This window comes from Physella acuta, unplaced genomic scaffold (genome assembly GCF_028476545.2).
Source record: "Physella acuta isolate Inbredline_101_S28 unplaced genomic scaffold, ASM2847654v3 ptg000503l, whole genome shotgun sequence".
Lineage (NCBI taxonomy): Eukaryota > Metazoa > Mollusca > Gastropoda > Physidae > Physella > Physella acuta.
Window position 1 is genome coordinate 59,349 of NW_026732022.1, and position 72,089 is coordinate 131,437.

General features: G+C 34.4%; 6 protein-coding genes across 6 annotated transcripts in view; 2 read left to right on the forward strand and 4 right to left on the reverse strand.

The window, feature by feature from the left end:
• Positions 1-8,477: 8,477 nt before the first annotated feature.
• On the reverse strand, positions 8,478-16,651 carry LOC131944691 (uncharacterized). The gene is made up of 8 exons (XM_059305482.1): positions 16,565-16,651; positions 15,285-15,431; positions 15,055-15,181; positions 14,647-14,775; positions 14,065-14,531; positions 13,735-13,839; positions 13,449-13,503; positions 8,478-8,869 (listed from the first exon to the last, which is right to left on the reverse strand). Exons 2-8 carry the CDS (start codon positions 15,381-15,383, stop codon positions 8,478-8,480), a joined length of 1,374 nt encoding a protein of 457 aa, XP_059161465.1. The 5' UTR covers positions 15,384-15,431; positions 16,565-16,651.
• An 8,722-nt stretch (positions 16,652-25,373) lies between these two features.
• On the reverse strand, positions 25,374-32,164 carry LOC131944692 (repetitive organellar protein-like). Its single transcript, XM_059305483.1, has 8 exons — positions 32,009-32,164; positions 30,847-30,945; positions 30,413-30,539; positions 28,154-28,279; positions 27,513-27,994; positions 27,197-27,301; positions 26,885-26,939; positions 25,374-25,765 (listed from the first exon to the last, which is right to left on the reverse strand). The coding sequence occupies exons 2-8, from the start codon at positions 30,943-30,945 to the stop codon at positions 25,374-25,376; spliced, it is 1,386 nt and encodes a 461-aa protein (XP_059161466.1). The 5' UTR covers positions 32,009-32,164.
• A 12,744-nt stretch (positions 32,165-44,908) lies between these two features.
• On the reverse strand, positions 44,909-46,616 carry LOC131944693 (uncharacterized). Its single transcript, XM_059305484.1, has 4 exons — positions 46,518-46,616; positions 46,202-46,328; positions 45,485-45,610; positions 44,909-45,295 (listed from the first exon to the last, which is right to left on the reverse strand). Exons 1-4 carry the CDS (start codon positions 46,614-46,616, stop codon positions 44,982-44,984), a joined length of 666 nt encoding a protein of 221 aa, XP_059161467.1. The 3' UTR covers positions 44,909-44,981.
• Positions 46,617-49,599: 2,983 nt separating this feature from the next.
• Positions 49,600-53,651, forward strand: LOC131944694 (uncharacterized). The gene is made up of 5 exons (XM_059305486.1): positions 49,600-49,675; positions 50,096-50,173; positions 50,413-50,891; positions 51,091-51,195; positions 53,481-53,651. The coding sequence occupies exons 1-5, from the start codon at positions 49,600-49,602 to the stop codon at positions 53,523-53,525; spliced, it is 783 nt and encodes a 260-aa protein (XP_059161469.1). The 3' UTR covers positions 53,526-53,651.
• A 4,986-nt stretch (positions 53,652-58,637) lies between these two features.
• On the forward strand, positions 58,638-63,218 carry LOC131944695 (uncharacterized). Its single transcript, XM_059305487.1, has 5 exons — positions 58,638-58,685; positions 60,595-60,697; positions 61,121-61,241; positions 62,636-62,758; positions 63,013-63,218. The coding sequence occupies exons 2-5, from the start codon at positions 60,599-60,601 to the stop codon at positions 63,216-63,218; spliced, it is 549 nt and encodes a 182-aa protein (XP_059161470.1). The 5' UTR covers positions 58,638-58,685; positions 60,595-60,598.
• A 5,874-nt stretch (positions 63,219-69,092) lies between these two features.
• LOC131944702 (chromosome partition protein Smc-like) overlaps positions 69,093-72,089 on the reverse strand; it is a 5,973-nt gene continuing 2,976 nt past the window's right edge. The window contains exons 4-8 of the mRNA XM_059305496.1: positions 72,032-72,089; positions 71,445-71,911; positions 71,132-71,236; positions 70,804-70,858; positions 69,093-69,950 (exon numbers count right to left, since the gene is read on the reverse strand). The exon at positions 72,032-72,089 is cut by the window's right edge and continues 80 nt beyond it. Of these exons, the coding sequence (XP_059161479.1) occupies positions 69,559-69,950; positions 70,804-70,858; positions 71,132-71,236; positions 71,445-71,911; positions 72,032-72,089 (1,077 nt within the window). The 3' untranslated portion in view covers positions 69,093-69,558. The remainder of the gene's footprint in view (positions 69,951-70,803; positions 70,859-71,131; positions 71,237-71,444; positions 71,912-72,031) is intronic.

The following is a 72,089-nucleotide window of genomic DNA, read 5'->3' on the forward strand; positions in this document are numbered from 1 at the left end:
TATATATATATATATTTATATTTATATATATATATATATATATATATATAGCAATGCACCGTAACTTCATTGCTTAGCATAATCCGTGCCACCTTTTAATGTTATTTTACTTTTGTCTTTAGTTTAACATAAATCGATACTGTATCCTTCTGCTAGAATATGCTAAAATAAAGAAATTTTACAAATTGCAGAAGATTTAACGAACAAACTGGAGAAGAGAGTAGAACGCCTTGAAACAACGTTAACTCTTCTGCAAAGTTGGAATAAAAAAACTGATGATAATGTGACCGGTATAAAACAATGGAGCGAAACGTATACAACAGAACCATGTGAAATGAAGGAACAAATAGAACACTTGGCTATAAAACAAAAACATAATTCTATGCAATGCATAAAGCAAATTAACGAACAGAAAAGTATAACGGATAAGATGAATGAAGAATTGAAACAATTAAATGAAATAAAACAATGGAGAAAAACATTTATATCACAACATAACACTATGGCGAAAAAACTTGAAGAATTGTCTCAGAAACAAACAGATAATAAAGAAAACCTCAGAGAGCAAATACAAGAAGCCAAAACCAGAATAAATGAGTTAAACAAAGAAATTGAAACCCTCAAAGAAAAAGAACAAAACGCAAGCCAAGCACACGTAAGCACGAATAAAGAGATGAAAAAGGTTGACATTATATTGAAAAAAATAAATGAAGAATTAAAAGCTCACAAAAAAAGCATAGAGAAACTAAATCAAGATATTAAACATCAACACAGTGTCATTTCTCACTTGAGGGAAGAAGGAAATAAAAACAAAAATACGAAAACTGAAGTAGAAAAGTTAATTTCAATGGTTTGTACCTATTTTGATTTTTTTAACATATTGTATGCTATTTTATTAAATTAGCTTTGTTGTTTGTATTACATTACTTATAGATACACATTTTAATAATTACAAACCTTATGACATGCATTTTGTTTTGATTTCATTTGGTAATAAACCGGGAGTGATCTCTCCCAAACTTTATCGAATATTCTTATATAATACTCCGGGGGATGGCAACTCTGGATATAGATTTGTTCGAACAGGACGTTTTCACCAAGAAAACATAGCATTAGTTCAAGCATCATATAAAGCTGCATTAGAGCGTAGCATGTTAGCAGTGTTTTCCGTTTCAATGTTCACTGTGTTTCTCTGTAGTAGTTGGGAAATTATAATTGGCTGTTACAATTGAACTGTGTGGATTCTGTTTTCATTTGTGTTATACCTGGTTCCACAATTAAATGGAAAGCTGAGTGTAACAATATTTTGTGAAGAATTCATGAAGGAAATTAATACTTTAAAAAAAAATTAAAATGGGAAAACAACTGTGGGGTTTGTACGGATGGTGCGTCAAGTTTGTGTCGAAATCAGGATTTCAATAAATGAGCCGGCCCGCGGCATAACATACGCCGCTATTTAGTTGTTGTTTTTTCTACTTTTCAGTAATTCATAATTTGTGAATTCGACAGTACCAACGCTGACACTGAAAATATTTCTTTAAAACACTACACACCCTTCCCCCCCCCCCCCCCCCACGTGAAAGCAGCCTCCTCTTGGTTACCGCACCTCCTCTAAGTTTAAAATCGTTTCAAACTAAATTATCTGCTCTAATAGCCGTCACCAAACCCGTCTCTATGATTGTAAAATGTAAACAGTGTGAACCACAGCTCACCAAACCATGTGAGGGGGTGGGGGGGGGGGGGTGGTAGCGATAGAGAGGAAGAGAGGGGACTGTAAGGCGAGGTTGCAGCTTGTTTTCTAACGGCTCCCAGAAGAGAATTATATATATAGATAAAGTAAAAGATTTATTTCCCTAATTAAGGGGCATTTACTGCAATACTTTTCCGAATTCCATTGCTCATAAAAGTCGTAAATTATATTAATATCTGGAGCCATTAACACCAGTCTGTTTAAAGAACTGTTCAAATACATTAATCACGAGGTTCTATACTACATTACGCTTGCTGTCAAAAGGACATGATATCAAGTTGTTCTTGGGTGTGCAAGGAAAAAAATACCTTCTGATGTACTTAAACGACAAAGAGTGTTTGGAGATATTTGCACTTTTGAACAGCAACATAAGCTCAACCTAAAAATGAACGAATATTACTTCTTTTCATGATACTCTCTGGGCATTTTTATCAAAGGTGCAATTTTCATGCAATTCTTCGGGTAGTGGCTAAGCGCGACACCAGTGTTTCTTTCAGACTTTTTCCTCCCCAGAGGGAGGAACTTTTTCTAATCTAAAAAGTGTTTAGCGTGCACAGTTTTTTTCATGCATCTCTTCCGGTAGGGGCGAAGCCCCGCCCAGGTTCTTTATTTAGTTTGTAGGATCTACAAATTCGACCAGTGTTTCTTTCAGACCTTTTCCTCCCCGGAGAGGGGTGGGGTTACTTGAAATTTTCGGGGGCGGGGGTAGAATTTTCTGAGAGGGGGCGGACACTGGAAAAAGTATATAATTATATTTCGTTGAATGGTACAGTAGACATGTTTTGGTGTGTGTGTGTGGGGGGGGTTGGTTTTATTTTAGAGAAAATAGACAGCACTATCAACCTAGCGCCCGTTGTATCCTTCCTCAACGGGCCATTTTTCTCGTCTATACTAATAGTTTCGCTGTCTGTCTATCTATGTATCTGACAAGAACGCTATAGAGAAAACATAAGCAGAGTAAAAACATGCATAGTAAATCGAAAAACGAAACGTGACGTCACATGGAACATGTAGTAGAAAATAGCGACCAGTGTTTCTTTCAGAGTGATTCCTCCCCAGAGGAAGGTGAGGGTGGACTAAATTTTCTGGAAGGGGGCGGACACAGGGAAAAATATGTTTTCTATAAAAAGTATATTTCGCTGAATGAGAAGGCAGACGTCCATTTGGGTGTGTGTGTGGGGTGAGGGGGGGGGGGGGGATGCGCGGGGCGGAGCCCCCCTAAATGTGACCTATGTCGTGTTTAAATAAGGTGCAAGGTTTAGGGGTATGACTTCGGCTATGTTTAATATCTACGCATAGATCAAGCTTAATTCCGTTTACAATGCCGATTCTGGTCAGAAATCCGTTTGCACTGACATTTTTCGGTTCCGGATTAACTTACAGTTGAGGTGGTAATTTTGTTTTTAGTTTCGATTTAGAGGAAAAGACAACACTATCAACGGGCCATTTTTCTCGTACACACATATTATCAAAGCTTCTTTTGTTCTTTGGTAGACTTAATTGTAACATTAAAAAAAAAAAAATTTAAGTTCATTGCTTTTGTAAATTCGTAACATTCAATAATAAAAAAAGTGAATCATACAATTTTTAAAAATGATGAGATATCATTTTTTTTTTGTTTTTAGCGTTCTACCCTGGAAAAAGATGTTTTAAAATTGTCATATGATGTAAATTTTATTAGTAAGTATGATTTGATTAAATCGTTTTATAATAATTATTAATATCATGTATAAATAAATACTGTTTGCATTAGAATGTTAACGTAATATTGTGTGGCATAAAATAAATATAGTTTTACACAAATACTAGTAATCCGAGTTTAGTTTTAACAGTAAACGACACTTTTAAATAACCTATGCTTTTTACTGGTTACATTTTGTAGTGGTCAATTATGATGTATGAATTTTTGTACGAACATAATTTCTTATGCAATTATTTGTAAAATATACACACATTTTAGGTTGAAACTCGAGAAAGTGAGCTTATAAAGCTGCCAAAAGATTTTAAGACAATTGTTTAGTTAAAAAATAAACATACACATAACTGTGAACAGACACTTGTGCAAATGTTTATGATTAAACTCTAATATTTACTTTCCAACAGAGACCCGGGTATGTCAACCTTACATCTGTCAAATTTTTCTAAATAACAATACACCAGTAACTACTGGATCAATTCTTTCAACATTTTTCTGCGTGTGGGAACCTAACGGCAGCCATTTTAATAAAACCACAGGAAAACTTGTAGCACCAGATGATGGTTTCTATCTTGTGATTGTAACGCTGCAGGAAAGTGAGGATAAACTGATTAGAATTGATTTGTACAGGGATGATACATTTTTTAAATACTTTCTGGTTAAATCAGCCAACACATCTGCCGCTGGATCAACTGTTGTTAAAATGAAGAAAGGCCATGAACTTTACTTTAAAGTGTTCCAAGCTGATGTTGGAGCCAAGCTACAAGTACCAACTGGCTTCACTATTATTAGATTGTAAATTAAATCATGTTCATAAAATTGCTAGTGTATTATCTATTTTACACAACATCGTATTCGAATGTTCGGGTAATTTAATGTGTCTTTTCTGTGTTTTGTGTAGTTATACCAGTACAGTCATGATGTAGAATAGTTAGACAAATTGTTGTGAGTACTAAAAATTACTTCTACTAATACATACCCACACATTTCAGCTGCATTTAAAAAAAAAAAAAAATTGAAAAAAAATCCTAAAACGAGGCTCATGCAACGCCAACATTTTAAAGAATTATTAAAAAAAAAATTTAATACCGCTCTTTAATTTCTTAATTTTTACTTCTGTGACAGAAGTAAAAAAAAAACATCGAGTCTTTAAAATGCGTGTTGTCAGTTGGAATTGTTAATTTTTGCATTATCATACATAGCACAATCATCGATAATTATCACAATCACCGATCATTAGAAGAATCACCGATAATTAGCACAATCGTCGAAAATTTAAACACATTAAACACAACTTAAAATATGGTTAATAATTGGATTATATGTAATCAGTATTTAAGGATCAATTAACTTACCTTAGGATATCTTAAAGCCTGTGAAAAAATAATGTTAAAAAGAGTAGTTAGTACCTTTATTACTAATCTTTTGTTATACAAATGATAGGCCTACATGACATACCAGTTTAATATTTTTAGATATGTTTAAACTACAAACAACTATTGCTTACATTTTTCATAATTCCAATAACAGGTTCCATAACTCGTATCTGTTCTTCCAAATATATCATGTGTTCGGTTACATGTTCGACCTCAATTCTAGATGACATCTTGTAAATATAGAACTCACTTTTTAATCTTTCTCTTAATTCTAGATGACATCTTGTAAATATAGAACCAACTTTTTAATCTTTCTCTCAATTCTAGATGACATCTGTAAATATATAACTCACTTTTTATTCTTTCCCTTAATTCTAGATGACATCTTGTAAATATAGAACTCACTTTTTAATCTTTCCATCAATTCTAGATAACATCTTGTAAATATAGAACTCACTTTTTAATCTTTCTCTTCTCTTGGGTGCTAAGTACACTGTCTAGATTGGATACATTTATTTGTTACAGAAGCCTCAAAATAATGGTCATCATATTGCATAGACATAACTGAACAGATAAGTGGAACACAAACGTCTATTACTAAATTTTTCGTACTTGTCCTGTAGTTTTCATTTTACTTAAACTGCCATAGAGTTGAAGTAAAAGATTTAAATTAACACGTCCTGCTTATAGCTATGTTTAACATATCAGTTAATAAAACGTAATTAAACACAATAAGAGCTTTAGTACAAAATTATAGTCAAAGCACATAAAACTTTAGTGACCAACATTCTGACGTAAAGCATTGTTGTGAATTATTTCATATTTTACTTTGGTGTATAGGCCTACATATCTGGGTAAAATATATCTTTCAAACAGTTTATTAAAAATGTATCTTGATTGTTCTGGCAAATATGTGAAATGTAAAATCATAAAAGCGAGATTACCCTTTGTGCTGTTTTAGTTTCACCAGCAGTCCATAATTTGAAGCAACACATGAAGTCACTAAACTAAGTCAGCAACAAGCGGATATAACATGTTAAAATTGAAATAGAAAAAAAAAAAACTACTTACATTTCTTAAAGATAATTATTCGATTTATAAAAAATGTTTAACGTTTTTTAATAATATTAATTTTAAAATATATCACAAAAATAGTCAGTCGACTGGAGCCTACTGAGACTAGTTTCTTTACAAGACACACAAGTTAAAGATGACATATCGGAAATAAAACAATGGAGAGACCACTTAAATAGAGAACAAAGTATCATGACTTCAAACATTTAACATCTAAGTGGAGAACAAAAACAGAATTTTAAAAAACATCAGAAAACAATTAAGTGAACTAGATAACAAAGTAAAGGAACTGAATAAAGAAATTGAAAGTTTAAAAGCAAAAGAATCAAAGTCCAAAAATTCTCAGTGATAGCCGCCCGCTTAGCCAACCTTCCCAGAAAAACCGCCAAGTTTATATGGTCACCAGAATGCGAGGAAGCCTTTGTAAGGATTAAAACCATGTTAACTGGCTCCCCAGTCTTGGTAACCCCAGATTTTAACGTCAATTCCGAATAGCTGTGGACGCCAGCGATTCCGTTGTCGGAGCTGTCCTATCCCAGTTAGACGAAGAAGAAGTGGAGCATCCGATTTGTTATTTCTCGAAGAAATTTAATAAGCACCAAGCCAATTATTCAACGGTTGAAAAAGAATGTTTGGGCATAATCCTGGCGTTGCAGCAATGGGAATTTTATGTCAGTTGTTCGGCTCAACCCATCTTAGTGTTAACGGACCACAACCCATTGACATTCCTCAACAAGATGAGCAGAAAAAACCAGAGTTTACTCCGGTGGAGTTTATTTTTACAAGAATACCAATTGGACATTAAGCACATAAAGGGGCTACACCATGTCGTGGCTGATGCCTTGTTTCGTTGTTAAATGTTCTGATGAATTGTATTAAATATTTTGCTGTATATGTTAAGTAGTTGTGCAAGGTACACCTTAGAAATGCTGTCTTGTGGTTTGTTCTTGGTTAGACGAAGAGAAGCCAAAAAGGAAACGCAGGCTAAAAACAATACTTAAGAGTGTTGGATGGCCTACTATTCCAAAATTAGAATTATGTTCGAATTGAAGAGCCCAGTGCTAAAAGTACTTAAGTCACATTTTTGTGAAAATCAAACCAAGCATTGATCGTTATTCCTCTAGTTTAACTTTATCTTATAAACAAATAGTCATACTGAAGAATTTATTTAATTTTCTCTTCCAAACAAACAAATAATATAAAAACATAATGTTTCATAGTAAATTTTAATCTTTGAACTCATTTTTCTCAAAATGTTGTTTTTGTGACTTAAGTACTTTTAGCACTAAGGTCTTCAATTTGTATTATATGAATAGCTTCTAGCTTTCAGTTATCATCAATTAATAGATTTCTTCAACATAACTCATTTCATATAACCCCGAAAAGGGTAACTGCTGTAAAAACATTTCACCAAATGGAAAGAAGAAATATTTTTTTTTTTGGGGGGAGGTGCGATGTAGATGTTTATGTAAAGTGTGTGTGAGAGTGCCCCCCCCCCCCCCTTGCAATGGTGTGCAAGCGAAGAAAAGAAGTGTGTAAACGGTGTGTGTTGTAGAGCGTAGCAAGTGGGCAATGGTTTTCGTTTCGATGTTCAGTGTTCCCCTGTAGAAGTTGAAAATTATATTGGACTATTACAATTATTAGCTATGGAACTTGCTAATTTAGGGTAAAAAAATAATTTGAAAGAATAGGCATATATATATATATATATATATATATATATATATATATATATATATATATATATATATATATATATATATATAGGCCTATAATTCACGTGAAACGGGTACCGATGGCTAGTATATTATATACATATTATTATTATTATGTATGACCTGTTGTGTGTTAGGATAGGTTTTATTTGATAGATACACTGTTACTGAATTAAAAATCAATAGAGGTTGTTTTTTGTTTTTTTTTTTACATTTAATCACAATAGCAGTTAATTTCAGCATCTTTCAATATATTTAAAATTGCCTAACATGAATCAATATTTCTAACATACTAAACACATACTGAAGTTGTCAAGTGAACTTATCCAAACAATATCTTTAATATTGTTCATTTGGTTTGGTTTTATTTTTAAAACACAAAAATCGCACGAATTAAATGATGCTCATAAAGCTCAGAAAAGGAGGTATCATGTATGTTTCTGCCAGAGTTTTTTCTACAGAGGGGGGGGGGCGGGGGGGGGGAAATTGAAATTTTCGAGGGGGGGGGGCTGGACTACAATTTACGAGGGGTGGAAATTGGTAAAAGTATATATACTTTTTTTTCTTATTTTCTATATAAATCCCTTTTTGTTGGGGGGGGGGGGGGGGGGTGGGGATGTAGAATTTCCTCAGGGGGGTGGGGGGTGGGGGTGGGGGAAGAGATGCCTGAAAGAAACTCTGTTGTTGATAAAACTTAATTTTTTTTGGAATTGTGTAATGATAATTAAACAAATGACATTAAACCATTTGCGTTTGTGTAGACATGTAGTCAACACATATAATAAATTGTTAGCGTGTGTTTAACATGGTGGTTACATATTTTATTTTTTGAGAATTTACCATCAACCATGTTTTGTGTTGTACTTCTATAAACTAACGATAGTAAAACTACTAAAGTTGGATAACATTGCGCCTTGATCAGCGCAAGACACTTTTAGGTAAATTTCTTGACCTTTCTTCATGTCAACAACCACTGACCCAGCAGCGCTAGTGTTGGCACATTTCACATCTATAGTCGTACACATCACGTCTCCAGCCCACACACCAACTATAATCTGTTTATCTACCCATTCATGTAAAGTCACACAGACAAGATATAAACCGTCATGTGGTGATATAAATTTTCCTGTTGTTTGATCAAAATGTTGACCGTTATATTCACGTAGTTCAGTAAATCTTGAAATAATTGATCCAGTACTGACAGGTGTGGGATCATCAAACTCCACATGACAAGCATATCTGTTACATACACGTGACTCTGTTGATTGGAAAAACATATGTATGATGTACATGTTTAATTTCACGAATGCTATAACTACTTGATCAATAATATTTGTGAATTGTTGTATCATTAGTTTATGTTATTAACACTAACATAATCTCATTATATGTGTTTTGTATGCAGTTTAGAATGTAACTAAAATTGACAAACCAAAAAAAAAAACATTTTTTTTCAAAATATTAAGTTGTGTATAATAATCCATAAGGTTTAAATAATTTTGTCTAAGACCACAAATTGATACACTAGACCACTAGTTTAGTACCGCCCCTAAATTTTAGTGATGTTAGTTTATCGTGTCTTACGTATTGAAACTAGTAGGTGATGTAATACGTCACAAGAGGTGCAACAAATGTATTGCTTTATTTTATAATCGTGTCAGCGACAAATTCCAGAAAGATACTTGTCCGAATGCCGTTTGCCCAAAGGCCGATTTCCCGAATAGACACTTGCCCGAATGGAAATGTCCATTCGGTCACATATCGTGTTCCGGCAAGTGACGTTCGGGAAATCGTCCGGCTCCCTTTATAATCATACAGTCCGTACGTGTTTACATTACAGTTTAACTATATATGGTTTATCTATCCAAACCAAAATTACTGGAACTAAAGTTATTCTGTTGTACTTAGTAATCACCGATAACAAGATCTGCACCGTGTAACTTTTTTTATTATTCATCTCAATTTACAGTCAATTAATGCGATACTAAAATGTAAAAATGTTAAAATGTTTTCATGCTATTATTTTAGTTTAGGTTTAATCCCTGTCTCTTATAGGACTCCGTCTTAATCTTAAAAACATAAGTGACGATGAAGTTAGTTAAATTGAAACTGCAGCTCTGTAAATGTCTTACTGTACTGGGTAGACCGCTGTAGGTCGACTCCCGACATACCAGGTGGTGTAATGTATCAGGTGAGAAAACAAACATCTGCGGAAACCCACGAGTCTAGAGACTGGCACTATGGGTGAGTAAAATGTTCCATTCTTTAACACGTTATGGTCTGTCTGGCTAACGAACATCACGTTATGGTCTGTCTGTCTGGCTAACGAACATCACGTTATGGTCCGTCTGGCTAAAGAACATCACGTTATGGTCTGTCTAGCTAACGAACATCACGTTATGGTCTGTCTGGCTAACAAACATCACGTTATGGTCTGTCTGGCTAACGAACATCACGTTATGGTCCGTCTGGCTAACGAACATCACATTATGGTCTGTCTGGCTAACGAACATCACGTTATGGTCCGTCTGGCTAAAGAACATCACATTATGGTCTGTCTGGCTAACAATCATCACGTTAAGGTCTGTCTGGCTAACGAACAACACTTTATGGTCTGTCTGGCTAACGAACATCACGTTATGGTCTGTCTGGCTAACGAACATCACGTTATGGTCTGTCTGTCTGGCTAACGAACATCACGTTATGGTCCGTCTGGCTAAAGAACATCACGTTATGGTCTGTCTAGCTAACGAACATCACGTTATGGTCTGTCTGGCTAACAAACATCACGTTATGGTCTGTCTGGCTAACGAACATCACGTTATGGTCCGTCTGGCTAACGAACATCACATTATGGTCTGTCTGGCTAACGAACATCACGTTATGGTCCGTCTGGCTAAAGAACATCACATTATGGTCTGTCTGGCTAACAATCATCACGTTAAGGTCTGTCTGGCTAACGAACATCACGTTATGGTCTGTCTGGCTAACGAACATCACGTTATGGTCTGTCTGGCTAACGAACATCACGTTATGGTCTGTCTGGCTAACGAACATCACGTTATGGTTTGTCTGGCTAACGAACATCACGTTATGAACTGTCTGGCTAACGAACATCACGTTATGGTCTGTATGGCTAACGAACATCACGTTATGGTCTGTTTGGCTAACGAACATCACGTTATGGTCTGTCTGGCTAACGAACATCACGTTATGGACTGTCTGGCTAACGAACATCACGTTATGGTCTGTCTGGCTAACGAACATTACGTTATGGTCTGTTTGGCTAACGAACATCACGTTATGGTCCGTCTGGCTAAAGAACATCACGTTATGGTCTGTCTAGCTAACGAACATCACGTTATGGTCTGTCTGGCTAACAAACATCACGTTATGGTCTGTCTGGCTAACGAACATCACGTTATGGTCCGTCTGGCTAACGAACATCACATTATGGTCTGTCTGGCTAACGAACATCACGTTATGGTCCGTCTGGCTAAAGAACATCACATTATGGTCTGTCTGGCTAACAATCATCACGTTAAGGTCTGTCTGGCTAACGAACATCACGTTATGGTCTGTCTGGCTAACGAACATCACGTTATGGTCTGTCTGGCTAACGAACATCACGTTATGGTCTGTCTGGCTAACGAACATCACGTTATGGTTTGTCTGGCTAACGAACATCACGTTATGAACTGTCTGGCTAACGAACATCACGTTATGGTCTGTATGGCTAACGAACATCACGTTATGGTCTGTTTGGCTAACGAACATCACGTTATGGTCTGTCTGGCTAACGAACATCACGTTATGGACTGTCTGGCTAACGAACATCACGTTATGGTCTGTCTGGCTAACGAACATTACGTTATGGTCTGTTTGGCTAACGAACATCACGTTATGGTCTGTCTGGCTAACGAACATCACGTTATGGTCTGTCTGGTTAACGAACATCACGTTATGGACTGTCTGGCTAACGAACATCACGTTATGGTCTGGCTAACGAACATCACGTTATGGCCTGTCTTGCTTATGAACAATACGTTATGGTATGTCTGGCTAACGAACATCACGTTATGGTTTGTCTGGCTAACGAACATCACGTTATGGTCTGTCTGGCTAACGAACATCACATTACGGTTTGTCTGGCTAACGAACATCACGTTATGGTCTGTCTGGCTAACGAACATCACATTATGGTTTGTCTGGCTAACGAACATCACGTTATGAACTGTCTGGCCAACGAACATCACGTTATGGTCTGTCTGGCTAACCAACATCACGTTATGGTCTGTCTGGCTAACGAACATCACGTTATGGTCTGTCTGGCTAACGAACATCACGTTATGGTCTGTCTGGCTAACGAACATCACGTTATGGCTTGTCTTGCTACTGAACATCGCGTTATGGTCTGCGTGTCTAACGAACATCACTTTATGGTCTGTCTGGCTAACAATCATCACGTTAAGGTCTGTCTGGCTAACGAACATCACTTTATGGTCTGTCTGGCTAACGAACATCACGTTATGGTCTGTCTGGCTAACGAACATCACGTTATGGTCTGTCTGGCTAACGAACATCACGTTATGGTCTGTCTGGCTAACGAACATCACGTTATGGTTTGTCTGGCTAACGAACATCACGTTATGAACTGTCTGGCTAACGAACATCACGTTATGGTCTGTATGGCTAACGAACATCACGTTATGGTCTGTTTGGCTAACGAACATCACGTTATGGTCTGTCTGGCTAACGAACATCACGTTATGGACTGTCTGGCTAACGAACATCACGTTATGGTCTGTCTGGCTAACGAACATTACGTTATGGTCTGTTTGGCTAACGAACATCACGTTATGGTCTGTCTGGCTAACGAACATCACGTTATGGTCTGTCTGGTTAACGAACATCACGTTATGGTCTGTCTGGCTAACCAACATCACGTTATGGTCTGTCTGGCTAACGAACATCACGTTATGGTCTGTCTGGCTAACGAACATCACGTTATGGTCTGTCTGGCTAACGAACATCACGTTATGGCTTGTCTTGCTACTGAACATCGCGTTATGGTCTGCGTGTCTAACGAACATCACTTTATGGTTTGTCTGGCTAACGAACATCACGTTATGGTCTGTCTGGCTAACGAACATCACGTTATGGTTTGTCTGGCTAACGAACATCACGGTACGAACTGTCTGGCTAACGACAAGCAGGTTATGGTCTGTCTTGCTAACGAACATCACGTTATGGTCTGTCTGGCTAACGAACATCACATTATGGTCTGTCTGGCTAACAAAATCACGTTATGGTCTGGCTAACGAATATCACGTTACGGTCTGTCTGGCTAACGAAAATCACATTATGGTCTGGCTACCGAACATCACGTTATGGTCTGGCTAACGAACATCACGTTATGGTTTGTCTGGCTAACGAACATCACGTTATGGTCTGTCTGGCTAACGAACATCACGTTATGGTCTGTCTTGCTAACGAACATCACGTTATGGTCTGTCTGGCTAACGAACATCACGTTGTGGTCAGTCTGGCTAACGAACATCACGTTATGGTCTGGCTATCGAAAATCACGTTATGGTTTGTCTGGCTAACGAACGTCGCGTTATTGTCTTTCTGGCTAACGAACATCACGTTATCACGTTATGGTTTGTCTGGCTAACGAACATCACGTTATGGTCTGTCTGGCTAACGAACATCACGTTATGGTCTGTCTGGCTAACGAACATCACGTTATGGTCTGTCTGGCTAACGAACATCACGTTATGGTCTGTCTGGCTGTACGATTAGGTTTTTAAAATTATTTTTTTATCCAAACTTACCTATAATATTTAAATCTTTGGACAATTTTGAAATAGCACCTTCAATATTTTCCAGCTAAAAAAGTTTTTTATAAAACAAATGAAAAATTCCCGTAGTTACGTACAGCATACAAATGATGCACTGATTTTAATTTTTTATGACATATTGTAAAAATAGAACATTATTTAAAGCTTGTGTTATTTTTAAAATATATGTTATTAACTTGTCTATTTACATAGTGTTCATAATTAATGCATGATTTATCAACGTCGCAATTTATTTTTTTTTAAATTACTTCTTATATACCTTCGTTATTCTTTCTTCCCTTGTTTCCAAGTTTTTGTTAAAGATTTGAATCAGTTTGTCAATGGGCATCAATCTTTGTTGCAGGAGTTTGTACATTAGACTGTGCTAAAGAGCAGAAAATTTAATAAAAGCATTAACAATTTAATTATTTTTACTGCACATTATAACTAACAAAACATAAAATGTGTCTTAAAATAAGTAATACTTTTAAAGTATAACTTTTGATAAAGCTACTAAGTTGTGTTTTGATTTAACCAGGTTATAAAATGTGAAATAAGTTATCTGGCCAGTATGTGTAAAATTGTGTACACACATAATTAGCAATTTTACCTTTTCTAATTGAGTTGATGTGTTAAGCTGGATTTTATAACTTTCTTCTTGTAGGGTAGACATCTGATCTGAATGTCTTTTAATTTCTTGTGTTATAATATCAGATTTATCTGCGTGATCTTGCATATCTTTATTTATTTTGAGTAAGTTGTTTTCATATCCCTTTATATCTAGAGACAGTTTCTCTAGTGTTTTGTTTGACTTGGATTCTTTTTCTTTTAAACTTTCAATTTCTTTGTTCAGCTCCTTTACTTTGTTATCTTGTTCACTCATTTGTTTTCTGAGGTTTTTAAAATTCTGTTTTTGTTTTTTAGTCAGTTGTTCAATGTTTACCCCCATGTCACTCTGTTTTGTTACAAAGTTGTCTCTCCATTGTTTTATTTCTGATATGTCATCTGTAGACTTGTCTCTGACGTCTAGTAGAGAAGATATGGCTGTCTCTATCTGCTCAAGTCGACTTAATATTTCTGTAGCATAGTAATATAAAAATAATCGAAATGTTAATTATGTTGTATTATTTCTTCAAGGAATAATTTTCAAGATTCACTAATAAAGTCTACGTCGTTAAAAAATAGATTCTACCGTCTGTTTGTTTAGTAACTTGATTTGTTGATTCAGTCCACTCACGGTTTTCTGTTTCTGTAGTTTGTGATGTAGACTGATAGAAAAATGGCGTTGCGGCATCGACATCTAACGTCTCTTTATTTTCACCTATTATAAATGAATATTATACATTTAAAACTTTAGTATTCCACTTTTAAGTAATGGTTTAATTCTTGCTTATTAATGATATGTTATTGTATTGAATACATATTTACTTGTGTAAGCGGAAGATTGCAGCAGACATTTGATTTCATATAATAAATTATATAGCGTGCAAATCATTAAAAATTCCGTAGACATTACTAGTTCTACTTGTTCGCACAGTAGGTGAGCAAGTACATAAATGTTATAAACATAATTTTATTTTATTGTTGTCCAATCATTTACTTATAATGTGTAACGCTGCACCCAACATTGCCGTGGTCGCTGAATCAAGTTCCTGGCATAGCTCGCTGTAGGTGATAGGCGGGTTGTCATTTTTATCTTCAATCCAAAACTTGCTTTTTTCTACTGCCTGTTTAAATAGAGCAAATACATATATTGTGCAATAAACTACATATTACGCCATTGAATACCTTGTTGTAAGTACAGAATTTTTTTTTAAATTCATCGCTTACGTTTTGCATATCCTGAATGACAGGTTCTATTCGTTGCATCTGTTCTTCCAAATATTTCTTGAATTCTGTAACATGCTTGACCTGAATTCTGGAGCGCATTTGACTTTTTTACGTTTCTTTTTGTCTTGGTTGCCTAGTAGGCCTACACTGTCAACATTTGTAACATTTATTTTTACAGAAACATAAGTGTAAAATTTAGCCAAGGTATTATAGCGACAGAAAGTGAAATATATAAACCATATATTCTGATATAACACTAAGGGGATGACAACTCGGGATATGGACATGATTTTTAAATCCATTTTTAATGACTTAAACTTTTTAAAATATAAAAGAATCTCGTAAAAAAAAGAATTGCGCACCAAGTGAACGCCAAACAATAGGTGTATAATAGTGCGGGATATTTATAGAACTTTATAAATTCACATACTTTTTTTGAGAAATCGGAAATAGCGTTTATTTTAACACTTTCGGTCAACGGAAATTACTCAACATTTAACAGAAGGCGGAGAGTTCGATTTTTACTTACCTGTGATGTGAAATTTCATTTATCTATCTGAAACAGTACTCAAGTTATAGGCATTTGAAAAATTAAAATTAGAATAAGCTCCACTCCCAGTTAACGAAAATCGCTGAAAATTTGTTATAGAACTACACATTGGATATAATACTTATATATAAAATTTCATCAACCTAGATGTAATGGTACTCAAGTCAGAGGCGTAGCGAGGGGGGGGGGGAGGGGGGTGCGGACCGCACCGGGTGACACCATTTAGGGCGGGTGACATATATAGAGAAAAAATTGAGGGGGGGGGTGCAAATCGAAAGTTTGAGGGGGATGCAAATCGAAAGTTTGGCGGGGGGGGGGGGTACAAATCGAAAATGGAAAGTTTGTCCCCGGGAAGAGTCGCTACGCGTCTGGGGGGGGGGGAGATGACACCATTAAGTGCCGCACCGGGTGACACCCGACCTCGCTACGCCACTGACTCAAGTTATCGTGTTCACAGACACACACACCACACACACACTCACACACATAAAAATATACAGCTCGAGTTGATGAACTTAAGGTGCTAATGAAATTATGTCACTGTGTAAGTGATAAACATTTTAATTGTTTATACTGTTAATATGTAGGCTATGTAGTGTATTTTTTTTCTTTTGGTGTGTAAGTGAAATGTATTTAGACTCAAAGCCTAATTGTGTTGTTTTTTTCTGAATCAAATAAACTGCAACTCATATATTCATATCACACAAATTATATTTGAAATAATACTTACAATTCAATAAATATATCAATCCTTAAAAATTTAATTTTCAAGCAGTAAATATAAAAATTTAAAGTTGATTTCTAGACAGATTTCTTACGTGTCAACACAGATAATATCGGGATTTCCCGTTAGGCTGTTTCAGTTTCACTAGCAGCAGTTGACAGACATCTGAAAATACCAAACACAAAATATAGGAACTATTGGTAAGCTTAACGTAGGCCTACAAACAAAATACATAATTTACTACAGTAACTGATATCACTTACCGTCTGTATAAATATTAAAACGTTTATTTAGCCAATAGCGTTGCTCAAAGTTTTTATTTCATTTTATAAACATTGCCGTACATTATATGCTGTAAGAAATAATAACATAGATTTTAAAGAAGTCATTGCTCAGATATCAACATTAATCATTGCACTGCATGAACATAATGAAAGAATTTCTGGTAATTTCATAATGTTGTGTGCTGGTTGTTATCCTTTATCCATTACGTTCTCATTAACATTGTCGTCCATTTAACTTCTCTTCGCCCGATTTATTTTCATACAAATGCAAAGTAATCTACAAATAATGTATGTGCTTGAAATTATTTTTTAAATTATTAGAAATTACAGTATCTTTGTTTTTAAAAAAGTTACATTTTGTTCTTGTGATAAATTTGTAAGAAAACGTTCCTAATAACATATGTTTACATTGTTACGATTGTACGTTATGTTCATATATCGATTTATAATTTTATAGTTTAGGCATATACGAGTGTGCTATATTAGTCCTGAAGTATTATATAGATTATTTTTTTTAAATTTCAGTTGTAGTTATGTCTCAAAACGACTCACCCAAAAATACTTGTCGGATTTATGCTCAAACAGTTTGATGCATTGAACAGCCAGTTACAGAGTAACTTGAATGATTACACGTTACAGGTTAGATAAATGAGCTGCTTGGATAAATGTGTGACATAATTGCAACAGTTAATTACATATTTGTATGTAAGCGCTACATGTCAGTTGTGCAGATAAAATGGAAAGCTCTGCAGTTGGTTAACAATCCTACATTACAGACACAACATTGACATACAGAGAAACTGTGGCTATGTTAAAAACAGCACATACTACACTACTTGAGCGTTTGGAGAAGATAACTGGTACTGAATGTTCGTAAACCTGTGACCATTTTTTTACATAAAATAAAATTCGTTTTTTAATCATCATAAATAGCCATTTTGTTGTTTTTCATATAATAATTTATTTTGTGTTTTTAAAAAAATAATGTCATGCTAAAGCTAATTAACAATTACATTTTAATCCAATGCTCTAAAAAATGCAGGTTTTGAGGTAAACATTGGGTAGAAATTTAATTCGCTGTTAAAAATCATCTTTTATAGTTGTAACTGCGTGTGTGTTTGAACGAATATTTTATTCTAACATTGTAATGGGTTTATTAATGTACCTAAAGTGCTGACATATAATATGCATGTTATGTAATTTGCGAAGAATGCATAGTTGACTATTAGTGATATTAATTAAACATATTGAATTAGGTTAGCTATGTAACACTATTGTAACTATATATTACATTTTGTAGTTGTTTTGTCTGTTGTATTGAAAGATAGTAGTTGTAAAATTATGGTTACAGAATCCTTGTTGTAGTTTCCAAAGATGTCTGCAGAAAATAGTCAACACCAGCTAGTCAGAATAAAAAACAGCCAGAAAAAAGAAAATGTTGTGGGTCATTTGTGTCTGGTAACTTAAAATTAAACAAATTGAGAACAGGTTAAAAGACAAATTCTAACAATTAATTAAAATAATTTCGATACAAACTAAACTTTTTTTTCAACAACTGAATGTGTGCTTGATTTCATTGACGCACGTCCTTTTCACAGGATATTGTTGCTATATCCAATTTGAAGACAAAACACCGTCCACATCGAATACAATAATTACAACCTTTGATAAAGTACGTGAATATAACGGTTAAATTTTAATCAGACGACAGGAACATTTGTATCACCACATGATGGTTTATATCTGGTCTGTGTAACTACATGAATGGGAAGATGAACGGATTGAAGTTAGTGTGATGACTGGAGACAAGTTGTGTACGTCTATAGAAGTGAAATGTGCCGCCAATAGCGCTGCTGGGTCAGTGGTTGTTGACATGAAGAAAGGTCAAGAACTTTGCCTTAGAGCGCCTTACGCAGAAGAAGGTGCAAAGTTATCCGACGACAGTAGTTTCGTTATCGTTAGTTTATAGAAGTACAACACAAAATATGGTGGATGGGGAATTCTAAAAAAAAAAACAACATGTAACCACCATGTTAAACATGGGACCATCATCCAAGTTCTGTTAAAGGACTTAAAATGTTAACTTTCATTTCTATAGTGTAGTCTGAGTCCATGTTAACGTGGTGTTATTTATGTTGATACAATAATCAACGAACTACATTTATGTCTGCTTAAAGACTAGATTATCTCTAAAGCATTAGAGACTGTACCAGTATAACTGTAGTTTAAAGTCGTCCAGAGAAAGTTGGTAACATACACATGTGTAACGTCTGGTTAATAAATGTTTTATGTTGACTCATACAGTTATCATGTTTATTTTTAGCACATTGTACAGATGGAAAAAATAAGGGGACGTAACCAATGTAATAACCTACAGTGTCTGTAATATCTCGATAACTTTCCTTGAAAACATGTTTTCATTTGTTTTTTTCCCAATTCGAGAATTACACTTTAACGCAAAATGTTTTAAATAATATTTGCATATCCTGACATATGATGTATCTTAAATGATTTTACAGTTGTTCCAATATAGCCTATGTAAGATGATGTTAAAAACTGTTTTATGTTTTGTTATACTTTTTTTTCTCACATGTACCTGACTTCACCATACAGTAAATCATATGTACCTCACTTCATCAGACATTAGATTACATTTACTTTACCTCATTTTAGACAATAGATCACACGCACCTTACCTCACCAGACAATAGATGACATGTACCTCACTTCACAATAGATGGTATGTACCTTACCTCACTTCAGACAATAGATCACATGTACCTCACTTCACAAGAGGTGGCATGTACCTTACCTCACCAGACTGAACATGACAAATCGAGGGCTGATCGTAGCATAGTTGAGATATAATTTTATGGCTGTTGTGCAAAGAGAATTGGCAAATTATAAAATTCCTATTTTTAAACATTCTTTGTGAAAATATAAACATGTGTGTTATAGGAGTGATACATATTGTAACGGATATTATTACATAACTAATTGTGTTTGTTTTTCATTATACTTCTGATTTAGAGTGCGATATTCTATAATAAAACACGGTTATTAAGAAACTTTGTGTCGAAATATCGAACAAATTGTAAAATACATTTTATGTTATCGGTTATGAAACTAAAGTCATTGTTACTTACAGTATATAACAGACAACACAAATGATATGTGTATGTATGTGCTCAGATGTGTGTGTGCTTTGTTCATACATACATGTGAATGTGTGAGTTAAAAAACATCACACAAGATTTTGTTAAGCTCACACACACGTTTGGGCAGACAGCGCTGGTTCTAAACACTTTTTAAAGTTATAAAACAAAAAGAAATAATTCATTATTGAAACAAAATACAACACCAGCTGAACTATTGTAAAAAGAACGTTATGTTGGTTTGTATGTAGTTAAATACATTCATCTTTTGTATATTTATTGAGTTAATGAGCAGATCTAGGCTTTACATAATTAATTAGCATATTTCCACATACGTGATACAGCGGCGATCTATGTTATAATGTCTTACAACATAATTTAGTATTACGTGTCAACATGATGTGCGCTCTATGGCACGCTAAATCTGTGTTTAACCTGCTTTTATTTCTGGATTTTCTTTCATAGCCTTTGTACTTCCAAGAACAAAGTACGGGGCAGTACTTTTTTATGTATGGGGTTTCGCTGCTGAATGTCTCTGGTTAACGAGACTAATGATTTATGTTTGCTGCAAGGCTCAACAAGATCCCTGGGTATCGTACACTAAAGAGGTCAGAGCTAATTGAAATATTGTAAACATTTGGCTGTAGATCTGGTTGTCACGTGGGAAATTTGTCTTTATGGAGAGATGTGGCGAACAGACGTGAATTAACGTAAAGTATATGCTCAGTCTTGACTGACATGTTTTTTTGTAACAACATGTCAGTTATCGTCGTTTGTTTTCGTATAGCAAATGTCTACAAAAAAAGATAAAATAAAATTGTACTCGTATAGCGGTGTTTTGTTCATAATTACGACTACTTTATCCACTTAACCCTAAACTGACTAAACTAACAACTACATATCCCTAATCAAACTCAGCCCCCTCTCCACATATAGGTCTTAGGGGCTTTGATCACAGGTGTTTGACCATGGGGGGTTTGACCACAGGGGGGCTTTGTCCACAGCGTGGCTTTGACCACAGCGTGGCTTTGACCACAGAGGGAGGTTAACCATAATATATAGATTTTTAAAGTAGAAATTAGAAACTGTTATTTGATTTAAATTTATGATACAATTCATATTATTTTATACATGTTTCCTGAGAGTCCATTAATTGAAATTAGCATGTACTAAAAAGTCAATAACGATAGTGTCCACTTAAAGGCTAATGTTAGGCCTCATAGATTTATTTAAATAAAAATGGAACACAAATAATCAATAATGAGAGATGCAAAGTTTCACAAATAATTAATGTACATGTACATAAAAATACATAGCATACATTAAGTATAAAAAAGCATGTCAAAAGTCTAGTCACAGAAGTAGTATTCGTAAGGTAAATTAAATTAAAAGCACGCAAATATGTCAGAACATATGTTTGACCATATGTCTGGACAGCACGCAGAGGCGTAGCGAGGGGGCGGCGGGGGGCGGGACATATGTCCCCGGGCGCCGACCCTAGGGGAGGGGGCGCCAAATTGAAAGTTTGAATGGGGGGTGCAAATGAAAAGTTCGAGTGGGCGGTGTGCAAATCGAAAGTTTGTCCCCGGGCGCCGGGAAGGGTTGCTACGCCTCAGACAGCACATTGTAATCTCGTGCAGCATCTTGTATCGCTTCTCAGCTGGGTAGCTTGCACCTGCGACACCTTCCAAGAAAAATGTCTTTTGCAGTGAGCAGTCCATATGTAGACCAAGGAAACGCCACATTGTTAGATGACTACATTGGAGGAGAGACTAAAGACTGCAAGGCCATCCTTCACAGATGTTATTTGTTCGTACTACACCATTGCCAATCGTGTGTGTTTGATTGCTATTTTTTAAAATTAACCCGTACCATATATGGACAAAACGCTTGTTATTAAACGCCCGCATTAGACAAAGCACCTGGGATCAAAGACTCAAATTAAGATCAGTCAATGGACAGTGATACATACTAAGTATATGCTCATCTAATATATAAAGCTCAGTTCTGTAACGTATATGTTTGTTTGTCGCTGGTTATCGATGGATTTAAGTGTTAGACAATCATCGTGCGTATTTGTCTAAATTTATGAGTTAAAAAATTACTTTTGAAAGTGTTGGGAAATAATTTTCATTTTTCCGACTGATGATAATAATTGTCGGCATGTTCATTAAACACAATTTAAAAAAAATATCATGTTTTACAAAAATTTTAATTATGTCTTTATTTAGTCCTATAGCGCTTACTTCCCTTTGATAAATTAGGAAAAACACAATTACTTCCCTTTATAAAACCATTGCATTTTGTGGAAAATAATTTACTTTTTAATTACTTTGTTTTGGTGTTGGGAAAAAAAAATAATTACATAATTAGCGGGGATTGATCAAGTGCAAATGTTGTAGGTATTTTACGGATAAGCTTGGAGTATTATAATTGTTCATTAAATTGAAACAGGCGCGTTCGTTTAAGTGAGTGCAAAAGACTATGAATAAAGTTGGGGTACTATAGTCGTTCATTAAGCTAAAACAGGTGATTCCGCCCCGGGCGTTTATGTTCGCGTTAGTGTTTTCTTTGTGTTTAGGTGGGTTTGCGTTAGTGGTTGCGTTTTGATTTGGTTCGTTTTTGTTCTTTCTTTTTTCGTTTTTGTTTGTGTTTTTTTCTTTGGGTTTGTATTTGTGTTTTTGGTTGGTTTTGCGTTTGGATTTGGTTTGGTTTCGTTTGCTTTTTCGTTGTGTTTTTTTTTTGTTGGTATTGGTGTTTGTGGTTGGGTTTGTTGTTAGGTTTTTGTTTTCGTTTGCTTTTTTGTTTGCTTTTTCTTTTTTTGTGTTTGTATTGGTGTTTGTGGTTGTGGTTGGGTTTGTTGTTAGGTTTTTGTTTTCGTTTGTATTTGTAATTGTGTTAGCGTTATGTTTGAGTTTTGTTGTTTTGGTTGGTTGTGGCTTGGGTGGGCAATGCCGGGTTTATGATGATTACTAAACACACAGGTGATGGTCTTTAACAGAAAGGTTTTTCACAGAAGCCAGAGCAGGGCCTGGCCGGGACGGCTAGTATATATATATATATATATATATATATATATATATATATATATATATATATATATATATATATATATATATATATATATATATATATATATATATTGATGGTCTCGGTCGCTACTCGCCTAACTCAAAAAAATCAATTTTCTTGATTTTTTTACATAAATCAAAAGCCAGTATGATTCCCCATAATGCCTGAAAATATTATAGAAATCTGTAGAATGATTATCGAGATATAATCATTTGAACAAACCGCCTAGTATTTCAAGCGCTATAAATCTCGCCGCAAAACGAATATCGCTATAATTGTCGGTACACTTTTGATCGTGAACGCATTCGTACGCCGCAATCACACAATTTTACAGCACAGCAGTCACAGTACTTATAGGTAAGGATATTTAATTAATTATGTTCAGCTTTTCTATTACATTTTATCAATTTAAAGAATTATAAGCAAATACTATTTGTTTAATATAGCATATTTTCAGATTTTCAATAACTAAACTGATTTGTTTACAATTTTTTGGCAAACACAATGCTTTGAAACTAGATCTTCATTCTAGAATCTAAATATCAATCAAAACAAAATTATTCGAACTATATTTCCACAAGATTGTGCAATAAATTTAATTATTGTTGATTCACTACTAGCTTTAGATTGAGGGTTTAGATACGTGTTAAGAAATGTTTATATGGTAGGTTACAAAATGTTTGGCGTACATGTTCAACGACCTGGTTAGTTGTGTTTAGTAAATGCTTTTATGATTAATTTTTCAACAGACAAGCCTATCTCAATACACCAGATTCTCTCAACAGACCAGCCTCTCGCAACAGATCAGCCTCTCTCAACAGATCAGCCTCTCTCAATAGACCAACCTCTCTCAACACACCAGTCTTACCACATAAGAGACAAGCCTCTCAACATATCAGCCTCTCTCAACAGACCAGTCACTCTCAACAGACCAGCCTCTCTCAATACACCAGTCTTACCACATAACAGACCAGCCTTTCTCAACAGACCAGCCTCTCAACATGTCAGCCTCTCTCAACAGACCAGCCTCTCAATATATCAGCCTCTCTCAACAGACCAGCCTCTCTCAATACACCAGTCTTACCACATAACAGACGAGCCTCTCTCAACAGACCAGCCTCTCAACAGACCAGCCTCTCAACATATCAGCCTCTCTCAACCGACCAGTCTCTCTCAACAGACCCGTCTTACCATACAAGACACAAGCATTTGTCAACTGACAAATTTTAAAGGCACCAGCATCTCTCAAAAGACCAGTCGTAATATACAAATGACCAATCTCTCTCAACTGACCAATCTTACCCTCCAAGATACCAGTCTCTCTCAACAGACCAGTCATAACATACAATAGACAAGCCTCACATAACAGACAATATACACCAACCTCTCTCAAAAAGACCAGTCTTACCTATCAAGAATTCAATGCGAATAATATTCGTGCACTGCAGTACAACCACGCTGCTACTATCTAGTTCAAATTGAATTAGCAGATAGTTGGCAATTGCTAAGCTAGGGTCGTAAGATTTTGATCTCATCTGTAGCCCCTGTCAAGATGTACAAGAGCAGAAAAAAAAGTAAAAGCTGTCATACGAGAACCTAAAAGCAAGTCATAAATTCACATTTTTGTGATGATTATAATATATATATATATATATATATATATATATATATATATATATATATATATATATATATACAGATTTACACATACATACGTATAAATGGAGATATTTGAATATCTAATATATACATATTATTATTATGTGTGACCCACTATTGGTTAGGGTAAGTGTGAGGGTGAGGGTAAGAAAAACATCAGCTGTGAGGGTGCAGGTTGAAGCATTTAGAATATATATATATGTATATATATATATATATATATATATATATATATATATATATATATATATATATATATATATATATATATATATATATATATATATATATATATATATATTTAAATTTCAGATCAAACACAAAAAGTATGTTTTATTGATAAAACACAAAACGCACACGAATTAAATGATGCACAGAAAGCTTTCACATAGAGGTGTAAAAGATATGTAAAAAAGAGATATTCTATATGTTTATTTTAGTGAAGTGGAACACGTTAAATTTATAATCACATTTCATAAGTTGGAATTGTGTAATGGTGACTAAACAAATAACATATAAAACCATTTAAGTTTATGTAGACATGTAGTCTAACCCCATAGTAAGTTGTAAGCGTGTGTTAAACATAGTGGTTACATATTTTATTGCTTAGAGAATTTACCATTTACCATCTTTGGTGTTGTACTTCTATAAACTAACGATAGTAAAACTACTGTAGCTGGATAACATTGCGTTTTTATCTGCGCGATCTACTTCAAAGTAAAGTTCTTGACCTTTCTTCATGTCAACAACCACTGACCCAGCAGCACTAGTGTCGGCACATTTCACTTCTATAAACTTACACAACCTGTCTCCAGCTATCACACCAACTCTAATCCGTTTATCTTCCCATTCGTGTAGACTGCCACAAACGAGATATAAACCATCATGTGGTGATACAAATTTTCCTGTTGTTTCATTAAAATGTTGACCGTTATATTCACGTACTTCCCTAAAAGTTGAAAGCATTAATCCATCACAGACGTATGTGTGATCATAAACCGTCAGATGGCAAACATATCTATTACATACACGTGACTCTGGAGATTGGAAAACATATGAATGATGAAAATGTTTAATTTCATACTCTGATTGTTTGGTTCATACAATGTTCATTTACACAAGTTTAATAAGTTAAAATAATTTTCTCTAATACAACTAATTTCAACTGTTATTTAACTATCGCCCTCAGTTTTAGTGTTCTTAATTTATCGTCTAAGAAGATTTGAAACTATTGATTGTATACAAGTGTAACCGGTCACGTAATAAATAAGTAAAAGTAAGGCACATACTATATACGTACATTAGATTCCGTGTGTGTTTACATTATAGTTCAGTTATAGGAGGTTAATATAATGAAACAAAAATCACCTGAGCTGGAGTTAATCTGTTGTAGGGCTACTTATGAAACTCTATCAAAACCAATAGGTTAATTATCACAATCAACCATTTGTATTGCTCATTTCACGTTAGTCAATTAATTAGATATTAAGATGTTAATGTCATAATTATTTATTTATTTCAGTTAATTTTATTTTAGATGTAAACCCTGGCTCGTTTGGGACTCGGTCTGTATAATAGATGTGACGTCAAATGGAATTAATTAATTAGTTACTTTTAAACTGCAGCTATGTAAATATTTTACTATACTAGAGTCGACCCCCGACATACCAGGTGGTGTAATGTACCAGGTAAGGAAACAAACACCTGACGGAAACCCACGGGTCTAGAGACTGGCACTATGGGTGAGTGAAATGTTCCATTCTTTATCACGTTATGGTCTGTCTGGCTAACGAACATCACATTATGGTCTGTCTGGCTAACGAACATCACGTTATGGTCTGTCTGGCTAACGAACATCACGTGATGGTCTGTCTGGCTAACGAACATCACGCTATGGTCTGTCTGGCTAACGAGCATCACGTTATGGTCTGTCTGGCTAACGAACATTACGTTATGGTCTGTCTGGCTAACGAACATCACGTTATGGTCTGTCTGGCTAACGAACATCACGATATGGTCTGTCTGGCTAACGAACATCACGTTATGGTCTGTCTGGCTAACGAACATCACGTTATGGTCTGTCTGGCTAACGAACATCACGTTATAGTCTGTCTGGATGTGCGATTTGGTTTGAAAAATAATTCAGACAAACCTACCTAATAGATTTATATCTTTGGTCAACAGTGCAATAGTATCTTCAATAGTTTCAAGCTGAAAAAGATTTTATAAAATGAGTGAAAAAATCACACAGTTACGTACAACATACAATAACTTGACTGATGTTAAATGGTTATGGAACCTTATAAGAATATAAAATAATTTAAAGGGTGTGTCATTTTTAAAGTTATAGATGTATCATTTAATTTAAGAAAACATGTATTAACTGCTCTATTGACAAAGTGTTAATAATGTATGCTGGATTTATCAATGTCGCAATTAAATTTTTACTAAAATTACTACACAAATACCTTCGTTATTCTTTCTTCCCTAGTTTCCAAGTTCTGGTTAAAGATTTGAATCAGTTTGTCAATGGGCATCAATCTTTGTTGTAGGAGCTTGTACAATACATTTTGCTAAATATCGGAAGATTAAATAAAAGAATAATAATTCAGATTATTTTTAATGCATATTATACCTAATATAAACATGTGTCTTAACAGTAGTAATTATATTAAAGTATAACTGGTGATAAAGTTACTGTTGTTTTTTTTATTTAACCTGCTTATAATAAACTATCTGGCGAGTATGTGTAAACTTGTGAATACACATAATTAGCAATTTTACCTTTTCTATTTGAGATGATGTTTTACACAAGATTTTATCACACTCCTCTTGTAGGGCAGCCATCAAATCCGAATGTCTTTTCATTTCTTTTGTTATACTTTCTATTTTGTCAGTGTAATCTTGCATATCTTTATTTATTTTGTGTACATTGTTTTTATATTCTTTCATATCTAGAGTCAGTCTCTCTAGTGTTTTGTTTGACTTGGATTCTTTTTCTTTTAAACTTTCAATTTCTTTGTTCATCTCCTTTACTTTGTTATCTTGTTCACTCATTTGTTTTCTGAGGTTTCTAAAATTCTGTTTTTGTTTTTTAGTCAGTTGTTCAATGTTTACCCCCATGTCACTATGTTCTGTTACAATGTTGTCTCTCCATTGTTTTATTTCTGATATGTCATCTGTAGACTTGTGTTGTGTATCCTGTAGTGAAGATAGTGTTGTTTCAATATAGGCGAGTCTACGCTCTAGTTCAGGATGTTCTTCAACTGAGGATAGTCACAAATATAAGTTTGTAATTTAAAATGTTCCAAATCTTAAAAAATAGACTGTTAAAAATGAAATTAAACAAATGTATCAATCGTACATTGGTTTACAGTATATGATGCTGTTATTTGACGTGTTATTCAAAGAATAATATTATATACCAGCTGCGTGTTGAACTTGTGTCTTGAGTTGTCTTGGTGATTCCACTGTTAGATATGTTGCTGTTGTCTGTGTGTCAGGCTGTGGTATAGATGGCGTTGATTTGTTGACGTCCATGTTGCCCTCGTCTGTTGGAATCGGTTATAGTATTTTATTTTAATTACAGTTGTAGAGTACAAATATTTCATAGTACATGCAATACGTTCTACTAGTTTAGCTCTAACGCAAAACACGTAATACTCTGATGAAAAAAAACAACTATGAATGTGATCTAAATTTAAACAAACACCATTAGTTCCAAAATGTCCGAAACATATAGATATATATAGTGTACATTTATTTTAAATTTAACTTTTACATGACTGTTTATCGAATATATAATCAGTAGTATTTAGAAAAAAAGCGTTTAACGTTCTATTAACCCTTATGGCTCTTCAGCCTTGTTTTAGGGCGAATAAGGTTACACGAAACGATTGTAAATTCTTCATTTTTTTCAATGTAAGGATTTACAAGATTGACTAATGTGATGTCGATTTTATAAAACTACTAGAATACCCGTCATCCGTTGGATAACTGTGGGTTTCGGGGATCATCCATCAAAAAACATCACGTCTGTCACTCAGAGGCATAGTGACCCTTCCCGGCGCCCGGGGACAAAGTTTTCGATTTGAACCCCCCCCCCCTTAAACTTTTGATGTGCACCCCCCCCCCCCCACTCAAACTTTCGATTTGAACCCCCCTCAACCTTTCAATTTATTTTTCCAAACCATTTTGGCGCCCCAACATATGTCCCCCCCCGCCCCCCCTTCCCCCCTCCACCTCCCCCCCGCCTCCCCTTCCCCCCCGCCTCCCCTCCCCTACCGTCCTCCCCCCCTCCTCGGTACGCTACTGCAGTGTCACTTATCGTCACAAAAAACAGACCCCACATTCAAAAATATGTTTTTTATCTTTTAAAAACACCGAAAACACCGATTTCGGACTATCCCTTCATATACTGACGTCACATGTGACCTACTCAACTCTACTTCACCTGCCTAGTGTCCCGCCAAGTCTCAGACAACATGTATTTATCGTTTAAAAAACGATTCCAGCCGAGCATGTCTCTGATCACACTATCCTTTCACATGCTTAGGACAAAGAAACAGATGAACTCTACTTCACCTGCCCTGTATCTTGCCAAGTTCAGATAGGCAACTTTATCATTCACATCTAAAAAAAAAATTGAAAAAAAAGTCCTTTGACATATTGGTCTAGAACCCGTGCCACCTGCATGAGAGCCGACTACGCTACCATTTTAGCTATTTACTCGTGACGTCACAAGTGAAATTTTATACTATACAATGTGTCTCCTTATGCAACTTGATTTACGCGTATAGATTCTAGATCTAGATCTAAGTCTAGTAGTACTAACTTTCAAATTAAATTTTATCTTAAATTAGCCAAACAAAGATTTATATAAAATAATTAAGGCCTGAAATAGATTCTAGATCTAGAATTTACATTGAGTCTAGTGACCTACATCTAGGCTAGATCTAGATCTAGGCTAGATTCATAACTTTCCTTCGATAGCTGATCTTTAGATCTAGAGAAATTTATCGTAAAACTAAATGAAAAAGATAGTTGAAAATTGATATAAGTGTTGGAACGTAATAAATACAGCAAACGGACGTATTATTTAAGTTATAGCCGGCAGAAAATTAGCTTTGTAACGCGTTAAACTTTTGAATGGGCCACAAAGTCTATGATGGAGTCCGCCATTTTTATTGTACCAAAAAGTTAACACATCAAGGGACGTCACTATCCCCACAAAGTTTATTCAAAGTATTAACATTTTTAAAAAAATACGGTTAATTTAACTATGAATAAATCAATAAATTAATTAACGTCTTTAAATAAATTTGTGATTAACAGTCTGTCTGCATTAAAAAATTATTCTCTACCTACATACTATTTTACAGCTCTCCAGATAGAGTAGAACATATCACAATAGTCAATCAGGCAAACAAACAAACAAACAAAAAAATAAATATTCAAACGAGTAAACAAACTTGACTTTTAGTAGTATATAGATAAACATAGAAAGTGTTATGATATTCGGCCGACAGTGAAATTATATCCCTTTAACATAGTATTTGCAATAACTGCAAACTAAACTGTAAAACAATTTTGTTGCATTCTTATCAGTAGAAACACTTCATTACTGAACACACATGACAGTAGGCTTTGAGATTTTAAATTATAAAAACTATTAAAGTGCTGACTTAAAATATGTGACGTCACATCCAACAAGGCCGTGGCTGCTGTGTCCAGTTCTTGTGATAGCTCGATGTAGCTGACAGATGATTGGTCAGTTTTTTCTTCTAGCCACGCCTTACTTTTTGTAACAACCTTGTGATCACAAACGTAAACATTATTTCAACTGGCCACGTTTTGTATGGCTGTTTTATGAGAAAATGTCAAACGTAAAACACTTTCTACCGTCTAAATGGTATATTACTAATTAGGCCTATACAATGTTAAAATCTCTAAATAGTATATTTAAAAACAATATTTATTATTTAATGAAGATACTGGGGTAAATTAATTTTACTTTTCAAAATCTGTTTTGTGTAATTAAAAAAAAATTGTTGTCTCAACAGAGCACCCATTAATATGTTATAAAATTAGTAGTAGCCTTAAAATGTTTTCATCTTACATTTTTCATACGTTCAATCACATGTTCCAGAACTTGTATCTGTTCTTCCAAATATTGTATCTGTTCTGTAACAACCTTGACCTGAATTCGTGTAGGCATCTGGTTTAAAAATAGAATCTTTACTTATTACATTTGTTTGCTAGTCGCATAAGCCAATGTGAAAGATCACAGAGGACAAAGACATTTGGTTTACTAACAAGAGTTAAAGACGATATGTTTAATCTCTTATGCTTATGACAGATGTGTTGAAATAATTTATGTTTCATGAAACATAATTACATTGTAAAAAAAAAGTAGAATGACGTATATCCGTGGACGTTACGATCGTTGATGCAGAGATAGGTGTAAACATTTGCAGACGTGTGTGTCTGTGAATTTGCATCTGTGAAAATATACATTGCCACCCCCCCCCCCCCCTTGACCGCATGACTGCTACAATACAGCAAGAAAATATCAAGGTGGGTGTGACACCAAGATGTGATACCAAGGTGTGATACCAAGGTGTGATACCAAGGTGTGATACCAAGGTGTGATATCAAGGTGTGATACCAAGGTGTGATACCAAGGTGTGATACAAAGATGTGAAACCAATGTGTGATACATAGATGTGATACCAAGGTGTGATACCAAGGTGTGATACAAAGGTGTGATACCAAATTGTGATACCAAATTGTGATACCAAGGTGTGTTACCAAGGTGTGATACCAAAGTGTGATACCAAATTGTGGTACCAAGATGTGATACCAAGGTGTGGTACCAAGGTGTGGTAAATTAATTTCAGCAGTTGTTTTACAAGCTATGGAACGCTAGCAGGATATGGGTTAGTACGAAAGTAATATATATAATCACTTGTAGTGACAAAACGTATACATTCGTTGCAAAATGTTATTTTAATACATATTAATACTACGGAAAAAAAATAAAACAGTAGTAATCTCCCTAAACATTAACGGTATATTCGTATATCGCCCTAAGTCGGAAGGCACTTTCAGTGCAATCGGGCGTTAAAAAGGTTTATAAAAATATATTCTTAAATAACTAAATACAGTATATCAGTATAATTGTATCATTACGGTGCATTTGCTCAACTATCTAGTCTTGATAAGTCAGATGTCTAAAGTTTATCTATCACTAACTTTAGGTTTGCTAAATGTAAACTTACATTTGACTGAATAATCCAAAGTTCTAAGCTGTTTGGCACTTGATTTAATCACTCTAGTTCCAATACACTAACAAATTTTGCCTCCACTTAATCAACAATGTGTGAAGTCATGAACACAAGTTGCAGCTACAACTTAGTGATGCCTGCTTTAGGTGTACTTTGTCCTGATCCGTTCTTTGGCTTCAATTCATACCATTAATCTTAGTTTAATATAAACCTATGTAGCACAATATCGTGTTATCACTGACTGGTTTTATCACTTATATCAGCTCTAAATCAGGTGTGATCAAATCAAACAGTACATGACTGCTGATAGACTGTTTATAAATTAAATTGTATGTCTGTCAGTAATACATTTCTCTGCAATACACAAAGTCAACGTAGAGTAAATAACAAGCAAATAAGATGGGTGAAATATAAACCTTGGATCTCGGCCTTTTAAAATCTCAGTGAACGCCCATGTTAATGACGGGCCATTGATACGAAAATGATAAGTGCTCTCTTCACACTAATCATTTCAAGTTTTCACAACCAAGAAATCCACCAACCTTCTTGAAATGATGTGTTAGTTAATGTAGTGCTCGGCACATATTTGCGAGAAAAGAACTTGACATTATATTTCGATATGGTTTTGAGATGTTTGCATATTATCTGTCTATAGTGAAGAAACGTTTCGTACACAAACTATTGCTTAAAGCGATACCACTTTAATTAGGTTTTTCTACAACACATGGGACAGCAGTAGATATTAAACAAATGTACAATTAGAACCAAATTTTATTACGTTCTCCGCAATAATAAAAATATATATTTCCAATACAAACAAAAATGTTAAATTTGCAAAATACAATTATATGTTTCATTCATAGAATAATATTTATGATTTAATAATATTACAAATATACAGTCTTAATATTAAGTGCAGTAAAAATAACGCTAGGTAGAGTTATAAAACAGTCATGATATCTTCAGTGTATAAAATAAATAATCCTCTTTATACTTAACGATCCATTTGGCAGATGAAATAGAGTTTCTTCACCTCGGCATATAAAAAGTAAAGTAAAAGTAAAGTTTCCCTTTCAAACCTGACGGTCTATGGGGCAAGTGAAGTAGAGTTCACTTGTTTCTGTGACCTCGGCATATGAAAAGATAATGTGGTCAGCACTATGCCCAGCCGCCTGTACTGACCCTAACGTGAGTTAGGTACCCATCAGAGTTGGGTGGACTCAAGGACGGTTAACTGACTTGAACACGGATTCGAACTCGAGACTCTCTACCGCTAGACTACTCCGTCCGGCATATAAAAAAAAAGTTTTAATTAAAGAGTTAGGCAGGCATCAGAGCTAAGAAGACTCAGATACGCTCTACTGGCCTTGACCAAGATTCTATCTTGAGACTTTCAGGTTAGCAGAACATTTACCCTACCGCATAGCCACATCGTTTCCTCTTTAGTGTATGAATTTAATTATAAGCTCATAGCGAGAATGTACCCTTAAGGTAATATTCAACTTAGTTTTATATTTTGATTTTAAATTTTTGGTTTACAAATACAACCATATTTAATCTTTCAGCTAAATTCTTAAAATAGTGAAACCGTTTCCTTTTTGCAGGAAAGACCCTGGTCCTGATTGTTGAACTTTAAAATATAGTTCTTGACCTTTCTTCAACGGAACAACAGTTGATCCGCAAGCAGAAATATTATCAGGTTTCACATAAATAGTTTTATACTTTAGTTCTCCGACTGCTACTTGAACCGTAATTGGATTATTTCCACCGGCTACTAGCGTCACAATAACCAGATATAAACCATCATCTGGTGCTTCAAGTTTTCCTGTTGTTTGATTAAAATGGCTGCCGGTATGTTACCTCAGCAACATTACAATTTCCAATAAACGTTTTAACTGGAATATATTTTTCTAAAAGATACTTATCCTACACCATAGCTGCTTCATGTCGCATCAATGTAAAGGAATGTTTTAAGATTGAAGAAATTAAAATACATTACATTATAACATGAGCGTACGTTTCCCTGAAAGACACTTGCCGGAATGCCGTTTGCCAGAAGGCCGATTTCCCAAACGGAAATTGTCCGAATGTGACAAATGTCCGAATTTCAGTGTAATGATGTTCTATAGGTACTTGTTATTTTAATTTGTTTTAATAAGAAGCAGGTTTTACAATAGGCCACAAGCTGAAGTTACTACCGGTTGAATACGTTTGTTATTTAAATTAGCACGATTCAGTAGACAAAGTAGTCGACTCTAGCTGGAAATCCAAACCCGACACTTTCAGGTTATCACATGACATACCACACGACCACACCGTTCAAATGTTAAAGTCTGACAAGGGTAACGGTCGACATCAGTCTTGGTGTGAGTTACTTAAATTTGTGCTTTCACACGCGTAGCTAGCAATCAGAGGCATAGCGACCCTTCCCGGCGCCCGGGGACAAAATTTTCGATTTGCACCCCCCCCCCCTTTCGAGATTTCGATTTGCACCCCCCACTCAAACTTTCGATTTGCACCCCCCTCAACCTTTCAATTTATATTTCCAACCCATTTTGGCGCCCCCTAAGGTCGGCGCCCGGGGACATATGTCCCCCCCGCCCCCCCCCCCCTCGCTACGCTACTGCTAGCAATGTATCTTTATGTTATGTCTGGGGTCTATGTTACTCGCAGTTATGCTGTGAGAGGGTATTCAATGCCATTATGTTCCTATCTAACCATTCAGTAGTTATTCCTAGATTTTCAACATAGAAGAGGACATCATTAACGTAGATCTATGATCATACAGCATGACAGCAATTAGCTTCAATATTTTTTACACTATAAAATACGTAGGACGGCTTGAACAAACGATACTGAGACTTGACTACACTACGACCTCACCCCAACACATCTTCATGCGTTCATTATAACTTTCGCACTAATAATCGTACACATTAAACACACCTGATCAAACAAACATCATAACACTTTACTTGAGGCTAAAAGTAAACATTGTATTAAGTAGCTAAATTTTAAAATCAGTTCTGTTTTCACCTAAATTATGTTTCTGCTATGTTATTAATTAAAAATGGAAATATCTTTCAATATATATCTACTATAAATAGAAGTTATAAATAGACCTCAATAACCGCTTTTAGTTATGTTTGTGTTATTGTCTGTTTAAAAACTTCAATATTTTGACCATACACCTAGATGGTGATGGCATTGATTTAGATGGAACTGTGTACAGATGACTAAACAAATAACATAAATCATTCAAGTGTTTCTATACATGTTGTCTACACACATAGTAAGCAGTTAGCGTGTGTTTAACATGGTGGTTACATTTGTTTAATTATTTTGAGAATTTCCCATCCACCAAGTTTTGTGTTGTACTTTTATAAACTAACGATAGTAAAGCTACTGTAGAATGATAAAGCTGCGCCTTGATCTGCGTTAAACACTTCAAGGTAAATTTCTTGACCTTTCTTCATGTTAACAACCACTGACCCAGCAGCGCTAGTGTCGGCACATTTCACTTCTATAAACGTACGCCACCTGTCTCCAGCCACCACAGCAACTCCAATCTGTTTATCTCCCATTTCATGTAGAGTCACACAGATAAGATATAAACCATCATTTGGTGATACAAAGTTTCCTGTGGTTTTATTAAAATGTTGACCGTTGTATTCACGTACTTTACTAAATGTTGAAAGAATTGATCCAGCACTGACAGGTGTGTGACCAGCAAGCTCCATATAACAAGCATATCTGTTACATACACGTGACTCTGTTGATTAGAAAACATGCGTTTAATGTACATGTTCAATTTTACGAATGCTCTGACTATTTGATCGATAATATTTGTAACTTGTCGTTTCATTAGCTTATGTTATCATCTCATTATATGTGTTTTGTATGCAGTTTATAATGTAAGTAACATTGACAAAACCAAATCAAACACTTATTTTTCAAAAAATAAACTATGTATAATAATCTATAATGTTTACATAACTTTGTGAAAGACCATAAATTGAAACACTACACCATTAAATTAGTACGGTCCTTAGTTTGTGTGGTTTTAGGTTATCGTTTCCTACGTATTGACACTACCAGTTTAGCAGGTCAATTTAAACGTCACAAAACGTACAACACATGTTATATACGATATGCTAATGTGACCTACTTAAGTCTCGTCATGTTTTAGGTTGACATTGTATTAATACCATATATGGATTGATGGTGTAACAACCGGGTTTTTTCCACTGTCTTACTAAGAGTGTCTAAGACGTAGAAAATTTCCATCAAGATCTGATTGATTAATTCAGACCAGATGACCACACCAACCAATGGCCACATGAGTTGAGGGTAACCTCCCCTGTTGCATAAGTCTTTAACTAGATCGCCCACAGGCGACACGAGGCAGTCCACCTTGATCAAGCAGTCCATCTTGACCAGGCCGTCCATTTTGTCCGGCAATAGATTCTGACCATTTGAACGTGAGAGAGCTTAAGTCCTGAGTGTGCTATGCATTCCTAAGTTGTTAAAGTGTTCTAATATTATATTACTTGTCGCCAAGTGATTTCTTGATGCTATAGCAGTGTTGTGTGACCTGTGGCTATTTTTATACAGTGTTAGAATCTGTGATAGTATTTTTTCTTACGCTTTGTAAGTTGGATTTTGTTATTTTCTAAACTAAATATTTTAACTTGTTTAACCTTGTGATCTGCCACAACTGTGTTCGCTTATTAAAGGTTGTATGCAGATTGAATGAGTTGTTAACTTCAATAGTTTCACTAGTTTTCCCTAGACATCGAAATCGAGCCCTAGTGTGTTGTTTGAGTTAATGTCCATTCATTTAGGCTTTAAGTCATTTGCATATAACCCCAAAAAAGAATCCGGGGGCGTTCACCATCTATCTGGCTGGTAGATAGGTGTCCGTTACAAAGTGGGGTCTCGCCGGCATTTAATCTGTCGTTCCAGTTGTTGGTTGTATCAGTTAAGCACTAAGTTTAGTTTGATTTAGTTGTTTTTCTATCCAGTGGCGCCGTGTTATTACAACGCGCGCAAGGCTAGAGGTATCTAGGTCAAAAGCCAGACGTGTCACGATAGGAGGTCACGCTCATAACACAGCGTTGGGCCGTGTTAATTTAGAGAATCTAGGCTTGTTGTGATTTTGAAGTTAGTGTTATGGAGTCTTTCTTATCTAATCCCACTGTTGAGGAGGTAGAGAAGTTGAGTTGGAAAGTTTTGGTTAGTGTTGTTAAGGAATTGAAATTGGATTATTCTGTTACGCAGAAATCAGAGGTATTGAGAGATAAAATTGTTGTTCATTTTATTAATGAAGGTGTATTTGATGAAAGTTTGTTGGCTGGGGTGTTACTCCGTGAGGAGAAACCTCTAGAGAAGGTAGAATTCGAAGCTAAAATTGCTTTAGAGAAGGAGAAAGTTGCTTTGGAGAAAGTAGAGTTAGAAGCTAAAATTGCTTTAGATAAGAGGAGGTTGGAATTAGAATTTGGTCAAGTTAGTGATGTCACTTCTCTGGTAGATCCAAAAAAGTTGTCGGTGGGGCAAGTGATTGCCAAATTTGGGAAATTAGTTCCTAAATTTGATGAAACAGATTTGGTCGTTTTCTTTAACTCATTTGAGAGTTTAGCGAAGACATGTGAATGGCCCGAAACTTCCATTACTGCTTTATTGAGCACGGTCCTTACAGGGAAAGCTGCAAAAACATACCAGGCACTCTCTCACGACGTTCAAAATAACTATAGTTTGGTCAAGACTGCCATTTTGAAGGCCTACGCACTTACGCCCGAGGCCTATCGGATAAAATTCCGAGCACTCCGCAAGTTACCCACTCAATCATATGTGGAATTTCTCTTTTTCAAAGAGAAATTCCACATATGATTGAAAAAGAGAAAATTTTCTCAAGGTGGCTACACTCTGAGGAAGTTTCTGAGTTTGAGAAGCTCAGATCACTTATCCTAAGGGAAGAATTCCTAAAGTCCCTGCCTGAAGACATACGACTTCACATACTGGATAACAAGATAATTGACATCCAGAAGGCTGCTGAGTCGGCTGACACATATATGTTGGTGCATAAGAAACCACCAGTGTCAGGAAACCGCCTCAACCCCGTGCTTCCCCTTTTTGGCAGCAATCCTCCTGTTGGCCAACACTTGAAGGCATCACAGTCCAGAGAGAAACCAAGATCAACTCTCAATCGTCGAGCAGTTTGCCAGTTCTGCAAAAGACCTGGTCACCATGTCAAAGACTGTTACAAACGTCTTCAATTTAACAGAGAAGCGGTGCGTACTTCTGCGCACTATGCTCTATCCCCTCAAGCAGCCGGTTCAAATATGAACTCTAGAATTCCAAGGGACGCTAACCCTAAGTGTCCGCAAGAAGGCAGTCAAATCTCCACACATTATGTGCAGTCACATTTTGATTGTTCACGCCATCATCCAGTTTCTTCCGAGTCTACCGATCTCGAGGGATCGAGAAAGGTTGACTTTTCATCTTTCATTACAGAAGCTATCATTAGCAAACCAGGTGATCCGTTGTCTCAGCGGAATATCACCGTCCTAAGAGACACAGGAGCGTCACAGTCACTTCTTTTGAAAAGTTCAATGAACATTACACCGGAGACGAACACCGTAAATGTTTCCATTATCCAGGGAGTGGGGACAAAATCTACTGTCGTCCCTCTACACAAGTTTGCCCTGAAACATCATCTCGTCGAAGGCGAAGTCATTTTAGGTGTGATAGATAGTATTCCTGTCCCAGGAGTACACCTACTTCTAGGGAATGACCTTGCGGGAAGCAAAGTATACCCCTGTACGGTTCAGAACCCTTTGTCAACAGTTCCAGATAATGATAATGAACTGTATCCTGTATGTGTGGTGACAAGAAGCCAGACCAAACAATTGGCTGACACAACGTCTGAACCACACCTACCATCATCGTCAAGAAATTCGACTCCCAAACTGGAGTCTATGCTTCCAGAGAACACAAGCCTGGGCTTACCCCTGAGGATATCTCAGGAAGACATCATTAAAGCTCAACAAGTCGACGCGGAACTCAAAGCAATGGTCGAAAAATCTCTCTCATCTGACGATGGGGAGTATTTCTCCGAGAACGGCCTCTTCTTTCTTCGCTCTGTACCAGTGGATGCCTCACCTGCCGAACCATGGTTGGGTAAAAACCAGCTGTGGGTCCCTCCACCTTATCGGCATGAAATACTGAAACTGGCACATGACCATCCAATGTCAGCGCACCCAGGAGTCACTAAAACAGTGGCGAAGATCAAAGAACTGTTCTTTTGGCCCAAAATGAGAAATGATGTGTCGCGTTACTGCAAAAGTTGCACGAACTGTCAGTTGGCCGGAAAGCCAAACCAGAAAATTCCTAAGGCCCCATTGAGTCCGATTCCTGTATTAGAAGAACCCTTTTCTAAAATTGTCATGGACTGTGTAGGTCCCTTGCCTAAAACCAAGGCGGGCAACGAGTACCTACTTACCTTTATGTGTTCAAGTACCCGTTTTCCCGAGGCGATTCCCTTACGGAACATTAAGGCAAAGACTGTAGTCAGAGCCATGACCCGGTTCTTCACTACCTTTGGATTACCTAGAATCGTTCAAACAGATCAAGGCAGCAACTTCACCAGTCACCATTTTCAGGAAGCGCTAGCCAAGCTAGGCGTTACCCACATCACCAGCTCAGCCTACCACCCTCAGTCTCAAGGCGTACTTGAGAGGTTCCACCAAACCCTCAAAACCATGCTAAGAACATTCGCTAAAAGTAACACCCAATGGGATGAGACTGTTCCATGGATTATTTTCGCCGCTAGGGACTGTGTCCAGGAAGCTTTAGGTTACTCTCCTTTTCAACTTGTGTTTGGACATTCTGTCCGTGGTCCCCTGAAGCTGATCCACGAACGGTGGTCAGGTACCAGTGATCATCCTGTGGAAAACTTTGACGATTTTCACGTTCGACTGAAAGCCGTGTGCGAAATGGCTCACAAGAACTTAAGAAAGGCCCAAGTGAGAATGAAAGGACTGTATGATAAAAGTTCTCGTAGACGAACATTCAATCCAGGCGAGAAGGTTCTTGTGCTAGTGCCTAATCTGAACAATGCGTTATCCTTAAGATATTGTGGACCCTTTACTGTGCATTCAAAATGAAGTGATTTGAACTATGTTGTCAATACGCCAGACCGAAGAAAGAAACAGACAGTGTCTCATGTTAACTCACTGAAAAAGTATTATGATAATTGTAACAATTTTCATTCCACAGCTAAAATTACTTTACCTGTATGTTCAAATATTTCTGATGATGTGATACATGATAAATTGAAATCCCCAAAATTGGTAAATTCTTCCTTTTTAGATCATCTAAATGACCACCTTATGCATTTGTCCACAGAGGAAAGCCATAAATTGTCTCAGTTATTTGAGTCATTTCCCTCTATTTTTGGGGATGTCCCCAAAGAAGCGAAAGTACCACCTCATGATGTAGACGTAGGTGATGCCAAACCCATCAAACAACACCCCTATAGAGTTAACCCGGAAAAAGCTGCTTTGATAAAAGATGAAATTGATTATATGCTTAAGAATGATATCATTGAACCCAGTTTCAGCAACTGGAGTTCCCCATGTCTTCTAGTCCCGAAAGACGGTGGATCTTTCAGGTTTGTGACCGACTTTAGGAAGGTAAATGCGCTCACCAAAGCTGATTCCTATCCATTACCTCGAATAGAAGACGTTATTGATAAAGTTGGTCAAGCTAAGATAATTTCCAAAATTGATTTACTATCAGGATACTGGCAAATCCCCTTATCTGACCGTGCACAAGAAATATCTGCTTTTGTAACCCCTAATGGTTTTTATAGATACAAACGTATGCCCTTTGGTATGCGAAATGCTGGTCAAACTTTCCAGCGGGTCATTAACTCTGTCATTGCTGACATAGACCAATGTGAGGCTTACATAGATGATATAGTTGTATTTTCTAATACTTTTGAAGAACATATTGTTCAGTTGACTAACCTTTTTAGAAAATTGTCTGAAGTTAATTTTACTGTAAACCTGCATAAAAGTGATTTCTGTAAAGGTTCAATTACCTATTTGGGTTATCAAGTGGGAACGAATCAAGTTAGGCCCATTGAAGCTAAAGTAGATGCTATTGTAAAGTTGCCTCCTCCCAAAAATTGTAAAGAAATCAAAAAGTTCCTTGGGATGGCTGGTTACTATAGGCGGTTCTGTCAAAACTTTTCAGCTGTTGCTGAACCTCTTACTGCATTATTGAAAAGGGTGTTGAGTTTGAATGGTCAAATAAATGTCATGAAGCTTTTTTAACCATTAAGTCATTTTTATCTAATGCTCCTGTTATGGCTGCACCAGATTTCAGCAAGCCCTTTAAACTTGCCATTGATGCTAGCAACTTAGCCATTGGCTCAGTCTTATTCCAAGAAGACAACTTGGGGATTGACCATCCAATTGCTTTTTTTTCCAGGAAGTTAAATGAGAACCAAAAGAATTACTCTACTATTGAAAAAGAAGCTTTAGCTTTGGTTTTGTCCTTACAACATTTTGAAGTCTATGTCACTTCTTCAACCAATCCAGTCAGAGTGTTTTCTGACCATGATCCCCTGAAATTTACCTCTAAGTTAGGACAGAAGAATCAAAGAATATTGAGATGGTGTTTATATTTCCAAAATTTTAATCTGGAAATTTCCCACATTAAGGGTATTGATAATGTTGTGGCTGATTGTTTGTCAAGGATGTAAAATCTTATTACACACATTGATCATGTAACATGTTTTGTGGTTCATTAGGACCATACACAAGTGTTGTGTTTAGGTGACACTCACATGAATGTGAGTGGTATGAGTTTTGAATTTTTTTCAAAATGACAATCGTGTTGCAAATTTTGTTTATTTTCAGGTGAACCTTAATTAAAGGTGGTTTTTGATTATATGTAATCTTCTATGATAATATGTCTCATATGACTCAGTTGATATAGTAGCTAGTCATTGAAATAAAGGTTTTACCCTGTCGGGTTTATCACTTTAATATCCACATGGAAAAATTGTAATACCCCTTTTCTGAGGGATTTTGATGTATAATTATTTTTTGAAGGGTTACTCCACTTTCACAAATTGTAAAAGTTTGAGTTACTTCCCTTTTATGTTCAGGGATATTTTCATCTGGTATTAAGATTTTGATTGACTACATTTGTAGAACATTTTTTTTTATTTCATTGCCAGATTGGTTCCTTATGTATGTTTTTGTGGAACCTATCTGTCACTTCCAAAAAGGGAGGGGATGTGACCTACTTAGGTCTCGTCATGTTTTAGGTTGACATTGTATTAATACCATATATGGATTGATGGTGTAACAACCGGGTTTTTTCCACTGTCTTACTAAGAGTGTCTAAGACGTAGAAAATTTCCATCAAGATCTGATTGATTAATTCAGACCAGATGACCACACCAACCAATGGCCACATGAGTTGAGGGTAACCTCCCCTGTTGCATAAGTCTTTAACTAGATCGCCCACAGGCGACACGAGGCAGTCCACCTTGATCAAGCAGTCCATCTTGACCAGGCCGTCCATTTTGTCCGGCAATAGATTCTGACCATTTGAACGTGAGAGAGCTTAAGTCCTGAGTGTGCTATGCATTCCTAAGTTGTTAAAGTGTTCTAATATTATATTACTTGTCGCCAAGTGATTTCTTGATGCTATAGCAGTGTTGTGTGACCTGTGGCTATTTTTATACAGTGTTAGAATCTGTGATAGTATTTTTTCTTACGCTTTGTAAGTTGGATTTTGTTATTTTCTAAACTAAATATTTTAACTTGTTTAACCTTGTGATCTGCCACAACTGTGTTCGCTTATTAAAGGTTGTATGCAGATTGAATGAGTTGTTAACTTCAATAGTTTCACTAGTTTTCCCTAGACATCGAAATCGAGCCCTAGTGTGTTGTTTGAGTTAATGTCCATTCATTTAGGCTTTAAGTCATTTGCATATAACCCCAAAAAAGAATCCGGGGGCGTTCACCATCTATCTGGCTGGTAGATAGGAGTCCGTTACACTAAAACCGGGTCTACGACAAATTCCTGAAATACACTTGCCCAAATGCCGTTTGCCCCAAGGCCGATTTCCCGAACGGACACTTTCGCGAATGCGACAAATATCCGAATGGGCATTTGTTAATATCAAATAGACATTCTTAATCAATTCAAGTTTGACATTTTGATAACACAATTCTGGGCATAAAAAACAAATGTGTTTATAATAAACAAAATGTGAATCATTTTAAAAACCTCAGATAAGCGAAAATTATATTTTCGTTTGATTTATAGATAGCAAAAGATGTAGGCCCTACGCTTTCTGTAATTTAGCAAATACTAATTAATTCATAATGCCTGCTTGCAGATATTAAATAGTATTTTGTTCCCTTTCAATTTGGTTAGACATTTATTTAATTATCAACATTTCAAATTTAAATTGATTAAAAATGACTTTTGGTAATCAGTAATGTTCACATTTTTCGGGCGAACGGCTTTCGGGCAAATGGCTTTTGGGCATTGTCGCATTCGGGCAAGTATCTTTCGGGAAATCGTCCGACTCCCGTTATAATCATACAGTCCGTATGTGTTCACATTATAGTTTAACTATATATGGCTTATCTATCGAAACAAAAATTATTAGAACTAAAGTTGTTTTGTTGTAGGCCTACTTAATAATGACCGATAACAAGATTTGCACAGTCAGCATTTTGTGTTGTTTATTTCAGTTTTCAGCAAATTAATTAGATACTAAGATGTTAAAAATGCATAATTATAAATTTTTTCATGTTATTACTTTCTTTTTCATATTTCAGATCTGGCTCGTATGTGAAAACTTCTTAATATAAGAAACATAAGGGGATGACGTGACGTTAATTGAAATTAGTTAATTTTAAACTGCAGCTCTGTATATGTCTTACTGTACTAGGGTAGACCGCTGCACGTCCGTGTAATAAAAATGCAGAGAGTAAGAGATTTAGAGAGCGCGTGAGAGTGGGCGTTAAACAAACGTATAAAACATTTTACCGATTGGTTATCATTGAGAATTATTTGATATCTTTTACTATTCCTACATTTAAACGAGGAAATCAATAGATAAACTTGTCATAAAATCACTATTGTTATATAAATAAGTTTTAAAAACTTTTTTTACAAAGCAAACTTACCTATGAGATGAAAATCGTTAGACAACTTTGAAATAATATTTTCATGTTCACCCAGCTAAATTAAAATAAAGTGTAAAGGGAATAAATGAAACAATCACATATCTACTGACTCACTAGCTTCAATAGATAATGGTAACTTTTAAGAAAAGGAAATGATTTATTGTATATTCTTATTTAATTAATAAACTATTTATTAGTGAATTCCCAAAAATTATGGACATTACTGGAGTAATTTAGGATTTATCAATGTTGCAAATGATTTTTTATACAGTATTACAAACATACCTTATTTAATTTTTCTTCCCTAGTTTCAAAGTTCTTGTTAAAGATTTGAATCAGTTTGTCAATGGGCATCAATCTTTGTTGTAAAAGTTTATACATTACATTGTGCTAAATTAAAGATTTATATATTTAACTATTTTTTTTTGTATATTAAAACTCACATACAATTAGCCTTTATATAAAAGTTATTATTATAGGTTAAATTAGTCAACTGCCCCTTTTAACAATTTGAAGTAAATTGAATTGCAAGTAAGAATAGAACTGTGTACAAAAAATACAGCAATTTTAAAATTTACCTTTGATTGTAACTTTACAAATTGGGTTGATGTTTTGTCCAAGATTTTATTATTTTCATCTTGTAAAGAAACAAATCAGAATGGCTTTTAATTCCTTCTTTCATACTGTCTCTTATATCTTGCATCTCTTTGTTTATTTCGCGCACTTTGTTTTCATATCCTTTCATATCAAGAGACAGTTTCTCTAGTGTTTTGTTTGACTTTGGATTCTTTTTCTTTTGTACTTTCAATTTCTTTGTTCAGCTCCTTTACTTTTTTATCTTGTTCACTCATTTGTTTTCTGAGGTTTTTAAAATTCTGCTTTTGTTTTTTAGTCAGTTGTTCAATGTTTACCCCCATGTCACTCTGTTCTGTTACAAAGTTGTCTCTCCATTGTTTTATTTCTGATATGTCATCTGTAGACTTATGTTGTGTGTCCTGTAGTGAAGATAGTGTTGTTTCAATATAGGCGAGTCTACGCTCTAGGTCAGGATGTTCTTCAACTGAGGATAGTCACAAGTATAAGTTGGTAATTTAACATGTCTGGAACCTTGATAAATAGGTTCTCAAAACAGCGTTAAACCTGGTTAACGTTAATATAAAATATTTTAAAAAGTAACAGAAACATTGATTAATCTTTAACATTGCATATAGCTATTTAACTTGTTATATCAAACAAAACTAAGACATACCCGCTGTATTTTTGTCTTGTGTCTTGAGTTGTCTTGGTGATTCTACTGATAGAAATGTTGCTGATGTCTGTGTGTCAGGCTGTGGTAAAGATGGCGTTGGTTTGTTGACATCCATGTTGTCCTCGTCTGGTGAATTCGGATTTAGAATTTTATTTTAATTGCAGTTGAAGTGAACAAGGATTTTTATAGTACACACAATAAATGTTGCTTTTTTAGCTAGTTAAACCATAACGCAAGCCATGTAATACTCTGATCAAAAACAAATTTGAATATGATCCAAACGTATACAAACACAAATAATTCCAAAATAACCGAAATCTATATATTGTTTTAAATTTAACTTTTACAAGAATAATTATCGATTTTATAATAAAAAGTAATTTTAAAAAACCTTAATGTTCTATAGACATTTAAGGCTCTTCAACGTTCTTTTAGGGTGAATAAGGTTACACGATGTGATTGTAAAAATCTTTTTTTGTTTATATAATGATTTACAATATTCACAAATGTGACGTCGTTTTCATAGAAAAAATGGAAAGTGGTTTGTTAGACAGTAAAATTATATCTCTTTAACTTAGTATTTGTAATGCCTGTAAACTAAACTGTAAAACAATTTCGTTGCATTTTTCTCAGTAGAAACACTTCATTACTGAACACACATGACACATGACAGTAGGCTTTGAGATTTTAAATTATAAAAACTATTGGAGTATTGACTTAAAATATGTGACGTCACATCCAACAAGGCCGTGGCTACTGTGTCCAGTTCTTGTGATAGCTCGATGTAGCTGACAGATGATTGGTCAGTTTTTTCTTCTAGCCACGCCTTACTTTTTGCAACAACCTGGTTAAAGCAAACAACAACAATATTGTCAATTGGTCACGTGTTGAAGTGCTATATTCCTAAACACGTGTTGTTGCTCTGTGTTTTTTAACACATGCACTTCGAAAAACGCTAAACCTATTTTATAGTGAATAAAATGATTTTTACATTTTAAGTATTACGAAGACTTTTTAGTTTGTAATGACTTACATTTTTTATATTTCCCAACATAGGTTCCAGAACTTGTATCTGTTCTTCCAAATATTTCTTGCGCTCTGTAACAAACTTGACGTGAATTCTTGAAGGCATCTAAATGTTAATAACACTAAATTTTAAAAATATATTAACTTTGTCATCATCGCTAAACAAAACTAAAGCATATATTCTTCTAGCAAGTAAGGCTCGATCACTGCCAACACTGAAAATTAAGAGCGAAGAAGAAGAAGAAGTATTTCTTCAAGGTAACCCCCCCCCCCCCCCGAAAATAGGCTACCGCCCCCTAACGTAATATAGAAAATATATACTTTTAACAGTGTCCGCCCCCCCCCCCCTTTAAATTTTAGTTCGCCTACCTCCTCCCCCCCCCCCCCCGCCCCCCAAAAATTTCAAGTGTCATCCTTTATCTACTGACGGTACCATATATAAGCCTAGCTCTTAAATTATTTTAATTTAAGGTGAATCTTTATAATCATTTATATATTTATAATCTTCCTTGAGTCAAGTATAATTTTAGTGTACCAAAAGTAATATAATAATTCATTGTTTGAGAAAAAAAATATTTCATCCAGAAATTAATTCAGTAAAGAAAGAGTTAATTATAACAAAGAAATTAAATCTAATACATGAGTTATAAATCTACCAAGACTAAGTTTTTGTCCTAAATTATTAAACTATAACTGGCGATCCACAATTAAATGAAAACTACTTTAAATATTGTTATATTCCTTTTTACTTTCTCGTATATACGTAGTATAGAGAAAGTATTGTAATCGTGCAAAAAAAAAAAATCGAGATTTTTACAAATCTCGACGTTTTACACCTCACTGATACGGAAAAACATAATTTTGCAATCTTGTCCGTATGTCTGTGTGTGTGTGTGTCTGTCTGTCTGTCTGTCTGTCCGTGTGTAAACACGATAACTTGAGTACCGTTACAGCTAGGTGGATGAAATTTCATATATAAGTATTTTATCAAAATCGTAGATCCGTATCAACTTTTGAGCGATTTCCGATAACCGGAAGTGGTACTTTTCCTACTTTGAATTTTTCAAAAGCCTATAACTTGAGTACTATTTCAGATAGATAAATGAAATTTCACATGTAAGTAAAAGATCTAATTCTCTACCTTCTGTTAAATTTTGAGTAATTTCCGTTGACTGGAAGTAGTAATTTACGCTACTTCCGATTTCTCAAAAAACTAATGTAAATTTTTAAAGTACTAATAATATTGCGCACTATTATACGCGTTTTTATTCGGCGTTTGCTTGGTGCGCAATGTTTTTTTTATGAGATTCTATTCTATTTTTAAAAGTTTAAGTATTTAAAATGGATTAAAAATCATAACTATATCCCCAGTTACCATCCCCTGTTGTTTTATATAAGAATATTCGAGAAAGTTTAGGGGAGATCACTACCGGTTTATTTAGATATGTTAACTAATGTTGCAGTTAATTATGTAATACATATCAGAAACATGCGATAGTTTTTATTGGCTTCACTTATGTTATTCCTGCTTGCTAAAATTATACACTTGGGTATTTCCGTTTTTCACTTTCAATATCTATCAAGCGTTGTGATGAACTATTTTACAATTTGTCTGTGAATTGCCTAAACATACAGTAATAAAATACGTTTTTTATTAATAAGTATATTTTAAGGAAATTATATATTATCAAGTTTTATAATTAAGACAATATAATCCTAATATATATAACTAAGTAAGAATTAAGTAAGTAGAAGAGCTTTTGATTTTGGTTAAAAATTTATTATTTTTAGGTTGTTTTGTTATATTAAAAGGAAATGCTGTTTTAAATATAGATGAAAATAGATTAAAGATTAGCAGTCCCTTAAGTAGGCCTAGCCTTGTTGTGGGGAATCAAAGGACTAGATCTAGAATTTTGTAGAGTAGCTGAACTTCCTCCGTTGAATAATAGCGGGTTTTCCCGATCGCGTTGTCATTATTAGAGTTATCTTTCTTGTAAGGATGATTTAACTACGTGTAGATTAGCCACAACAAGAAATCTATTTCAATAAAACAACATTCTATCTAAAGGTAAGTAAAAAATTGTGACATCATACACGTTGTTTTAATTATTTACACATCGACTAACGTGGGTGAAGTTCAGATGCGATATGGAAACATGATAGGTTGTATATCGAGGCGATAAAATGCGAAATTGAAGCACGATAGATGATATATCGATGCGGTAAAATGCGAAATCGAAGCACAATGTATCAAATGTGGAGACGGTAAAATGCACGCTTAAGCTGAAAGTTAAAACAGTCGTTTACGTAACATTTGTGTCAAGTAGTTGAAATTCTTCACTGGGACTATTGCATCTGCAGTCATATGTTATCAGAGGCGTAGCGACCCAAGTCGGCCTCGGGGCGAAGTATCAACTTTGTGCCCCCTCCCATTTAATGTATATTTATTGACTTTAGTGGAAAAAAAAAATTACCCCCCCCCCCCCCACCGAGCTCTATTTGAAAAGGTTGGTGTCACTTTATAGCAGTCAATAATTTTTTTTGGTGCCACACTTAGAGAGTGTACTATTCAATACCTTAGCTTTCAATGATTTCAACCCAAATATGTGTCAACAATTTAGTGGTGCCACTTTATAAAACGCATACTGATGTAACTTTAAAATGAACATTCACTTAGCCTATCTATAAATTACATGCAGATGTCTGAGTACAACCCCACCCATGAATCTGTGAATATTTTGTTGGAACAGTTAGAGAAGATGCATGTCCATGTACAAATTCATTTAAGTCATTGTGTCACACGGGTAAATAAAATATATATATATATATATATATATATATATATATATATATATATATATATATATATATATATATTGCTTTTTATTATTATATTCTATATCGAAATCATTTGAATTACAAATCTGTATTTTAAATAAATATTATTATGGCTACTGCCTTTGCTCACGACGAACATTTATTTTAACTGAATTAATAACGGAAACTATTTATCTACTAATCTATTTGCTCTAATTAATTAGATCAAACAAAAAACCAGGAACTGGATGGATTAAACGTCTGACACTGAAATGACATTTAAAGATGTAGTTTTCATGGTAACATCCGCTAATACTACATTGATAGAACATGAAGATATTCTAGCTGGTAAAGTGAACGTTTGTATCTTGCTTTTAGAATTGTCAGCTACATATATAGGTTCAACATTTGGTTGGTTTTTTTTTACCATAAGTTTTTAAATATTAATTATGTAACATATAACGGAAAATTTAGGCATGGCATTTAGTTAATTTTTGAGTGAATAGTTTTTACTTATTATGGAGCATACGAAAAGCAAGTGATTTTTATTTTTTGAACAAAGACATTAGTTAATATATTTATTTTATATTGATAAAGTATGTAGTAAAAATCAAATTAAAAAGTTGAAACTGATCGATAGTTTTTGTCTTGATCAAAACATATGTTTTTATACAATCGCTTTTTAAATGAAATTATATATTCTTACCAATGAAAGACTTGCTTACAAATTTCAAATAACACATCTTTAGAGCAACCATTTTTTTACAGAATACAACATGCAGTCTACTAAAACAGTTGGACAACACAAGACACCTGATGTAACAGACAATGAGGAATCTCAAACGGGTGAGAGATTTTTTAAAACTAATAACAAATATTAGCTTAATATGATTTGTAGCTATTGTCTCCTAACATGTTATTTAATAGTTACGTTTACAGAAGTTGTTTTAATACTATAGTTAAATAAACATGTTGTTTTGTTTTTGTTTTCTAGTGTGTGGGAATAACTCTCATTTTACTTCTTAAACTTGTTGAAAACTTGTATGTTATTTGTGTTAATTTAAAATCAATCTTTTTCAAATCAGATTTGTTAAATCGAGTGAAAATTCTCGAGAAAGCTATAATTTCTCTTCAAGAAACGCAACAAAAGACTGAAGATGACATGTCAGAAATGAAACAATGGAGAGACAACTATGTCACAGAACAGAGCGAGAGGACAACAAGAATTGAACAACTCAGAAAAAAACAAAAGCTGAACTTAAAAAACTTTAGAAAACAAATGAGTGAACAAGATAAGAAAGTAAAGGAGCTGAACAAAGATATTGACAGTTTAAAAGAAAAAGAATCCAAGTCAAACAAAACACTAGACAAACTGTCTCTAGATTTAAAAGAATATGAAAACAACCTACTCGAAATAAATAAAGAGATGAAGGTTCACACAGATAAAACAGACAGTGTAACACTAGAAATTCAACATTTATCGACAATTATTTTTGGTTTACAAGGAGATAGTAAGAAAGTAAAGACCGATACAGCAAACACGATTGATAAATTACAGTTAAAGGTACATAAAAAAAATCACATTTTCAAAATAGTTTGTACACGGGTCATTTAAAATATAACTCTACAAAGATGAGGTTAAGTATAACATAAACACATTATGTGTGTTTGCATTATGAAACTGTAATTCGTTAAAAAAATTCTAATATCAAATATCTGCATTTGAAATTGACATCATTATAATTTTTGTTTTAAAATCATAGCACAGTGTGATGTACAAACTCCTACAACAAAGATTGATGCTCATTGATAAACTGATTCAAATCTTCAATCAGAAGTTTGAAACTAGGGAACAAAGTTTAAAAAAGGTGAATTTCTTTAAAGTAAAATTGTTTTCTTATTTATATTAAAATAATCAACATTATAAAATTAATATCAGTTGCGTGGAGCCATTTATGCATATTATCTTTCCTTTCTAAGCCAAGTTTATAATCATTTGTTTTTAGATTCCATTAAGGGTGTTGTACTAATTTGCAAGCTTAGTGTTATATTACACGTTTCTGTTTGTTTAGCGAGATAATTATCAATACCATTAGATCATAAACTTGAATTATTTACCAAGAACATTAAACATATATAAATATGTTTTTTTTTCAATTAAGCTGGAGGCCATTGAAAATGAGATGATAAAGCTATCAAACGATATTCGTACAATCGGTAATTTTCTTGTGTTCTTGACTGAATCCTTTGTGGCCCCTGATGAACAAATGGCTATAATCACACCTCGACACCGGACTGGGTTTTGGGCAGCTCTCCTTACTTGAGCCGAGGGCATTAGCCTCTACTTCTACCGTTCTCGTCTGTGATCTTTCAACCGGCCCACTTTCTTTTTTCTCTATCGATTCTAGTCTACAGCTTTCTTTGCATAATTATCTTCATTCCTTCTCAGGGTATGTCAAACCCATCCCCATTGTGACCTACTTAGGTCTTGTATTTTTTAGTTTGACTTTTATTGCTCAACCATGAGTGACTGTGGTGCAACCACCAGGTAATTTTCCATAGTTCTAAGAAAGACATATCCCCAGTACTTTTCCATCACGAGTGGTGGTGCAATACTCTATACATTCGATTGGTTGATTCGGACATCAGAGTTGTCCCAACCAATAGTCTCACGTTTTGGAGGTGACCTCCCATGTTGCCTCAGGTGTCAAATGGTCTGCGCACACACTTCTGCAGCCAGAGCCGACCGCTGCAGTGCGTAGCAGCAAGTCAGACCAGACATCTTTGAGAGAAAAAGCCTTGAGTGTCGCTATTTTGTAGCCTATAGTTTTAAGCAGCATTTTTCATTTATTACTTGTGGTTTTAAGTAATATTTTGTGCTTTAAGTAGTGTCGTATAAGCTGTGGTGATTTTCCTAAGTGCCATATCCTGTGATAGTGTTAAATAGTGTTTTTTCTTCAAATTGTAAGTTGGGTTTTTGATATTCTACTCATTCATTTTATTCTGTATAAAGCTAGAGTCTTACCTTGAATTTGTACACATATTAAAAGTTATATATGGATTAAATGTGTTGTTGGCATCAGGAGTTCATCGAGTGTATCCCCTAGACGTTAAGTACGTGTCCTCGTTAACTGTTGTGCTAGCTATCATTTATAGGGCTTTATGCCATCTGTGTATAACCATACAAACGAACCCGGGTACGTTCGCCAGCTATCAGGCTGATAGAGTGGTGTTCGTAATACCATTTAACGGGTATAATGTCCTTATCTATTGGTTGTTGTTTTGTGTTTGTCACAGGTAATTAGTTGATAGTTTACCAGGTCATCCTATTTTGTGAGTTTGCAGAAGACTTCTGTTTATGAACAGTTGTTGTTTGTGTTTCGTATTTTGTAGAAAAAAAAGTAAAAAAAAAAAAAGGATAATAACAAAATGTAGGAAAAGGTAAAGAAATGAACTTGTATAAAATATATTTTCTTTAAGAATCAGCCAACGAGCTTAACTTAAGACGTTGGCGAGTAGGGGGGGGGGGTGGGGGGTGAGGTTAGGGGTACAGTATGTCCAATTAATATCTGGTCTATTTCACACACATTTTAGTCACTTACTAGCTCATTCGTTACAATCTTAATATAACGCCTTTTTTCTAAAAATAATAAAACTTTTAAAAATTTAACTGAACATAGTTGAACTTACTGCTACTCAATGATTAACAATTTTATCTTGTTCAATTTTCGTGACTGCTTTTCTTTTCAGTGACCTTTCCTTTTTTTAATACTTTAAATGTACCCGTTTAAGACAAAAACTGTGACGGAGTTTTGTTTCGTTTCCGCGTTCACAGTTTTGGTGAGGACGGTACTAAAAAACGGTCATTGATTAGTTGAATGGTGATGATATAGGAAATAAAATGAAATATGCAATATAATAGATAGTAGCAAATACTTACTATTAATTTAAATACTAACAAAACATTACACACTACGAAACTCAAACCAATAAATACTAAGTACACAGTATGCACTACCCAATACTATTATATAATACATTTACTAGCAGTTATACTAACCTAAAAAAATAGTGAACAAATAATTAACGAAGGTGTAACAATGTAAAGAAACGTTTAACAAAATATACATGTTTTTTTTCTTCTACTTGACAGATAAACGTGCAGCGTGTAACAGATATGGTTGTTATATCCACCTGAAAGACAAGACAATGATCACATCGATTTCTAGGATTAAAACATTTGGTGAAATTAGAGAATACAATGGTCAACATTTTAATCAAACAAATGGAACATTTGTATCACCACATGATGGTTTATATCTTGTCTGTGTCACTTTACATGAATATGAAAATAAACGGATAAGAATTGGTGTGTAGGCTGTAGGGATGTGGTGTTTGTCTGTTGAAGTGAAATGTGCCGACACTAGCGCTGCTGGGTCAGTGGTTGTTGACATGAAGAAAGGGGAAGAACTTTACTTTGAAGTGTCTCAAGCAGAACAAGCCGCAAATTTATCTCACCGCAATAGTTTTACTATCGTTAGTTTATAGAAGTAAAACACAAAACATGGTGCAGGGTTAACTTTTCAAACAATCAAATCTCTATCCACCATGTCAAATACCTGTACATAGATTAATCTTGTAAAAATATTTTCTATTTCGTGTTATGATTCCACGTGTTACTATTTATTTTTTTATCAATACAATAAACACCTAACTAGCCCAAACTTCTGTTTGCTTAAAGAATATAAAATGTTTTAAGTGTTAGGGACTGTAGCAATATGACTGAAGTTTCAAATCTTTTAGATAATGTTTTTAAGTCGGTCTTTTGTTAATATTTTGTAAACACTAAAACATCATTTACACTTTAAAGTGTGATCACTGGGACAAGGGACATAACCATTAAAATACGTTTCAATGTTTAAATATCTTTAAAAGGTTATCTTGAGATTTTCTTTACACTTTACTTTCTCGTATACAAAGTATGAGGAAGTGTTATAATCGTGCAAACAATAATCGAAATTTGTAATTTTACATGACCGCATGTCTCTCTGTATGTGTGTATGTTTTGAAACACGATAACTTCATTTAAGTTACAGCTAGGTTGATGAAATTTCATATATAAGTAGGCCTAATTATATCAAATGTGTAGTTCGGGATCAACTTTTTCGCGATTTTTGGTAAACGGAACTGGAACTTATTCATATATGATAAAAAGATATAAATTGCTAACTTCTGTCAAATTTTCAGTAATTTCCGTTGACCGGAAGTAGTAATTAGTGCTATTTCCGATTTCTCAAAAAACGCATGTTGGGCGTTCACTTGGTGCGCAATTTTTTTTTTACGAGATTCTATTCTATTATAAAAAGTTTTAGTAATTAAAAATGGATTACAAATATTGTCCCGAGTTGCCATCCCTAGTAGTGTTATATTAGAATATTCGAGAAATTTTTAGGGAGATCACTCCCGGTTTATTTTGTTTGGTTTAAAATGAAAAACAGTTTTCAACTAAAAATTACATACTTCTGGCTTATAGTTTCTATTTTTAAGGGTTTTTTTTTATTCTGATGAGTACAAACTACTTTATCACTTCTACGCGAAATACGACTAAGTTTCATTTTTTTTAAAATATGAATGCTTAAGTAAATAAATTATAACAGAAAAAAAATTAAAAGAAGTTTTTTTTGTGATCTGCATCTTATAACATTTTATTTGTTTGCTTCGAGGGATTGTGGCAAATCTTTTTATCTCAATTTTGACACACTTTAATGCGACGATTATGTCGTCGCACATTCGTGTAGAATTTGTGGAATATCTAGTTTAACATCATTTTGGTCTAAAATAAATTAGTTAAAAGTAATTTAGTTTAGCGAATTAATAAAAGGGGAGATAAAAAGAGAGGTGTGGCAACCGATTTCAGCGCTTGAGGCCAACTATCAGTTCTGTGCCCCTCATTCTAAATAATAAATTCTTTAGTGTATTTAAAGTGCCGTTTACTAGTTACTGCCCCTGTAACACAACCACTGGAGGCAATAATTCAGTCTATGTAAAGACTTGTCGCAGATAATTTTATTATTCAAATCTGTATTGTCGCTCAGGAGCTTCTTTTTTTTCTACCACTATTTGTGCACCGTATGGGACGGTGCCCGGGGCAGTTGAAAAGGTAACAGTTAAGTATTTTTTTTCATGAAGATCAGCATTTAAATACTTATTCTTCAAATTTTTACCAAAGCATCTGATGTAGGTTATTCGAATTAAGCTACTTCCATGCTTTTTCCATGGACAGAATTTACAGAAATGGTTTAGAGAAAGTAAAAAAATAATACATAGGTCTTAAATTATTTTGAAAAAAATGTAACTTAAGCACTTTTTCCGCTGAGCCCTTCAAATCGATCTGGATGTTTGAAGTCAATTAGCAATTGTTTTTAAAATGTTACATAAATGTCGTTACTTTTACCGGAAAAATGCTCGCATATTTTTCAATAACATTTACTTTGTCACTCCCCTCCGCATACCTTGAGCACACAACATTAAACAGTCACACCAAAACACACACTCATATACGTATGTTTAAAACATAACAAATCTTTTAAAATATACATAATAACAAACTTTTAAGTCCACTGGAAAAAATAAAATGAAACTGATTCTTTCTTAAAATCTTCGGTAGTTAAATATAGCAAAAGATTTCATGTGCGACAAAAGATTTTAAGAAAGAATGCAAATAAGTTTTATTTTATTTTTCGGTGCTTTGAACTCATGTTATTATAAAGATGTTTTTTTCTTTTTTCTTTTCCGCATTAATTTTTAGTTATTTTACATTTATAAAGTCGACACTGCATATGGTACGACTAAAAAAATTTGCTTTAAAACACCGTGAGTAGCTCGCGATCTCTGAAAGACGATTATCTGCTTTAGAACACCGTCAGTAGCTCGCGATCTCTGAAAGACGATTATCTGCTTTAGAACACCGTGAGTAGCTCGCGATCTCTGAAAGACGATTATCTGATACGTGGAAGCAGCCGAAAGTGTCCACAATATACAGACAACAGCAAGCCAAGCAAGTTATCGCTAGTTCATGCGGCCATTCAGTTTCAAATTGTTTAATACAATTTATTCTCGCCCCTGATAGCCTTTACTAACTTGACTCGCCTCAAAGATTGTAAATGTTTGACAGCCCTAGCTAGTTTTCTCCCTTTCTGTTACTGAATACAGTCATCTCTAGAGTATCCGCTAAGGGGATAGTTTATAACAAGCTTTGTTTGTTTCGAGGGATTGTGGCAAATCTTTTAAACTCAATTTTGACACACGTGAAATGCAACGAAAATGTTATCTGGAATATTTAGTTTTGGTCTTACATTAATTAGTTAAAAGCAGTGGCGTAGCGAGGTCGGGTGTCACCCGGTGCGGCACTTAATGGTGTCACCCCCCCCCAGAGGCGTTGCGCCCCTTCCCGGGGACATACTTTCAAGTTTTCAATTTGCACCCCCCCCTCTCAAGTTTTCGATTTGCACCCCCACTCAAACTTTCCATTTGCACCCCCCCTCCTCAAGTTTTTCTCTATATATTTTGCTATTTTTTGCCTTGGTGTCACCCCCTAAATGGTGTCACCCGGTGCGGTCCGCACCCCCCGCCCCCCCCCCCCCTCGCTACGCCCCTGGTTAAAAGTAATTTAATTTAGCGAATTAATAAAAGTGGAGATAACAGGAGAGGTGTGGCAACCGATTCGAGCCAACTCTCAGTTCTGTGCCCCTCATTCTAAAAATAAATATAAATTTAGAGTATTTAAATTGCCATTTACTAGTTACTGCCCCTGTTACACAACCTCAGTCGTCGAAACTGGCAAGACTCCAATGTTGCGTGTCGTCATACAATTCAATCGATTTGCAAATATCGATTATAATTGGGTCAACTACAAATAATGAACTCAAGCCTAAATCTAAATGGTATCAAAAGCCAGCATGTTTTTATATAGGCTACCTTAAAACACAATCCAGCAGGACAAAGTTTGCTCTACATTAACATTACGTATTTCGTTCAGTGCCTCTATATGTTCACATTAAGAAATTGAATTTAGTATTTTCTCACACAATACTTGTAAAAGATGTGCTCCTCTACATGCTCCAATTTATTTCAAGTCAAGGTGTCGATGATATCCTGCGATTGTCAAATGAATCTTGGGTTAGATTTATGTATCTTACATCGAATAATGGTTTTGGTCTATACGCCAAAGATGTATTCTTTGTCCTATGATTCAAAGGCCGAATTATAATTTTTACAAGCTTTTATTTAGTTCACAATGCTTTTCTTTATGTTAATTTAAAAATTAGTTTCTTATAATATATTTAAATGTGTGGAGGGGTGGAAGCAGGCGATGAAATATCACATTCTGTTTATATGTGCTATTTTAGTAACAACCCCTGCTTCCAACCCTCTACACGTTTACAGTATACCCATTTAAGGAAGCTACCGTTTGTCTGTGTCATCAATCCCGTACTTCTGTGTCGTTATTGAGGTCGAATAATAGTCCATTGTCATGTTTATGAGGCCAGCGGTCAGTTGGTGCACTTAGTGATCAGCCAAAAAGCTCTACTTTGTGTAGAGCTGATTGGCTGAATTGGTTACACGTCTGACTTGATGCATGGAATGGGGAAGCGATGTAGTTTCGGATCCCGTTAGGTTAAAACTTCTCTGCATCTACTTGGACTATATTCTGCACCTCTGTCTACTCTTGACGTGGAAATATCACTTACGGTTTATATTGCTAAAATATTTAAAGAAAATCTTTCTTTTTCTTTTTTAGTGCATTGTTACATAAAAGCTTGTTATTAAAACGTTTTTACAATCTTTTGTTTAGCTCGAAACGCCTGTTTGTGGCAAATTATGTAACTCTATTTTGACCTCCATCTAATCCAGCGATTTCGTTCAAACCTTTCACTTCGATGACAAAACAAGTCTATGTATTTTTTAATTTAATTAGACATTTAATCAGTCATTAAAATTAATTAAACTGTTTCCACACAATGAGAGATACCAAAATTAAATCGCTTGATAGATTACTATATTCACTAAAAAAAAGAGAGATTGCTACATAGACTGCTAGACGCTACAAGCATATTGTGCTGTGCTATTACACATTTCTATAGAGCTGTGCTAATACATACACTCATATAGATCTGTCATAGGCAGTATTTAAAGATCAGTTAACTTCATTTACGTAGCCCCATTCCAACATACAGTTCTTAAAATCAATATCTTACTGAGTCACGACTCATTTGTTACGTACCTGTTGTAACGTTTTTGTTCTTCTTAGCTAATATCGATTTTCTAGTGTAAGAATTGTTCATTTTTCTCAACACAGGTAAATAAAAATATATAGAATTAATGTTGTCATTTTTATGTATTGTTACTCTGTTGTTTTCACGGGAATGTAAAGTAGTTTTTTCTTTAGTTTGTCCTTTTTATTATTTAAGGAGTAATCTCTCTTTCAACATTACATTCATAAATGTATTAATCAAGGTACTATTTTAAGCGATAGTAGATGGACACATTGGTATTTTAAAACTATTTGCATTTATATATAAAAGGCAGACCATCTTGTCCTGGCACTGGTTTGTTTTTAGAAGCAAGTGTGTTAATGACATGAGACTTCTTCTCTCATTTAGGGTGAATGTCGAAATTATCTGTATTGCAATTATTACAAAAAAGTGTAACATTTGATATTAATATTTATATTCTTGAATTCTGTAAAAATTAAAAATGTACATTAGCAAATGCGAAATTTAAGTCTAGAGTGTAACTAAGGTCCATATTCACGACTGCAGAGTGTCCCTGCGTCCAACCAGCTCTGATGGGTACTTGACTCACGTTGGTCAAAGTAAAGGCAGCTGGTCGTAGTGCAGACATTATTTCTTAATTTGCCGAGGTTAAGAAATATAAGCTCTACTTCTTCCATCCTACGAATCATTAGGCCTGAAAAGGGAACTTTACTTTTATAATGGAATTGCGTTAATAAACATTTTTTTAGTTATCACTTTCTTAGTTTTCGGGTATTCTTTATATATAATTATGTTAAATATAATTTTATTTAAGAAAATTCATAAAGTCAACTAATTAACTGGCAAAAACCACACTGTTTAATAATAAATGAATAGAATATCAGTTATTGTATATGTAATGGTTAAAAGTCTCAATTGGTTTTAAATGCAGTTAAAACATTTTTAAAAAACGAAACAATTAGAAATGTCTAATTATTGTGTGTTTTTTTAAATTTAATTCTTCTTTTATATCAAAAATCCAAAACTAGAAGATAAAATTGTGGTGTCTATGAATATTTAAACTTCTACATTTTTCTACTGTTTATAAGTTCTTGATATTTATGTTTGATTTGTAAAGTAGTAAAGACATAGTAAATATGAAATGGGTCGTCCATAAATGACACTCGAAGGGGAAGGGGGGTCCGTAAATTTGTGACAGTGTGTAATCGGGGGGGGGGGGGGGATTCAGATGGTGTGATGTCACACTTTTTCATTATAAAAAACAAAGTTAGAAATCAAGTTTTAGCAGTTATTTTGCGTTTTAGAAAACGGTTTTAATAAATTGTAATAGGAATTGATGAAAATACTATATGTTGATATAATTCAGACAAGATTTCGGAAAAATAATTGTGTTTTAAAGAAAAACTCAACTGCAAATTTGAGGGGGGGGGGGGTCATAGGCTAAGGTGTGACGTCATTTTAGGGGGCGGACTGGCTTTTTGTGATGATGTGTTACTAAGGGGAGTTGGGAGGTAAAAATCGTCAAACAAAGCGTGGCGTCCATTATGGATGACTCCTAACCTATTATTCTTAGCTTTTCTAACCCAATCGTACCTCATACAGTTAAAAATAAAACTCGATATTAAATCTTTAATAATAAGAAACTTTTTAGGGTGTGATAAAGTAGACTGCTTTTTTTTTTTAAGAAGATATTTCAATTTCTTGAATATCGTATTTACAAAAGTAAACTACGTCCGGTTGATAAAAAAAAGTCTACTGGAGTGATGTGTTGTGTTTACAGCATTTCTATTTTGTTTTGAGTATTGAGTTGCGATCGAAATTTAATATTTCATTATACGTTATATGTAAACTATTTGTCTTCCCTTATATTTCAAAAATGTGCCTTTTACTTACCTTAAGATAATTCTAAAATAATTTTTTTTAAATCTAGAAAAATAAAGCCATGTGTATGCTTTTAGATCAAGCAATTTTTAACTTAGCTTTCCTTTTTAGTTAGATGAGGCCTAAAATCCAACTTAGGGTTGTGAGAGATCAAATAGAATATTTAGAGGACTATCTACACAAAACTGAGCCAGCTGTTGGAATTTTAAAGGATGTATGTGTTTCATTCTTTAGTTGGATTTTTAGTTTCTATTTAAATACGAATTCAAAAAGAACATCATTTTATTTTATAATTTAATATTCTTTTTTTTCGCGTGTTAAAATAATCAATATCATAAAAAACCACATTTACCACATCACATTTACTACATTAAATAAATAATTTAGGAAAACGTTTAGAACACGTTTTAGACAGACCTGAAAAAAAATATATTAAGCAATATTACACGCAGATAAGTAATACAAACAAGAATGTCATAGGTGTAAACTTATAACTCATTATTAATTACACATAACAACACCATTCTTTTCAATGCTATACACAAACATCAGTATATTTACTCTTGCACGCACGTTGTCGTAGACATCTAGAAGTTTACCTTAGAAAAAAAATATCACACTGTTTCCTCCATACCAGGCGATATCACAAAGCAAAGCGTGGCTAGAAGATGAGAACTTTCCAACAAGTTACACAGAAATATCTCATCAACTTGAAATGGCTACGTCAGTTGTTTTGGAGCATAAGTCAAATATTTTAAGTAAGTGGTTAGACGACCAAGGTTCCCTTTAAATATTTATTATTTAGATGCAGTACGGTTAGAAGTTCGTAATTATTTATCGAATCAATTTAATGAATATTCTTAGAATTGTCCTTACATTTATGATGTAAAATTGGGAGAACGAAGAATCTTTTTAGAGATCGACGTTTGCAAACGCTTTGGAAGGGATGGGATGTTGTTTTCTCTTCGTCTCTGTATCAGTGTATATTTCTCAGTGTATGTCTCAATGTATGTCTCAGTGTAAGTCTAAGTGTCAATGCCAATGTCAATGTCAATGTCTATGCCTGTGCATGTGCCTGTGCTGTGCCCGTGCCAGTGCCCAAGCCCATGTCCATGTCCATGTCCATGTCCATGCCCATGCCCATGCCCATGCCCATGTCCATGTCCCTGTCCGTGTCCGTGTCCGTGTCTGTGCCTGTCTGTGTCTGTGTCTGTGGCTATGGCTATGGCTATGGCTATGGCTATGGCTATGGCTATGGCTATGGCTATGGCTATGGCTATGGCTATGGCTATGGCTATGGCTATGGCTATGGCTATGGCTATGGCTATGGCTATGGCTATGGCTATGGCTATGGCTATGGCTATGGCTATGGCTATGGCTATGGCTATGGCTATGGCTATGGCTATGGCTATGGCTATGGCTATGGCTATGGCTATGGCTATGGCTATGGCTATGGCTATGGCTATGGCTATGGCTATGGCTATGGCTATGGCTATGGCTATGGCTATGGCTATGGCTATGGCTATGGCTATGGCTATGGCTATGGCTATGGCTATGGCTATGGCTATGGCTATGGCTATGGCTATGGCTATGGCTATGGCTATGGCTATGGCTATGGCTATGGCTATGGCTATGGCTATGGCTATGGCTATGGCTATGGCTATGGCTATGGCTATGGCTATGGCTATGGCTATGGCTATGGCTATGGCTATGGCTATGGCTATGGCTATGGCTATGGCTATGGCTATGGCTATGGCTATGGCTATGGCTATGGCTATGGCTATGGCTATGGATATGGCTATGGCTATGGCTATGGCTATGGCTTTGCCTATGCCTATGCCCATGCCTATGCCTATGCCTATGCCTATGCCTGTGCCTGTGCCTACGTCTACGTCTACGTCTACGTCTTTGTCTAAGTCTACGTCTACGTCCACGTCCACGTCCACAAGCAAGTTCACGTCCACTTACACGTCTACGTCTACCACCACGGCTACGGTTATGTCATATCTGTGTCACGTCAGTCCATCATGTGCAAACATAAATAAAATGCTAATACCTGAGGTAATCATATTTGATAATGACAATCTATCTTAAATACAAGTATTGACCTATTAATTTTGTATCTTACTATTTTAAAATTTGATCAAACTAGGCCATGAAAGGGAAGAGACATATGACGAACAAAGCAAATCAACAACCAAGGCAGAAACACAGGGCACTGAGAAACACTTTCCTTCAATGAACGAGTTCGAAAAACAAGTTCAACAAAGCACAGGTACATTTTTAATATATATATATATATATATATATATATATATATATATATATATATATATATATATATAAATATATATATATATATATATATATATTATATATATATATATATATATATATATATATATATATATATATATATATATATATATATATATATATATATATATATATATATATATATAAAACATAAATTGATACTGTATCCTTCTGCTAGAATATGCTAAACTAAAGAAATTTTACAAATTGCAGCTGATTTAAGTGACAAACTAGAGCAGAGAGTAGAACGTCTTGAAACAACGCTAACTTTTCTAAAAGTTGGAATAAAAAAAACTGAAGATGATGTGACCGAAATAAAACAATGGAGCGAAACGTATACAACAGAACAAATTGAAATAAGGAAACAAATAGAACACTTGGCTATAAAACAAAAACATGCAATGCATAAAGCAAATTAACGAACAGAAAAGTATAACGGATAAAATGAACGAAGAATTAAAACAATTAAATGAAATAAAACAATGGAGAAAAACACTTATATCAGAACATAACACTCTGGCGAGAAAACTTGAAGAATTGTCTCAGCAAGAAACAGATAATAAAGAAAAGATTATAGAGCAAATAAAAGAATCCAAAACCAGAATAAATGAGTTGAATAAAGAAATTAAGACACTAAAAGAAAAACAACCAAACGCAAGCCAAGCACACGAAAGCACGAATAACGAGATGAAAAATGTTGACATAATATTGAAAAAAATAAATGAAGAATTAAAAACTCACACAAAAAGCATAGAGAAATTAAATCAAGATATTAAACATCATCACAGCGTCATTTCTCACTTGAGGGAAGAAGGAAACAAAAACGAAAATACGAAAACTGAAGTAGAAAAGTTAATTTCAATGGTTTGTACCTATTTTGATTTTTTTTAACATATTGTATGCTATTTTATTAAATTAGTTTTGTTGCTTGTATTACATTACTTAATAGCAACACATTTTAATAACTACAAACCTAATCACATGGATTTTGTTTTTATTTCATTTGGTAATAAAGCGGGAGTGATCTCTCCCAAACTTTATCGAATATTCTTATATAACACTCTTGGGGATGGCAACTCTGGAATAGACTTGATCGAACAGGAAGTTTTCACCAAGAAAACATAGCATTAATGCAAGCATCATATGAAGTTGCATTAGAAATTGCCAAGCAATAAAACACCTGACGCAATAGGAGAAAATCTCATTAAACCCTGCATGTTGAGGATGGTGAAATTAAATCTTGGGGATTTCAGTGCAGTAAAGATGCAACAAATATCTATGTCTAATAATACAATTCAGCGGCATTTTGCAGACATGTCCATAGATGTTGAAAAACAAATTTTGAATGAAATTTTACCATTGTTTGATTTTCTTTTTGATGAATCAACATACGTGAGTTCATGTTACAAGTTGTTTGTCTTTGTGAAGTATACACATTTGGATGATAGCAAAGAAGAGTTGATATTGTGACGTGGCTTCGATGTTCATAACGAACGCGTGTAGGCACGGAGAGTTTAAAGTGACATTGGCCTCCCCGAAAAAGTGTGTGAACTGTAGCGTGTTAGCAGTGTGTAGTGAAACCTGAGCGTAGCATGTTGGCAGTGTTTTCTGTTTCAATGTTCACTGTGTTTCTCTGTAGTAGTTGGGAAATTATAATTGGCTGTTACAATTGAAATGTGTGGATTCCAAAATAAAATGGAAAGCTGAGTGTAACAATATTTTGTGAATAATTCATGGAGAAAATGTATACGTTTTTTTTAAACTGGATGATTACAATGGGAAAACAACTGTGAGGTTTGTACGGATAGTGCGTCTTGTTTGGGTCAAAATCAGGCTTTCAATAAATAAAGTAAAATATTTAGTTCCCTAACTAAGGGGGATTCACTGGTATGCCCTGGTCAGCAATACTTTTCCGACTCCATTGCTAATAAAAGTCGTAAATTATACTAATATCTGGAGCCATTTACATCAGTCTGTTTAAAGGACTGTTTAAAGACATTCATCACGAGGTTCTACACTATATTACGCTTGTTGTCAAAAGGGTGTGAATCGTGTTTGAATTAAAAGATGATATCAAGTTGTTCTTGGATGGGCAAGGGAAACAAGACGTTTTGATGTATTTCAACTACAAAGAGTGTGTGGGGATATTTGCATATTTATCAGATTTGAACAGCAACATAAGCTTAATCTGAAAATGAACGAATATGACCTCTTTTCATGATACTCTCTTGGAAGTTTTATCAAAGATGCAAAATTGTTGAAGAAAAAAAAAATGTTGGAACTATTGCCATGTTTGAGAAACACTACAGTGTGGAAGATAAATCTGATTGTGAGATAAATACAAATTTGATAGAGCATCCTGGGCATCTTGAATCTCATGAAAAACCAACTGCGGCTTTATATTCCCTTAGCTGAAAGAAAAAGAATCTGCATTGACACGTTACCAACCCTTTGTTTCCCTGGATGTTGCCAGCATTCCCGATAAATTACAAAATGAATTCTAAAATTTGCGGAATCATTCCGCGTCACGTATCGTTTTAAATTTAAAAAAAACTGCTCAAACAATTTTGATGTGGTATGAATCGTTCATATCCAAACGTGAAATAGATTGCCTTTTGTGTTTTATTTCCTTTTTGTGTCTACATAATTTTAAGAGAATATATTTTCAACACTTCTCCAATTAAAAACACAATAAATCAATTAATTAAATGCTGAAAATGACAGTAGGTTGGCGTTAACAAAAACTCAAATGCGAATGTAGAGGCATTTTATTTCACCCATCGCATTAAAACAGTTGTCAAAAATAATTGATATTGAAAGTCTACTAGAAAATCGTATTTTAATGCTTATCAATTTCCTCACTAATTTTGACTTTTTAATTTTATGGGGTCGCCTTTTTATAAAAGGGAGTCGCCACTAGAAAATGTTGGCAAATACTTCTCTATGCTCTGTAAACGAGAAAGTAATAATGTTAGGTCAACTAGATTTTATTATTCTACTTGTGGAATAGCGTCACGGACAAGATCTTAAACCAAAGATTGATGCCCCGTTGAAAATTTATATCAAAAGTTTAATTTAAACTTGGCCAGTAGACAGATGAACAAACAAAAGGTAACATATTTAGTACCTATAGCGACTTTTCCCTTTGAGAGTCTTCAAAGTCCCTGTATCTTCCGACAAGCACTTAACAGGAATATTGTTTGAGACCAATATAAACATATTAACAAAGCTGCTTTTGTTCTTTGGTAGACCCAATTTTGCAACATTAAAAAATAAAAAAAATTATTATTTTTTTCAAGTTCATTGTTTTTGTAAATTCGTAGAATTCAATTTAAAAAAAAATAGTTATACAATTTTTTAAATGATGAGGTGCCATTTCTTTAATTTTAGCATTCTACCCTGGAAAATGATGTTTTGAAATTGTCAAATGATGTATATTTAATTAGTAAGTATGTTATGATTAGCAAAAAAACAGAATTGTATCGATCGCTTCTAACAATGTCCGATTTGAAAAAGAAAATCTTCTTTAAAAAACAGTTCGGTATATAAAGTATTAAATAGGGCTATCCGGAGTAAAATAAGTTGAAAACGAAACAAAATATTAAATAATATAGTAATTGATTATACCTAAAATATTTTGCAAAACTGCAACGCTGTTCCATATAGGGTTAAATAATAAACATACACACAATAGTGAACAGATAAACAGAAAATTGTGCAAATGCATATGATCAAACTCTAACATGTACTTTCCAACAGAGACCCGTGTATGTCAGCCTTACATCTGTCAAATTTACCTGGCTAACAACACACCAGTGACTACTGGATCAATTCTTTCAACATTCCTTAGCGTGTGGGAACCTAACGGCAGCCATTTTAATAAAACCACAGGAAAACTTGCAGCACCAGATGATGGTTTTTATCTTGTAATAGTAACGCTGCAGGAATATGAGGCTAAACTGATTCAAATCTGTGTGTACACGGGTGATACATGTGTTAAGAGCATCCTTGTTAACTCAGCCAACACATTTGCAGCTGGATCAGCTCTTGTTTACTTGAGGAAAGGCCAGGCACTTTATTTTAAAGTGGGCCTGGCTGATGATGGAGCCAAGCTACAAGCAGGAAGTGGATTTACTATAATTAGATTGTAAATTTAAAAATGCTTATGAAATAAGTAGTCTGACGCTTATTTAACGCGGCATCATTTTCGATTGTTTTTGATCATCCAATGTGTCCATATTGTGTGCATGTGCACACCGTTTCAATAAGTAGGTTTCACTGTTTGTGGCAGTACTATTATAGAGAAATATGTGAACACACTGAATTATAATCTACCCTTAATTTTTTTAAAGCAAATAGTTTGACTTCTTTTTCGTTTTCTTTTTAAAATACATACAATTAAACATATACAGTGTTTGTTTTTGAGTGTTCAAACATAATTTAATGTTAAGACATTTTAAAGTAGCCATGTGCTTCGCATGCCATTGTTAAATTAACATATACATCATAAAATATTATGTCTAGTCAAGTTAGTACGTTAATGTAACATAATATGCTTGTCGCATATAGTTTGCAGCACCACTTTCTGTCATAGTTTAATCATGTCAAGATTTAAAGATGTATGTGTGAACTTGAACATGTCTATGATACAGATGTTTTCTACTCCGCATAGTCACGTGCATGTAACAGATGTGCTCGTTATGAAGAGCTTTAGGATCCCACACTTTTCGGTTACAAATTGAACTTTTGATCAGGTACGTGGATGCTACGGTCTAAATTTTATCGAACACTAGTAATATTTGTATCATCACACGATGGTTTTTATCTTGTCCGTGCGACAAATGATAAAAACGCCGATAAATTCATTGGAGTTGGTGTGTGGTCTTGCGACAGTTATTGTACGTCTATAAAAGTTAAGTGTGTCTATACTAGCGCTGCTGGGTCATTGGTTATTGACATGAAGAAAGGTCAAGAACTTTAAATTTTTTTACGCAGACCAAGACCCAAGGTTACCCTGCTAAATTAGTTTTATTATCGTTAGGTTATAGAAGTACATCACAAACCATGGTGGATGGTGAACTCACAAAACAACAAAACTTGTAATCACAAACTTGCGAAATTTAAAAAAAAAACGATATTTTACAGAAATCTCCCCTGGAGTGTTCTAACCCGGTGTAAATCCGCTATAGACTTTTACTTTTATAATTCGAATCGCGCCCTGCCGGGGCGCCATCCCTGCGAATATGACATTTTATTTTCGCCGATACCTCCCCAGGAGTATTCTCAACAACTTCCAAAAGTTTCATGGGGATCGGATGGAAGATGTGGGTAATGAGTAAAAGACAAACAGACACACACACACATACATACATTGCTTTATATATATATTTATATATATATTTATATTATATATATATATATATATATATATATATATATATATATATATATATATATATATATATATATATATTCACCTAATCCTAATTATAGATCACAATATTTGAATTAAAAATGTTAATGGCTCTTTGAAAGCTGGGAAATTATGTAAATGGTAACTTTCGTCTCAAAATTTTGCCGACCCCTGTCATAGACCCATTAGATAGCGTCGTTTAATTTGTTTGTGTTTGGTATAGTATTAATCTTAAAATTAAAATGAAAATATCAAATAAAACAGACAAAAATGATTTATATTTGTTGAAAGTCTCAGCTAAAGTATACAGATCGGAAAAACTTCAATGATTGTAAACATTTGGCTGTAGATTTGATTTTCACTACAGCTGAGCTTTTTGATTTTGCGATGTAAGGCTCTGTGCTAACATACATATAGACACACACACACACATATACATATATATATATATATATATATATATATATATATATATATATATATATATATATATATATATATATATAAGTATATATATATATATATATATATATATATATATATATATATATATATATATATATATATATATATATATATATATATATATATATATATATATATATATATATATATATATATATATATTTTTATATATATATATATATATATATATATATATATATATATATATATATATATATATATAAATGTTAATATTAATATATATATATTAATACGTATATACTTGATAGCTAAATAGATGTTTTAATTATTATATGTGTTAATGTATGTTAATTTACAGACACAATGTTACTGAATACAAACAAAAAAAAATGATTTTAACACAGAAAAAGTTTTTTTTAAAATTAAAGGCAGTTGTAATCAAAATGACAACAGTTCTTTGCAGTATAATAATATAAAAATTCTTTAAAATTTATAACAAATTAATTTTTTTAATACACAATACAAATGTTAATGTTTGTTAAGTGAACTCATTCTAACAATCTTTTTTTAAATAGTTCATAATCATGTAGTTCCAGGTATAAGTTGTTTGTTTTAACAATTAACATGAAAATTATGATTAGACCATACACCTAGTGCGTGATAAAAGATATTTAAACAAAGCAGTCTTATAGTCTATTAGAGATATGAGCTTAGTGGCGTCAAGTATGACACATTATTGGTGAGCACATTGAATAAGCTAGAACTCCCAAATGATGACTAAACAAATAACATATAAACCACTTAAGTTTGTGCGGACATGTAGTCTACACACATAGAAAGTGGTTAGCGTGTGTATTACATGGTGGTTACATATTTTATTGTTTGAGAATTTACCATCCACCATATTTCGTGTTGTACTTCTATAAACTAACGATAGTAAAACTGTTGTAGCAGGATAAAGCTGCGCCTTTATCTGCGTAAAACACTTTAAGGTAAAGTTCTTGACCTTTCTTCATGTCAACAACCACTGACTCAGCAGCGCTAGTGTTGGCACATTTCACTTCTATAGTCGTAAACCACTCGTCTCTAGCCCGAACACCAACTATGATCTGTTTATCTTCCCTTTCATTAAGAGTCACACAGACAAGATATAAACCATCATGCGGTGATACAAATTTTCCTGTTGTTTGATTAAAATGTTGACCGTTATATTCACGTACTTCATAAAATGTTGAAATAATTGATCCATGACTAACAGGTGTGTGTTCATCAAGCTGTACATAACAAGCATATCTGTTACATACACGTGACTCTGTTGATTAGAAAACATATGTATGATGTACACGTTTAAAGTCATACAATGACATGCTCTGACTTTTTGATTCATACAATGTGCATTTACATTTTAAAAAAGAAAAATGTGGATGATCATTATCTATTAAATTTACATAATTGTATCTTAGACTACAAATTTCCAATATTGGTTTAGTATCGCCCTAGGTTAGTTTAACGTTTAGTACAAATTAAAAATATCAGTTTAGTACCGCCATAGGTTAGTTAAACGTTTAGTACGTGTGTATCACGACACGTAATATGTAACTAGCATAAAACAAACTACAGCTCTGTAAATGTCTTACTGTACTAAGGTAGACCGCTGTAGGTCGACCCCCGGCATACCAGGTGGTGTAATGTAACGGGTGAGGAAACAAACACCTGACGGAAACCCACGGGTCTAGAGACTGGCACTATGGGTGAAGTGAAATGTTCCATTCTTTACCACGTTATGGTCTGTCTGGCTAACGAACATCACGTTATGGTCTGTCTGGCTAACGAACATCACATTATGGTCTGTCTGGCTAACAAACATCTCGTTATGGTTTGTCTGGCTAACGAACATCACGTTATGGTCTGTCTGGCTAACGAACATCACGTGATGGTCTGTCTGGCTAACGAACATCACGTTATGGTCAGTCTGGCTAACGAACATCACGTTATGGTCTGTCTGGCTAACGAACATCATGTTATGGTCTGTCTGGCTAACGAACATCACGTTATGATCTGTCTGGCTAACCAACTTTGCGTTATGGTCTGTCTGTCTAACGAACTTCATGATATGTCTGTCTGGCTGTATGATTTGTTATAAACAAATTTTAAGAAAAACTCACCTATGAGATTCAAATCTTTGGACAATTTTGAAATAGCATCTTCAATATTTTCCAGCTAAAAAAGGTTTTATAAAATGTTTGAAAATATCACATAGTTACGTAGAACATAAAATAGCTGCACTGATTTTAACAGGGTATGGCAGCTTGTAATAATAGAACATAATTTAAAACATGGATTATTTTTTATTATAATTTTTTTAACGTTTCGCTTAATTTAGAAAATATGCTACTAACTGGTCTATTAACAGAGTGTTAATAATTAATGCACAATTATCAATTTATAGATATATTTATATATTTATATTTTATCAAATTACTACACATATACCTTTGTTATTCTTTTTTCCCTTGTTTCCAAGTTCTGGTTAAAGATTTGAATCAGTTTGTCAATGGGCATCAACCTTTGTTGGAGGAGTTTGTACATTAGACTGTGCTAAAGAGCAGAAAATTGAATTTTTATTATTTTTAATGCACATTATAACTAACAAAAACATGTGTCTTAAAATTACTAATAATATTACAGGTATAACTGTCGATAAAGTTACTTAGTTGTGTTTTAATTCAACCAGGTTATAAAATGTGAAATACGTTATCTGGCCAGTATGTGTAAAATTGTGTTAGCACATCATTATCAATTTTACCTTTTCTATTTGAGTTGATGTATTAAGCTTGATTTTATAACTCTCTTCTTGTAGGGTAGACATCTGATCTGAATGTCTTTTAATTTCTTGTGTTATACTCTCAGTTGTATCTGCGTGATCTTGCATCTCTTTACTTATTTTAAGTAAGTTGTTTTCATATTCTTTCATATCTAGAGACAGTTTCTCTAGTGTTTTGTTTGACTTGGATTCTTTTTCTTTTAAGCTTTCAATTTCTTTGTTCAGCTCCTTTACTTTGTTATCTTGTTCACTTATTTGTTTTCTGAGGTTTTTAAAATTCAGCTTTTGTTTTTTAGTCAGTTGTTCAATTTTTAGCTCCATGTCATTCTTTTCTGTTACAAAGTTGTTTCTCCATTGATTTATTTCTGACGTATCTTCTTTAGTTTTTTGTATTGAACTTTGTAGACAAGATATGCTGCTTTCTAAAAGCCCCAGTCGAGTGAATACTTCTGTAATGCATAGCAAATTATGTAGTAGCAGCGTTTCAATTACAATAGAATAAGTTAAATGTTTGCACACTTCTTATTCTATTTGAAACTTTTTAACTTAGCAAAAAAAATATTTTATACCTTCTTGATTTTCAACTAGTTTAGTCACTTGATTTGTTGATTCACTTTGGTCAGGTGT

Coding starts and splice junctions, on each gene's coding strand:
- LOC131944692 (XM_059305483.1), bottom strand. CDS start 30,945: ATGCCTACACGAATTCAGGTCAAGGTTGTTACAGAACAGATACAATAT. Junction 28,280..30,412: donor TGTGACGTCACATATTTTAA/GTCAGCACTTTA, acceptor CGATTCCAACAG/ACGAGGGCAACATGGACGTC. Junction 27,995..28,153: donor ACAAGTTCAACACGCAGCTG/GTATATAATATT, acceptor GACTATCCTCAG/TTGAAGAACATCCTGAACTA.
- LOC131944694 (XM_059305486.1), top strand. CDS start 49,600: ATGACATTTAAAGATGTAGTTTTCATGGTAACATCCGCTAATACTACA. Junction 49,676..50,095: donor ACATGAAGATATTCTAGCTG/GTAAAGTGAACG, acceptor ATTTTTTTACAG/AATACAACATGCAGTCTACT. Junction 50,892..51,090: donor TTGATAAATTACAGTTAAAG/GTACATAAAAAA, acceptor TTAAAATCATAG/CACAGTGTGATGTACAAACT.
- LOC131944693 (XM_059305484.1), bottom strand. CDS start 46,616: ATGCCTTCAAGAATTCACGTCAAGTTTGTTACAGAGCGCAAGAAATAT. Junction 46,329..46,517: donor TGTTGGGAAATATAAAAAAT/GTAAGTCATTAC, acceptor TGCTTTAACCAG/GTTGTTGCAAAAAGTAAGGC. Junction 45,296..45,484: donor ACAAGACAAAAATACAGCGG/GTATGTCTTAGT, acceptor GACTATCCTCAG/TTGAAGAACATCCTGACCTA.
- LOC131944691 (XM_059305482.1), bottom strand. CDS start 15,383: ATGCGCTCCAGAATTCAGGTCAAGCATGTTACAGAATTCAAGAAATAT. Junction 13,840..14,064: donor CATCAACTCAATTAGAAAAG/GTAAAATTGCTA, acceptor TCTGCTCTTTAG/CACAGTCTAATGTACAAACT. Junction 8,870..13,448: donor CAAAGATTTAAATATTATAG/GTAAGTTTGGAT, acceptor TCCAATCAACAG/AGTCACGTGTATGTAACAGA.
- LOC131944695 (XM_059305487.1), top strand. CDS start 60,599: ATGAGGCCTAAAATCCAACTTAGGGTTGTGAGAGATCAAATAGAATAT. Junction 61,242..62,635: donor GCATAAGTCAAATATTTTAA/GTAAGTGGTTAG, acceptor TGATCAAACTAG/GCCATGAAAGGGAAGAGACA. Junction 62,759..63,012: donor ACAAGTTCAACAAAGCACAG/GTACATTTTTAA, acceptor TACAAATTGCAG/CTGATTTAAGTGACAAACTA.